Source organism: Elaeis guineensis, chromosome 1 (assembly GCF_000442705.2).
Source record: "Elaeis guineensis isolate ETL-2024a chromosome 1, EG11, whole genome shotgun sequence".
In the NCBI taxonomy this organism is placed as follows: Eukaryota; Viridiplantae; Streptophyta; class Magnoliopsida; order Arecales; family Arecaceae; genus Elaeis; species Elaeis guineensis.
The window spans coordinates 170,596,693-170,668,781 of NC_025993.2; the positions used below are offsets into that span (position 1 = coordinate 170,596,693).

General features: G+C 39.3%; 1 protein-coding gene and 2 pseudogenes across 1 annotated transcript; 2 read left to right on the forward strand and 1 right to left on the reverse strand.

Annotated features, from left to right (window-relative positions):
- Positions 1-12,550: 12,550 nt before the first annotated feature.
- On the reverse strand, positions 12,551-20,903 carry LOC105032325 (serine carboxypeptidase II-2). The gene is made up of 10 exons (XM_010906741.3): positions 20,573-20,903; positions 20,125-20,232; positions 19,595-19,690; positions 19,397-19,489; positions 19,215-19,300; positions 18,872-19,138; positions 18,600-18,733; positions 17,815-17,910; positions 17,248-17,353; positions 12,551-12,972 (listed from the first exon to the last, which is right to left on the reverse strand). The coding sequence occupies exons 1-10, from the start codon at positions 20,838-20,840 to the stop codon at positions 12,811-12,813; spliced, it is 1,416 nt and encodes a 471-aa protein (XP_010905043.1). The 5' UTR covers positions 20,841-20,903; the 3' UTR covers positions 12,551-12,810.
- A 3,045-nt stretch (positions 20,904-23,948) lies between these two features.
- On the forward strand, positions 23,949-28,104 carry LOC105032326 (uncharacterized; annotated as a pseudogene).
- Positions 28,105-28,516: 412 nt separating this feature from the next.
- On the forward strand, positions 28,517-29,737 carry LOC140857180 (uncharacterized; annotated as a pseudogene).
- Positions 29,738-72,089: the final 42,352 nt, after the last annotated feature.

Genomic DNA, 72,089 nt, shown 5'->3' on the forward strand with positions numbered 1-72,089 from the left:
ATGCACCGAAGGATCCCCTGTCGATCGACAAGTTGGATCAACGAGAAGAAGAGGAACGGGGTGAACCGGCCGAACAGCTGGTTTCCATCCCAATGGTGGAGAATCTCGAACAGGTGGTCTGGTCGGGTCGCAATTATCCGACCCGGAGCGACAGCGGCTGATAGAGCTGTTGAAGGCCAATGCCGACGTATTCGCTTGGTCGGCAGCAGATATATCCGGCATCCCTCCGGAAATGATGACTCACCGACTCAATATCGACCCTAGCATGAGGCCGGTGAGGCAGAAGAAGCGGTCTTTTGCTCCCGAAAGACAGAAGACCATCGACGAAGAAGTGGATAAGCTACTCGAGGCGGGCTTTATCAGAGAAACCACGTATCCCAACTAGCTCGCCAATGTTATCACGGTGAAAAAAGCCAACGAAAAGTGGAGGATCTGCATCGACTATACCGACCTGAATCGAGCCTGCCCGAAGGATAGCTTTCCACTTCCAAAAATTGACCAACTAGTGGATGCGACGTCCGACCGTCGACTGCTCAGCTTCATGGATGCCTTCGTCGGGTATAACCAGATCCGAATGGCACTCGACGATGAGGAGCATACAGCCTTCGTGACTGTCAAGGGCCTTTACTGCTATAGAGTAATGCCCTTCGGTCTGAAGAATGCCGGAGCCACCTACCAACGACTCGTCAATAAGGTCTTTAAAGATCAAATCGGGTGCAACATGGAGGTGTACGTCGACGACATGCTGGTAAAGAGCGCGCAGACTTCAGATCATGTCCGAGATCTTGAAAAACTTTTTGCACTCTTCGACGACATTGGATGAAGCTGAATCCGACTAAATGTGCCTTCAGGGTGACTTCCGAGAAATTTCTCGGGTTCCTCATTTCTCGATGCAGAATTGAGGCCAACCCCAAGAAGATAAAGGCGATCATCGACATGCGGCATCCGAACACTAAAAAGGAGGCACAGCAGCTCAACGGAAGGATCATCGCACTCAGCCGATTCATTTCTCGGTCGGCTGAGAGATGCCTCCCGTTCTTCAAAACCCTGAGGCGGGCAGAGGACTTTTCTTGGCCGGATGAGTGCCGGCAGGCCTTCGAGGATCTAAAGAAATATTTGACTTCTCCACCTCTGCTTGTAAAATCGGAGGTCGGAGAAATGTTGTACCTCTACTTGGCTACCTCCCCTGAGGCGGTTAGCTCGGTGCTCGTCCGGGAGAATGAGAGCCGAATTCACCAGTCCATATACTACACCAGTAAAGTGCTCCACGAAGCTGAAACTCGGTACTCGAAGGCAAAGAAAATGATATTCGCCTTGGTCATATCAGCACAGCGACTCCGTCCGTATTTCCAAGCACACACCATCGTGATCCTCACCGATCAGCCCCTGAGAGTGATCCTGTACCGCCCTGATACATCAGGACGACTGGCGAAATGGATGGTGAGACTGAGCGAGTTCGACATTCAGCACCGACCGCGATCTGCTTTGAAAGCTCAGGTTTTAGCCGACTTTATTACGGAATGCCTGACAACCGACCAAGTGTCGGAAGATGGGAGCTCCAAAGAGGCTGTGAACCCTGAATATAACCCTGGATCAACCTGGGTATTGCATATCGACGGAGCTTCCAATGCCCGAGGAAGCGGGGCCGGGTTCCTGCTCACCAACTCGGAAGGAGTGGTTACCGAGCACGCCCTCCGATTCGACTTCAAGGCCTTCAATAACCAAGCCGAATATGAGGTGCTCCTCGCTGGCTTGAGACTGGTAAAGGAGCTCGGGATCGATAGCCTCAGAGTCTTCTCCGACTCCCAGCTGATTGTAGGGCAGGTCAAAGGCGAATTCGAAGCGCGGGATCCGACCATGGCAAAATATCTCCGAAAAGTGAGAGATCTCGTAGCACATCTTAAGTACTTCAAGATCTCCCACATTCTCAGGATGGAGAATGCTCGGGCTGACGCACTCTCCAGGCTTGCGACATCCGACTACGGCATCTTGGGTCGGACACTCGTAGAGAGTCTCGAGCAATCGAGCATCGACAAGACTGAGGAGGTACTACAACTGGCGATGGAGCCAAGCTGGATGGATCCGATCGTTCAGTATCTGACCGATGGAACCAGCCCTGGAGACCCCGTGGAAGCCAAATGATTTCGGTGGACGGCCTCCCAATATGTAATGATGGACAGGCGACTCTACAAAAGGTCGTTCTCCCTTCCCTTGCTGAGGTGCCTGAGACCGACTGACGCAGACTACGCACTCAGAGAGGTGCATGAAGGGATCTACGAAAATTACTTGGGGGGCAAATCCTTGGCCTACAAGGTCCTACGGTAGGGTTACTACTGGCCCACCATAAAAAAGGATGCGGCTGAGTTGGTTCAGAGGTGTGAACCGTGTCAAAAATATGCCAACATACAATACCGACCCGCCAATCAGATGACTCCCATTGTTGCCCAGTGGCCCTTTGCCCAGTAGAGAATCGACATACTCGATCCTTTCCCTCCGACGTCTGGCCAAAGGAAGTTCATAGTCGTCGCAATCGACTACTTCACTAAGTGGATGGAAGCCGAACCTCTGGCGCAAATCACCGAGCGAAAGATGGAAGACTTCGTCCAGAAGTCCATCATCTTCAGGTTCGGACTACCACACACTATTATCACCAACAATGGACGACAATTCAACAACCAGGACTTCCTGGAGTTTTGCGCAAGATTTCATATCGCGCACAGGCTGACCTCGGTCTGGCATCCACAGTCCAACGACAAGGTCGAAGTAACCAACCGAACTATTCTGCATGGACTGAAGACTCGATTGAATGAAGCCAAAGGCCTCTGGGTTGAGGAATTGCATTCCGTCCTGTGGGCATACCGAACAATGCCCCGTGTCCCGATCGGGGAATCTCCTTTCAGCTTGGCTTATGGGACGGAGGCGATGATCCCACTCGAGTCGGGTTACCATCGACTAGAGTTGAGCAGTACTGTGAGCCAGGCAACTCCGAGTGTCAGAGAGCCGACTTGGACCTCCTACCCGAACTCCGACACGAGGCTCAACTCCGCATGGCTTCTTACCGACAAAGAGTGGCCCGATACTACAATGCTAAGGTTAAGCCGAAGTTTTTTAGACCCGGAGACCTGGTCTTAAGGAAGGTGGAAGTCTCGAAGCCTCTGGACCAAGAAAAATTATCCCCGAACTGGGAAGGATCCTACAAGATAGTGGACACCTACAGGCTGGGAGCCTACCGACTGGAGACTCTAGAAGGAATAGCTATTCTCCAGACTTGGAATGCCGACAACCTGAGATTATACTACCAGTGAACTCTGTATGCCCTTGTTCGGAATACAAACTCAGTTTCGAAACTCCGAAGTCTAGAATTTTGACTCTCTAATGTGGTTTGGCGCTCGCCAGTAGTACGAGCCCTGACCCCCTGACTGGGGCCCCAACATTTCATTGAGAATCTATGGCCCGATTGCCGACGACGCATCGGACTCTTACGAGAACCGATATATCTACGTTGGTGGGAGCCACGCTCCTTCCACAGTCAACTCTCGAGCAAGATGACTGGCTAACTTATCGACTCAGCTCCGACCAAGAAAGGCAAAATGCCAATGCAACGCGACGCGACATACCGACCAGATCACGACCAGTTGAAGGATATTCGGCTTACCACCGTTTATCACACGTCACGACGTATACGCCTGACCAACAATCGGGCAATGGATGACCGACTTGTCATCGTTATCCTAACTGAATACGTCGGACGCTATTCGGCTATCAGACTCTATGGGATGATCGGGTCAACGAGCTATGTCCGAAGGTCGGTCGACACCCGACTCGACAAACATGCCCGACTCAGGTCTGGGCAACGGACACTCGACTTAGACCCTCGACTATCAGATCGTACGACCGTCAAGATGCCGATCTATAATCGAAGCTCTCTCTGCCTTTATCGAGGTGCGCGCTACGACTATCTCGGCTAACTATCCGGGATCTTACCAAACGTCCTAACAAGGTACGACGGGCCTACGAGTTATACGCTCGGGGGCATTTCGGTGAAACATACATTCCAAGATACATTTCAGGATACATAAAGAAGAAAGTTAAAAAGTTCTCGATTTCATTCAAGTATAAACTGAATTTATAAAATTAGGCTGAAGCCCGATTACAAGTATTTAGATAAGGGCAAAAATAACAAAGCTCCGACTACTCGTCGGAGTCAACCTCTTGGATCGGGAGAAGCTCGGGGGTGATCGACGTGTACGCTCGGGTCGGCATGGGATCGGATGTCGGGGCCGCCTCACCTTCGGTGACTTGCTCCGGGATGGCTTCCTCCACGACAGTGTGGTCTCCCGATATTGGGTCGGCCACCTCTTTTGTGACTTGGCCCTTCGACCCTGGGGGAACGACGCTGCTGAGATCAAGCTCCGGATACAGAACCTGGACTGCATCCCGGGCGTCTTCGTACCCCACTCGGTATGAGGTGAAGCCACTTTCCAGGAGCTCCTCTCGGTACTCATCGAAGCCGCGGAAGTCCTCCACTGCCCGACCTAGCGCCTCCTTCGCCGACTCTGCCTCCACCTTCGCTATGTCTGCGTCGGCTTGGGCGGTGGACAAGTTCTCCTCGGCCTTGGCGAGATTCTCCAGGCTAACCCGAAGTTGGTCACGCTCGGCCTCGAGCTCGCCGACGACACCATCCCGCTCGTGCCGCAGTCGGTGAGCGGTATGGCCCTTGCGCTTGGCTTCCTCGTGGGCCGACTTAAGTTCGGCCTCCGAGGCAGCCAGGGCGTCGGTAAGGCGGGAGATCTCCTCCTCGAGCCTCGCCTCCCGATCGATCGACAGCTTCAGCTGCTCGATCAATACCGCCTTCTCAGTCTCGACGGTCTCTACCTTGTCCTTTCAGGCCACCCGGACGTCCCCGAACCTCCGGTATCCGGCCTCCAATTCGGATATGCTATAGATCAGCTGCAAACAAAAAGTCGACTGTCAGAAAGATGAAATAGTAAGAACAACGACGAAGAAGGAAGATGAAGCGGAACTTACCCCGATCATAGTTGGGTAGAAAGAAGACAACATTTCGATCACCGACCGAGTCCTCAGAACCTCCCGATCGGTCGGGAGGAGGGTCGCCTGACACATTCTCCTGGCCAAGTCGTGGTTGGCCAAGGCTGACGCTCCCTCGGGGACCCGGGCGTCGGACGATGCGGTGCGGTCTCCCGACCTCGTGTCGTCCGCTGGTGCCATCGGGGCCTTCCCCCGACCAGCCGCCTAGGCCCGAAGGTCGGGGAAGGAGGGGAAGCTCGAATTCGATTGAGCTCCCCCCGAGGCCACGACGTGAGCCGCCGAAGGTCGTTCGGGCCCCTGAGCCTCAGCCCGAACCTCCTCCACCGGCGAAGCTGCCGACGCTCCCTCCGTCGTCCTCTCCTCGGGCTGCACCTCGGGTGGCACCTCCGGCACCGACAGTGCAATGACTGGCTCCGACTGCTCGGCCACCGATGCAGCGACAGCTGGGGGTAACGTCTGGGGCCTTTTGGGCGGTCGTGAAGGTCCGGCCCCAGACGCTGGCCTCTTCCTTGCCGCATGTTATCTGATTTCGACGTCCGTCAGTCTCATTCTCGGTGGTGTACCTGTAATTTCAACAGAAGAATTAGTACAAGTTTGGAGACAAATGAAAAGCTAAAGGACAACCGACGGGTCGGACCGTACCTAAGCGGGGGACCAGGCTTAAGCCGGCATCATAGAGAGCTTGCTCGATGACAAGCTCTCTCTGCTTCGGTACCGACATGTCTTTGAGTCGGTAGAAGTTCTCCCAATCGTCTGCCTCCACTCAGCTATTCTCGTTCGGCCAAGTCAGAGGGTCGCCCCAGCGGGAAGGGAACCCCCAAGGTGATGAAGAGGAAACAAAGAAAAACTGATTCTTCCACCCATGAATGGACGATGGAAGACCAGTGATGAAGGAGAGACCCTTCCGAGGATTGAAAAACCACCATCTTCGGACTTTAGGATGGGGTCGGAGGACGAACAATGCCCGAAAGAGGGAAATTCGAGGATTGGTCGGCAAAAGCCGACACAACAGGGCAAAACTGACTATCAGTCGGACTGAGTTCGGCGCCAGTTGTGCCGGACAAAGTCCGTAATAGTCCAAAATGTTCCGGACAAACTTCGAAACCGGAAGACGAAGACCGGCCCGGAGGTCCTTGACATAAAAGACCACCTGACCCGGAGGTGGGTTGTTAACCCGACCCTCGGCCCCAAGGGCGAACAGCCAAAATTGCTCCGGGATACTGTACTGTTTCCTGAGCCGATCGACATTCGGTCCTGAAAGTGAAGAAACCTCCACCTCTGGGGTCGATCGAGAATCATCAGTCGGGTTCCCCGACTGATTTCCTCGAGGAGAGGTTCTGGCCATGATGCTAGAACCAAGTAAAGAGGATGAAGAAGAAAAAGGAAGAAGAAAAAGGAAGAAGAAAATCGAAGGGAAGCGAAGGAAGCAAAAGGAAAATGCAAGGAGACAGAAGTCTCGAAGAAAACTTTTCGAGAGAAGCAGGGACAACTACCTGGGACAAGAGGGACCACTCGACCAGGGTCTCTGCAGCAGAACTGTAAAAGTGAGGTTTTGGATACAAGTGACCCTATATATATAGTGTCCCTCGACGGTCGGGATGAGAGTATGCCCAACGAGGATCTCCCAGATGTTGACACGTGGCAGCATCTGGGCCTTCCCTCAGTCCGACGATTCGATGCACCTGCCCCAGATCGAGCCACGTCACCCCCATCTGCGCGAACGGCCTTGGCCCAATGACCTCCCGACACGTGGCAGAAGAACCGCGTCTCAGGATTAATTAGCTGATGGCGGTTCGCGTTCCCGATGGGACGCTTGTCGGCGGTCTGCGTTCCCAAGGAAATGCCTGGCGGCGGTTTGCGTTCCCCAGGAGATGCCTGACACCGGATCGTCCGCTGGTGAGGTCGGCGGGATCGGGGCGTGATGCGATGAAGATCCACTCCTTTCGTCCGACGCCCTCGCCCACATGAAAATGTGAGCTGACATGACATCAGACTCAGGAGTGGAGGGGGCAACTGTTGGGATATACCGACCGACCCCGATGCCGACTCATCCTCAAGGTGGTCCGACCAATGACCGACTCTGCCCATCCCACGACGGACGACTCCGACGATGACTACCGACGATATCCGACCTGGAGTTTGCCGGCCGAACAGGCTAACGCTGCCTCCGGCCATCCTATCACCAATTCCCTGTCGGGTGGGGCAACCGACGTCCGACTTCTACAAGCCCTTCCAAACGCCGACTGTGCTCCCGAGTCACCACCCGACAGTCAAATCCCGACGTATAGTCGGCCAGTCCTTCCAAACACCGAATGACCGGCATGGGCTGCAGTCCTGCCAAGGACATGCTGTACGACCGCCAGGGGGCGTTGTCCTGCCAAGGACCCGGGGCGCTGTCCTGCCAAAGACATGGATTAATTTCAATGACCTGTCAGCCCATCAACGACTTGACAGCCCCCGACGACTTGACAACTCCCCAATTGTCTACATCATCGATGGCAGGACCATACCGCCTTCTATTATAAAACGGGATAAGGCAACAGCTTAAGGTAAGGCTCGAGAAATCGAGGAAGGCGCTCTAATTCTCTGAAGCCCTCTCGAGCTCTCCCTCTCTCCGTTGCTGAGTTCTCTGATTCTCTTCTACTGTTGCCTAGTCTCCTCTCTGACTTGACCGTCGGAGGGTCTCCGTCGGAGGCATCTCCGGTCAGTGTGGATTTTCTTTGTAGGTGCTCGTTTCCAACGATCAGGCAATAAGGAGATTGGCCGCAACAGGAGGAAAGGAGCTAATTTGATCTTGGGTTTAGGGTGGCGTTCACTGATGCGAAAAATGGTCGGAATTCGGTTCAGGCAAGCACGATCACTCACTACAAGATAGCAAATGCGATCAAGAAACTTGCATCAAGAAAGAAGATATATATAGACACGGAGTGATACTACAAAGGGATGAGACGAGTTACAGCTTACTATAATCTTCTCCAACTCTTCTTGGGCAGCAACTTTACGGGATTGGGCTTCTCTCGCCTTTAGGTTAATTTGAGGAGAAAAGAGGAGGGATCGGTCTTTTTGTCGGAAAATCCGATCAATTATCTGCCCGTCAAGACTCATGTTTTTTTAACTGACGAATACTTTTTGGGCCTTGAAACCATCAGACGTAGACGCGTGTGCATGAAAAACCAATCGTAAAGCTTCTGCATCGTAACTACACCATATCTACGTGAAAGTAGGCTCTTAATTATCCTATCAATAATTTTCCATACTCAAAAGTTTAGATAGTCTGGAAAATTATGATTATTGGTTCACGTTCAAGAATTCATTCAAATTATTAGAATTCTGGAGAGCCAAAGGAGAGACATAATGATGCATGTAAGTATTGCCTTTGCCGAAGATGAATTTAGGGTCCATGAACTTCAAAATTAGGGATGGCAAAGAGAGATCATGAGAACGATTGTGAAATTAAGGAGGAAGCATGAGAAGAAAGGGGACAGTGAGTGGGATGACCATGACAAAGACAGGAGCAAGGATACAGTAATAGTAGAAAGCAAAAATGAGCAACTGACGTCAAGTATAGTGTGGAGAATTTCTTTTTTCTTTTCTGGGTAGAATGGAGAATATATTTCATATCCCAGATTACAGCTGTGCTCTCCATGTAATTTTTGCCGAGGTAATCTTAACATGATCAAGTTTGAATCACTATCCAAACCCTTGAAGTGACAGGAGCCTCATGTACCGAGCTACATCATTATATATATATATATATATATATATATATATATATATATATATATATATATATATATATATATATATATATATATATATAAAATAAAAATTCTTGATAGGAATGATAAAATATGATCCGATCCGTTAATCCAATCCGCATTTGACTCACCATATATAGATTTTATTTTGAATTAAATAGATTCAGATCATAAACGGATCGATCTGTTTAACCCATTTATTAAATGAGTCGGATTTGAATTTAAATTTTTCAATCTACCCAATCTGTTTAATCTGTTTATAATTTTTATTTAAAATATTTGAGATATGGATCTGTGATAAAATTTATACCATCCATTTGAATTCAGATCCGCGGTGCTCTACAAATTTTAGATGCGAACACCGAGAGTCCCAAAAGCTACCTCCCATCCCTCCCTGTGCTCCTCCTTTCCAAAATCCCTCCCATAACGCATCTCTGTCTCCTCCAACGGCCCACCGCACTATCCAACACGCCATAGTAGGGTGTGGCTTCGCCATCCGATCTCCCCTATCTGTGCCTCCTCCTCCGGCTACCTCTTGTATCTCACCAATACCTTAGGTCTTGTGGCTAGGATTTTCTGCGTTCTTCTCCTCCCTTTCTTTCTTCCCTGCCGCCGCTGTTCCAAAGATTGCCGAGGTCGAGTTCGACACTTCGATCGAACTTACCGCTTGCCAGAGGCGAAGGAGGCGGTAGGGCGTTGATCAGAGGTGCTCTCCAATGCCACCACCTACGCCGCCATCAAATTGCTCTTCAGGTTCGCTCTCTCCTCTCCCTTCTCGGTGACAACGGCCTTCTCTCCACCCACTCCACCATCGTGCACGCCGTCCACTTCCCCTACTCCTGCTCCAACGGCCAGCGCCCAGTGGACGGCGCCGCCATAGTCCACTACACCCATGTGGTTGCGGTCGGGAGCTTGGTGAAGGGGATCATGGTGGGGTTTGGAACAAAACGCTAGAGTCGAAGGCGGCCAAGAGAGCTCCGATTGGGCGGAGCCAGAGGCGATGAGAGTGCAGTCGGAGAAGATGCGGCGAGGGCGGTCGGACGAAGATGCGGCAAAGGTGGTTAGGTGAAGGCTAGTAAGTTTTTATTTTTTTATTTTTTTAAATAGGTTGTAAACGGTTTAGATTTTATTATTTTTTTTATTGGGTTATAATCAGATTGTAAATAGGTTGGGTGAGGTAACCCATTTATTAAATAGGTCGGATTCGGATTTTAAAATCTGATTTGTTTATTTAAACAGGTCGGATCTGGATTTAAAATTTTTTGACTTGACCCGTATCTGACTTATCAGTTTATATCCGATCCGATCTGATTGCCACCTCTAGCTCTTGATCAAATTGCTCTTTGAAAATTTATTGATCGTTCCCTAATTGAATAATAAAAGAAGCAAGTAGTAGACTATAGGGACATTTGGTATAATGTGATCCATTCAGGATCAAAGATGATGTAGGTAGAGATGATGAGATTACTGTGTTTAGTTGCACCATGGTAATCCTATATGGTGGTGATTTCAAATTGCCCCCACTCTTCAAATCACCGTCCAATGCAGTGATAGAAATTTCGCTTTTGAAGATGAATATTCAATATTACTTCATCATGATGATTTTATATTAAAATATGTTAACCAAAATATCCTCATGATCGAGAAGTTTTCGAAAAAAAAACTATTTTTTTTGCCATGATATTTTTTTCGCGCATATGGGATGGATAATTGAGGCGTCTTCTCTACGGAAAAGAAGGAACACATGCGACTACTTGGGTGTCATCTCCATAGAAGAGAAGAAAATCCTTCCTTTTCTCACCGTGCTGATTAGAAGAAAAAAGAAAAAATCTATTAAATTTTGTTCCAAAATTTCTTCTTTCATCTTGTTCCATCTCTCCTTATCATTTTTTTCATTTCGATTCTTATATTATCTCTTTCTTCTACGAAATATTAAAATATAAGATGTTATTTAGGAAGAATAAATAACAGTACAAGTATAATATAGTCAAAGATATTTTTGGTATTATATTGTCGGTGATCTTAGATTTCCGTAGCATACCAAATAAGTTACTTATATAAATCTAGGAATCTTAAATCACTGGATTATGATAATCCAAATATAATGATCTTAAATCATTAGGGATTAGATCACTTTAGAATTTGAATCATCAATGATCTTAGATCATCGTGGTGACATCGGTTCTTAGATCATCGTGGTGACATCGGTTTGGAACCCCCCCCCCCAAGTTTACAGTTCAGCTGATCAACCAGCCCACTGCAGCTTAGAGAAACTGAGAGGTATCACCTAAACCACGTTCAGCACTTGTTTAATCGTACATCTAGAAGCAAGCTTGGACTACAAACTGGCACACTAGTGAGATGCTGCAACTGGGTTGTACTTGGCTTTTGTAGCCTAGCGTCCAAGAGAGTATTGCATCTACTAGAAGTTCGTGATTTTGTTATCACATAATTGGTATGCCCCTGGACACATACGCCCAAGATCACAAACGCACGAGCCTCAGGTCCCATTTCCCCAATGTTAATTAAATATATATGGGAGGAAAAAAAAAATGCTCGTAAGAAAATAACGGCCGTATTGCTCAACGTCCGTCTTTAGCTAGAGATTGTAACTAGAGATTGTAAAGGAATTACGTGTCAGACTCCTTAGAGATGGAGCATCCTTCGGAAGTATGAGTTTGTGATGAGACTCCCTGATCACTGTTTTCCCTAAGTCGGTTTGTGTGCCTTAAACACATTTTTAGAAATCCCCGTACTAGTGCTGAAGGTCATATGTCCCAGAGGGGCTCCCTTGGCATTTCAGTTGACCGTTAAACAAAAGCTAATGATATTTTCCTTTATGATGGTTTTGTGTTGGAAATTAAGGGAGAAGCAAATGAACACAATAAAAGATAAGTTTGGTTCTGTTTGTTTTTCACGTTCTTACTGCAACCTTTTTGCTGTGGTGGGTTAATTGTGAGAGCTAAACTAGCTGCTTCATAACATAGGTTGGAGCTATAAAAGTACTTATACCAGGTAATATGACATAGGTACTCGTGAGAAGCTCTGAAGCTAAGGAAGAGACAGTAACAACATAGATTTGACGAATGCATAACAAATAGTTGACATTAGGCCAGCCTACTCTAAATATCAAACGGTAGCAACTTTCAAATTGGTAATTGTCGCCAGCTAGGCCATCAGTGACAAGGAGCAGGTTGCTTATTCTGGTAGTGCCTCTCAAAAAGTTGGTCAATAGGAAGGCTACCGCTTGTCTTAGATGTTACAAAAGCTGCCAAGGAAGATGTAACCTTTCCGCTTAGTTTATGTTTCATAACAGAATATATGCAATGTTTAAAACCATGGTTCTCATATCACAAAAGGACTAACATAATCCTTTCAACCTTGCAAAGCAATACATAACAGTTGGCCCCTCAAAAGCATTCATTTCCAACAAGACAGAAAAAGGAGCTGTAGATCCTCAAGAATTGCCTAGGACATTTTTTGCTATTTCATGCATGTAAAATTTTCCATCCATAACATGGCTGTTTAGTTCTTTTTAGGGGCAAGAAATATGTCTGCATTGGCAAATTAACTTGTGCAATGTTCTTCGCCCACTCCATTCACATTCCTTTTTTACTCGTTTGAGGTTAAATAACACTTGGTTAGTTTCACATCTTTTAAGGGGGCAGCAAAAATACATTAAGCAGGAGAATGAGTTTATTTATCTTCTCATGTGCATTGCATGTGTTTAACACTCGTAATCATTTATGAGCAAATCGGTATACTCTTACATTATCAGTAACCTTGTTTTGGATTAGAAATGAAATATTGTGCTTGTGGACAACTAGCAAGCAACACACGAAAGCAACATAGAACCTGTAACTTCGTGTAATATATAGATAATTAAAAATCAATAGCTATGCTAAATTGAATGGCAATATACCCATGGTTCTGTTGCTTTCGTTGAACTGGATATGTAGGTCCAAACATCTCTCTCCATGAGCAACCAAGCAATGAAATGATTTTAAGAGTCAACAAACTCAGATAATGTAGGCATTGGGCTTCCTGACAAGAATGACTTGAAAAGAACAAGAGCTTGTTTAGGACGATGCAAGGGAACCTCATGACCAGCTCCCCTCACAGTCACAAATGTAAGCCCTTTATACACTTGGGTCCATCCACCAACCTGTTTCAAAATAATACATTTTTCATCTTGGGTCAGATATACATATAATGATGCAGACTAATACGGATAGAAAAGGACAACTTGATGGAAATAATGCTGGCAGCATATGAAACATTAAGCAGACTGAAGCCTTTTTCTCTTAAAAAAGAATAGGAACTTCTTGTTTGAAAATAAGCATAAGAAGCACCATTAGATCCACCAAATCATGTTTTCCAGAAAGCCCTTTTGTATATTTCAATATAAGAAACAACGTGCATTTTGGTTTCTATAACATGTATGAATTTATGTATGTATGGATATATATAGAGAGAGATATATGTATGTAGATAGATAGATATAGAATGAGAGAGAGAGAAGAGAGAAAAATTTTCTGTCTACACAAGCATGTAAAATAAAATAACAATAAAAAAAGCATATTGGCAAGAAATACGAATCTAAAAATGCATGATTGTACTAGCAAGTGTTTGCATGGTTGATGTGGAGGCATGTGTATGGCATCTGCGATGTGGGTACAGTTGTTGGCAAGAGAGCAACTGAAGGGGATTTGTAAATGGAGCAATGCAAGCTGGAACACAAATGATGCAGCGTACAAGACACCTCTCTTGAAATCAAAATGATGTTGCAGGATGAAGAGGCACTCCAGCAATATTACATTCAATACATGAAAGACGATTGTGGCCACAAAAAATTTTATTCATGTCCAGCTTCAAGAATTCATATTGAACATACTGAAGGATTTGTTATGCATCAGACACTTATCAAGTTCTTTAATTGCAGATTTTAGGGACCGAAAATAGTTGTAATTTTCCAACAAAGAGCTAGGCCCACCATTATGATGTTAGAAGTGATCTTTCATTGTTTCCGAAAATTAGTTAGCATTGCAAGCAAAGATTCTGCAAACTGTAATGCATTTTGTGCCCTAGGGCTAAGTTTGGAGTTTGTGAGGCACATGCACTTCGATGACAATACTTTCAGTAACACATGATGTGGAACCATTAGTTTTTTAAGCATTTAGAAGATATCATGCTACAACCTTACTGGTGTCCTTCCCCTATTCTGGATGCCTATATCCTTTATCGCAAGTTGCAAACGAATGAGCATATACATATACCTATGTTAAGATTTAAAGGCATGCAGGAGCCACATTAGATGATTGGATATTGGAGGTACAATGGCAATGTGACAGTTTTGCCCATAATTTTGTCTTCATGGGAAGTTTCTTACTCAATATTAATGGGGCATCAATATGTTGTAGCTCCTACTAAGATAAATGACAGATCAGTCTGATAAGGCTCAATTGTACCAGATATCAAGCTATATTAATAAACTTTGAGATTGTTAGTTAACAATTTTTTTATTCACTGGTGTCAGCTGCCAGAGGCTTGTTATCCAGGTCTCCTTTTTCTGTAAGCAAACTTGAATTATATAATGCTAAATATGTAGCACCACATTCCAAAACTTTTTGGTGGCTTCAATAGACACTCAAAGAATGTTAATGTATCCAACTACTATTATGATTAAATACTTGATATCTTAAAACACTGTAACTTATACGAATATTTGAAGAAAAAAAATACTCATCAAAGTCTAGGAAGCAATTGCATAGTGCTGCCTTATTTCTCTCTTTTTTTTTTTTTTAACAACCAAAGTAGCCAACCTGATTTGTAAGTTGTGAACTTCAGTGATAGGTAAAGCAACCAAAAGCAGCTTAAATAATAGCCAGCTTCATTAGCATAAAATGTTAGAGCTCTCATATTGTAATGAAATCTTGCTGTCCTTTCAATTATGACAGCTTTTCTTTTTCAAAAAAAGGTCAAAAGCTTGAGGTTTACACATTTTATTCTAACAGTTTCACAGAGACTTGATTATTTTTCCCTGAAACAGAATGAAATTAGTTGGCTATTGTTCAATGCCTCTTTTAATCACCAATGTCTAAGTTTGCTAGGCATAAAACTGAAAAAGGTTGAAATTTCCTGTCCCAAGCAAAATCTCAAACCAATGGAGGAAAAATCAGATACATGAGGCAAGGAATGAACAACAAGACATCAGGGATAAGTCTCAAGGTTCCTTTGTATGTTGAGAGGGGAAAAAATCATGATAAATGCCAGGTTATGAGCATTTTGTGAGAAACTGATATTGCATGCTCGAAGTAAGTGAAAAACTTGAGGCAAATAGATCATAAATTGGTCCATAATTCTCCAAAATCATCGTAATTGAATGTCTATTTATAACTAAAATAGTGTGGTCATAAATTCCATAACATCTAACCACAACTGAATCCACACAAAACATTAAACAAGAATTCACAAAAGAGCCAAATTTTCTAACTTTGTTAGCGCAAAAAAATAAAAATAATATGTATAATTCTCGCTAAAGTCATAAGTAAGGTACAAGTCAAGTGCTTCACCATCATCACATGAACCTCTTATTTCTTTACATATATGCCTCAGTTCATCTCCCATAAGAACCATGGTATTCTCAAAGAACATGGTTTTAACGTGTGAAGCAAGAAGAGCCTAAGATAAATGTTTGACAATATATCAAACAAAATTCATCCAAACATGATGATTTTTAACAAGAATATCTAGTATTACCATGTGATCCCATTGCCTTACATCATTTTTTTATAGCTTTTAGGCTATTGTTGTTAAAAGGTTGTGGGAAATGCTAGTTAACTATGAAGCATGGACATGGATACAATAAAATACGGATACACCAATACGACAAACCTTGAAAAAGTAGGATGAGATACAGCTAGGATGCATTGATAAATATTATATCTATAGATAGATAGATATACACACTACAAAATTAACAATTCATCATTAAAAGGTTAATATGAAAAAAGAAAGCAAACACCCATGAAGTATCCAGAATATATTTTTAATTTTGAAAAAAATAGGATACCTTACAGAAGTATCAAACTTGTAACTGCTAAGTATTCGACAAGTGTTGGAATCCATGACATGCGATTCGAAGTATTAGTTCTTTCTAGCTGGCCAACATTCCCTAGCACCAAGTTCAATAGGATCTTTTGCTGGTATTCAACTTCACAGCAACCTTTGATTCAAGATGGACTCAAAATATAGACCTATGACTTGTGATTCAAGCCTATTTTTGAACTTCTAATCAAGTAATGATTGGACTTAGTGCTATGAGACTTGAGTTGACCATTTTAAATGTCTGTATACTACCACACATGCAACCACATATGCATATACGATCCCTTAACTGCGCCGCATTACCTATATGCAGTCATAATGCATATGGACCAAAAAGGCAGTCACTTAGCATTAAATTGTTGCATACCTAGCCTACTTAGTATTGTATGGCTGCATAAGTGAGCCCACTTAGCATTCTACAGCCATATACACAACCCACTCTTGTATGGTCTCATGTAGGTGAGGTGGGTTCAAGCTGACAGTTAGATTTGATTTTGATTTCAAATGGGCTTAAAATGGATACTAATAGTACTAAAGGATTGATGATGTTGTAGTTATTGCTATTGTTATTAACATTACTATTATCCATCCATAAAAAATTACTTTCATTACTGTTGTATTGTACTTGATATATTATTTACTTTACCTACAAAAGTAACTACATGTGCACCTGCATGTGAGGCTCGCATACTGCATACGCACTATGCGGTCCCTTGATTGCCAGCATACTGCAGCTGCTTTTGAAAAACTGGGTAGACCCCACCAAAGCAGTTCATGATGTTTGATCTGGTAGATAAAATCTAAATTCCACCCAGAACTGCCTCGAGCTTGAGGGGAGGGAATAGAGGATAGAGAAAGAGAAAGGAGGTGGGCAGAGAACCAACCCGTTGATTATATGATCGTGCCTAGGTCCAAATTCTTTATCACATAATAGATTTTCCTACGTCATATAGGATAACAAGACTAAAGCTTCCAACACCACTCGTGTTTCCTTAAAGTTACCATGACCTTTTGGTATCTTTAGTGTGATTGTACCCAAATGATCTAAGAGGCATAACATTTATATGTATGTCCATCTTTGTTAAACAGATTATCCTACGACATGTAGAATAGCAAGACCAGGCTTCTAGCACCATTTGTGCATCCTTAGAGTCACCATGACCTTTTGGTATCTTTAATGTGATGACAACTAAATGAAACAAACGGCATAACACTTACATAATCTTGGATATATGCCTGTGCATAAAAGTCAATTCAAAGGTAAAATCTATCAGAAAAAAAAAAACGCCACTAATTTGAGACATAACACCCAGTGTTTTCAGTAATGATTTACCTGGCCATCATCATACCAAGCATGCCATGGAGTTACAGTAGGAAGCTTGAGAGAATCAACATTATAACGTGTGGATGTGACTGGAATCACAGCATCCGTGTCTCCACTAGACAAATCAAAGGAGCAATTTCAGTAATTAGCACATAAGTTAAAAATTGCTCAAAAGGAGTGTATCACTAAGTACTTTGGTTGGTTTTGCAATCAACAGGCTCGATTTGAATATTTATGAAAAATGAAGCAACCAACTATGAAGGTCCTAGATAATCCACTTAAGAAACAAACTGCATAGCTCCATCCATGAATTTGTGATACATAAGAATGAAATATCACTAGATATAATATAAATATTAAAAATAACAAATATTTAGTAGACTCTAACCATGGTATTAATATGCTACCAAAACTTAGGAATGAAAAGAATTACAAATCTTGGCTACATGAAACTATGAATAAGAATGTCCTTGAGTATGAAGTTCAATACATGTTTGATCACCTAAAACCTAGCTGTAGTTAGTAAGAACATGCCCATTGTGATCTTCTCAACAAAGATCTCAAGCTAAAAATCACCTGAACATCCAAATGCGGAGCCCATAGTGGATAAGCTCATGGTAGATGTGTAGAACGGACCTTGGGGAGTCTTTCCAATTTTCATTGACAACGTCACTGCAAAAGAGAGATGGAAGCTACCAAAGTTAAAAAAGATATACCTCTGCAAAGTGAAAAATGTGTGTAGATGAAAATCTGGAATGAAAAATACCCGTATACAAAAAAAAAACTCTCATTTTTTTTATCACCACCGTTCCACAAAATCTAATGAAAAGACATTGTGCTTAAGCCACACCTAGAACTCCTGCTACTACTGTCCCTGTAAATTTTGTTTCATGTGCACACATATTGCTCATAATGTATCACCTTAGATTGGTGATATCAGATAACCAAGTACAAGAGTTGAAGTTTGTGTCTCTGCAAGAATAACTGGCATGAACAGTCAATAAGTGAGATGAAAATGACAGACGTGCTAGAAGCTTTGCACTTCACTATTTCCTTTTGTGACAGAAAATATGGCCATATGGTCAAGCAACAAAAATGTATTGGTTGTATTTAACTCTAGATGCAGGACAAACAAAGGCCTGCTGTTGCATATTAAATTGCAAAAGCAGATGCAGTCCAGAAGATTGAAATAAAATGCTTAAAAGCTCGTCATTAGTTGAAAAGATCATCAAAAGGAAAAGTATGACACTGATTAATTTTCACCATTGAATCAATTCAACTAGCAAAAGTGGTATACAATTAACCTTTAATAGACCATAAGATGGAATATGAAATTTAAACAAGCCTGCATGAATGTTTACCTGCAGGTTTCCCACTCAGATGGTGCTACCACTGGATTAACATGAAGTGCCTTCTGAACCTCAGGCAAGTTAAAATAAATGGTAGAGTGCTTCTCAGTGCAGGGGTCATACTTTTCTCCCACTCGGCCAAATGACTGTCCATATAAAGTGTGTACTGTTAATAATCTCATCAAACTAATCCATGTAAAGCTATAACCAGAAAATGGAGAAATAAGATGAAATCATCTTGTCTAAAATCCATGGCTTGTGGCTTGAAGAATTCACATACTTACATGCAATCTTTTTAGTAATTTATTCTTTGAGAAAGTGACAGTTCCTGGGCAGGAAGGAGTCAAGATGCTATATGGATCAATGGTTCCCAGTTCATTGGAAGCTACATCAAGAATCTTTTCACATTCAGATGACACATGCACAAAGGATTGGAAGTCACAGAAAAAATTCAGCAGCTTGTATGTCTGATCGGAGATCAGACCACCAGACCACATGAATTGAAAAACTCCATAATGATCATGGAAATCATCAGTCAAGGCATTTCCCACCTGCCATTGATCTCATAATTTAGTGCCATCTTTTCATAGAAAAACACAGAATAGAATATCCACTTTCAACTCATACCATGTATCCCTTAAGATTAATTGATGTTTCCCCTGTCAACTTTTGAGACCTTATAATTGCTTGAGCCAGCTGTGGAACATAATGTCCTAGAACAAGAATCAGAGGTCGCTATAACTTTGGTAAACAAAGGATTTATCATTGATGAGAAATATAGATGAAGGAGCTTATGTAATTTGTCCAACCTGCATAGCTCTCTCCAGTTAGATAAAAATCTTGTCCCTTATATTGGGGAAATCGCTCGAACCACTTCTTTAAAAATATTAAGGAATCCTTTGCTGCAAAAGATAAAATCAATTGAAGTGATGACATAAGATCTCAAACAGAAACCAGATAAACTGGATAAATATGCGTGGAAAGGATAGAAGAAAGCATTAGCATACCAGTCCTTTCATCCCCATTGCTCAACACATCTTGGGAATTGTTTGAGTAGGAAAAACCGACACCCACAGGGGAATCAAGAAACAGGATATTTGCCACTGCAAGGCATTTAGTGATTGTAAACATCATATACTATCTTCTCACTCTCAAGTTTCCAGGGAGTATTCATCCCCAGAGCGTGAGAGAATAAGTGAATCCTCTAAGGTAGAGTAAGTGCAGTTCTAGCTGGGCAAGTGAATTCTTACTTCACAGTCTAAGACATTAAAGCGATGGAGTCAAAAGATTAATTACTTTATATGATTCATTAAAAAAAGAAAAGGAAACAAACTTCTCATCACTGAACTGGTGAATCGTTATCAAATAAACAACTTTAGAGAAAGTAGCCGAAATCATATCATCCTTGAATGTGTAATGCAATAAAATGAGTGAATAGTGAAACAAAACCTTATCCCCCTAACGATGATCATAATCCCTCCACAACATGCCCAAACAAGAACTACATGAGGATGAATATTAGACCCATTTTCCTTACCTTGATTCCAAGAATAAGGATTCAGATAAAGGCTCTGGCCATCTGCATTGACATGAAAAGGTCCCACCTCCTCAGCCAGTCCATAAGCAATGGAAGAACACCCAGGCCCTACAGATCAGCTTCTTTAATCAAGAACACAATCACAACCCAAAAAGGAGTAAAACAAAGTTACGATCAGCATCACTTAGCAAACTTAGCTGGCCCGACTACAATTATTACATTGAAATTTTTCTCTGATCCTAAAAGTCCAATCTTTCAATACTTTCAAGAAAGCAATAAAACCATGATGAAAATCCAGTCTTTCCTCAACAACATCACAAGTAAAAATTTATCCGATTTGAAAGATCTGATCTTTAATAAAATTTAAGATTTAAGGACCCTGAAACACGATTTCTATACAAAATCCACCAAACAAGAGGACAGACAAGGGGGAAAGAAACGTTCAGACCTCCATTGAGCCAAAGAACAAGTGGCTTGGATACAGGGTCCTCGACGGCCTCGAAGAACCAATAGAAGAGAGCCCTCCCAGAGTCCTCGTTGACGGTCACATAGCCGGCGTAGTGAGCGAAGCTCACGTTAAAGGACTGCCCCGGTAAACGTTGCACTCTGTCCCCCTCTTGGCGCACGAATGGGGAGCCACCGTTGACCTCCGCCGAGGAGACGAAGAATAGAAGGGCCAAAAAAGGAGCAAGAAGCTTCTTGCCCCTCTTCCCCATCCTCTCCAATGTCCTCGGAGCCGGAGAATGATAACAATGGAGTAGGGTTGTGGACTTTGCGTTTTTTTTTTTTTGTGGGTTGGGGGGGGGGGGGGGTGCAGTCTACATCATATGTGTGATGCCTCATGGGCTTAGCCCGTTGCGTTTGTTGATTTGTCTTTACACAATATAGCGGGGGAATATTCGAACAGGGGAAAGAGAGAGGGATTTTGACATGCCAATAATCGTTTTTTTTTTTTTTTTGGTACAGAATAATCGCTGTTTCGCTTTCCAGTCTTCCAGTTTGTTTAGTGGACCGTGTCTTTTTGTGCCTAGAATCAGCAAGGTCTTTATGATATAGATCACGTTTCTTATACGGTTTAAAATAATAAATAATTAAAATAACGTAGACCTCCTTACTTGCTCCCTGCTCAACTCCGCAAGATAACGTGGCGCTGGCTGAATGGCTGAATCCTTAACCGCAACGTGAATGATGAAGCAGCAAACATACCATGAAACCTCTTATGCAGGATACGAGGACTTTTGATATATACAAACAATTTGCTATTGAATTTTTTTATTTATTATATTCTATATTATATTTTAAAAATAATTTAAAAAAATTAAAAATAAATCATATCTTATGCATCTATTTTGTTATTATATATATATATATATATATATATACACACACACACTGGCACTCACGTGCACATGCTAAAATAGAGATTTTTCTTTGACGATCATATTAATTACATTATTAATAGTTTTTTATTTAATAAGACTCTTATTTAATATCTTAATGAGTTTTTTATTAGTTTAATGGGTTTTTTATCTAATTTCATTAACAGAAGCTTAATAGGCTATAAATTATATTAAATAAAAATTTTCTTTAATAATAACATTATTGATGAAAAAAATTATTAATACTGTATCCTATTCAAAATCTACCCAAATCATTAGATTATATTGATATTTTGTTAATTTTTAATGTAATTTATAATCATAATCTTACTTAAGAGTGAAAATACAACCCCTAATGTCCTTGCTTTATTATATTTAAATATCTTCTAAATGCATCCAGAGGCAATCAATGAGAGATGATTATGATAAAATTTATAAGTCATTTTCAAATGAGATGTAGGTGAGGGAATAAGAAGTTATTTCTCATTCCATCGTATTCTTAAGTAAGAATCATCTGTAAAAAAGAATCATCCTTCTGAAATAATAGGACAATATCTAGAGAAAGCCTATTCGCTAGATGGAGCAACTTTATAGATTTCTCATGTGGTCTGGAATATTCATGTTTGTTGAATATTTTTTTTTTATCATACATAAGTTGGATTTTGATCTTATTATTTACAATAATATATTATTTTAATTTATTGATGGGTATATATTTAATTTTTAAAAATTTATATAATGATAATATATTATAATATTTATATCAAAAATATTTAAAAAATAATTGTACTTTTATATCTATTATATTCTATTATGTACATTCTATATTGTGATTGAAGAATAGCTGGGAAAAGAAAAAAGTTGCATCCCACGCATCGTGAGAGTCATATGCTAGTATATATCCAAATAGAAGCTCAACGCAAAGGGCTCAGCCATTAAAATTTATTGTTTAATATATAATAAATATTAATGATACTAGTATTAATATGTAATACTATTGTTAAAGTTAATTATTTTATATGCAAAGAAAAAAAGAAAAAAAAAAGAATAATGAAGAGCATTGTGAATCAGGCAGCAAAATCTCTTAACGTGGCAGCACGAGCACTTTTTCAATCGGGAGAGGATCCTCTGTGGTGTGCCAAAAAAAAAAAAGCACCGAGGGGACGATGCATCCGCCGATGACTGCCGCCTCATCTATTTCGGATCCAACGGTTCATCCTTTTGTAGTACATGACATGCACGTGATCTGGAAGGAATGAGTCGAATCGTAATGCGCACGTGATGGGTTTCTAAAACAATTTGGAAAGAGATAAAATTAGTCATGGAAAGATATCGATAGGTCGGGCATAATGTCTTCGTCAATATTTTCTTGATTGAGAAAACTATCCATATCGAAATTTACTTGTAGATTTAGGAAAATACTTTATGAGTTGTAAATTTAGGAAAATATTTTACGAGTTGAATCACAAACTGAACAGGAGGCCACATTAGCGGCGAATGATTGCGATGAATGGCTCTATCTTGCAGAAAATATTACAAGTGAAAGTTTAATCTCATACCCACCAAAAAGGCTTATTTCATGAATGATTTCATCAACCATTGATTCCTTTTGACTTTTCTCAAAAAAAGATTGATTTATTTTGCAGACGGAGTTTAACCTAGCTGGACGGTATAGTAGATTCATGAATCATGATCTTGATAACATAAGAAAAAGGATGATGGCAGTTTAGAATGAAGAGGAATTGAAGGGCATATATATATATAGAATAGATTGACTTTGAGGTTTTTTTTTTTTTCTTTTTTTTTTTGATGTAACAAAAGCTGCTTGGTAAACTTAATTTCTTTATTTTTTATTTGATTAGACAATTGATAAATTTTGAAAGAGTATAATTAGTTTTTTGAAAAACTTTTTCATTAAGTTTTTAGTTTTTCTTTTCCTTTTTCATGAATTTCCAGGAACATAAACTAACTTAATCTAATTTCGAATAAGTTTGTTTTGTCATAAGAGGGCATCTACTACTTGAGATCTATTATTTCATCTAGTTGCTGCCACTTAATTTGCTCAAAAAGCTAGTCCAACCTTTGATGACCTTGTTGTTCAGGCAGCTCCAGTTGGTGTATCAAGTATCCTGTTCATGTGCAACTTCTAATTATGAGTGTCACAAACCTGGATTATGCTTTTCTTTTTTTCAAGACAAACGAATTGAAGTGAGCATGAAATGGATTATTGAATCTACTAAGGACCATGATAACAAGTTAACATCATTGTCCTCATAGCAGCTGCTGCCTTGGATAACAGATGACATAAATGTTACGAGTTTGTCTAGATATTCCCCTCAAGTTATGTTGCTGTCTGTCTAGCTTCATTAATGAAGCTTCAAGAGAACTTGAGAGGCTGTAGGTCTTTATCAACTTCAGTGGCTCCTCTTATCTTGAGAATTCTTGATGGCAACTTCTAGTTATGAGAGTAACAATCTGTGCGAGCTGTTTGCAGGTAAGAGAAGTTCGGTGAGCACCAATCAGTTGCTAAATCTACTACTGAGCTCCATGAGTCAATATCCAAGAAAAGCTAGTCTGGACATCGCAAAAATTTATGCAGTGGTACAAAATTAAATGCTTCAACTGTTACATCTGCTAAGCACCACGATAACAAATCCATGCCATCATCCTCAGAGCAGCAGTATAAGCAACCTTCTGTAACAGATCACATCAACGGTTCAGGTATGTCTAAATCCTCTAGTCATCATGTAATCTGTTTCCCTTCATGGAAGCTTCAGGAAGCCTACTAAGAGTGGTGCTACAAATTAAGTTGCAGTATTACATACATTCCTTCATTACAGCCATTAAAAACATAAGAACCTATATATTTCTAAGTTTTGAGATATTTGATACATATTTTGGAGTGGTAGCTAGATGTCAGTGAGATGAAAGGATGTTACAAGCTTTTTTTCTGTTCTTTTGAAAAGCTAAATAATGCATGTGGTATTCATGTATATCAAGTAGTAAAACATCTTCCATGACCCCCCTCCCTTGAGCTTCTTGGAGAGAGGTGCCACCTGTGCATGATCGAACTAGGATTCAGACCAGAAGTAAAGTTCGCTGCATCCCATTCCAATGCCCCTCTTATTCATGTAGTTTTGGCATGCACTTACACTTTTCATGGCGGCTGTCTGGAAGATATTTTTGGTCCTAAGAAGCCATCTCAGACTCCCCCCTGCTTTCTTTGTTCGAATTCTGAGGCCCAGAGTCAGTAGTTGAACCTTGTTCTTTTTGGATACTATATCCAATTTTTTTAATTTTTGTAACCTTTTATTTTTTGGATAAGGAGAGGGCCCAAAGGCAATATACTTAATATCAAAATTTTACAATACATAAGTTCCAACTGTTGCTGCTAGATAACAGGACAAGCAGCCTACTCCCGAAAAACCAAAAACAAGGATCTCAAGAGATACATCCTGGATTAAGGTTTGTACAGGCATAATCCCTTCCCGACGAAGAGTAATACAAAGACATAATCTAGTGATCAGTGTTCTGGGTGGATATGATCTTAAGACAATAAGCATTGCAGCTTGAGGAGACGCATATGACTTTCTGAGCGGGTCTGACCAGCTCCCAAAGGACCATATTAATCTGCAGCAATTTATCTGGCAAGTAGAGATTATGTAGAGTATACATGATTTATAAAGAAAACCATTAAACAGTAGCTTAGACATCAGATTAACACCATAAAGCATCCAAATTTGTGGGAAGTTGCACAGAGCATATGGCATAACATGCAGGGTCAAAAGGAAACTAGTAGTTGGGAATATCAGCTGAATTATGAGTGTCCCAAATCCGTAATATGCCTTTTTTTTGGGCAAACATATTGCAATGAGCATGAAATGGTTTAGTGAATCTGCTAAGGATCATGATAACAAATTAACACCATTGTCCTCAAAGCAGCTACTTCCTTGGATAACAAATAGCATAAATATTACAGGTTTGTCTGGATTTGCCCCTCAAGTTATGTTGCTGTCTGCCTAGCTTCATTAATGAAGCTTCAAGAGAACTTGAGTGGTTGTAGGTCTTCATCAACTTCAGTGGCTCCTAGTGTCTTGAGGATTCTCAGTTACGACTTCTAGTTATGAGAGTAACAATCTGCTGCTAGCTGTTTGGAGGTAAGAGAAGTTCAGCGAGCACCAAATGGCTGCTAAATCTACCACCGGGCTCCATGAGTCAACAACTAAGAAAAGCAAGTCTGGACGTCACAAAAATTTGTGCAGTGTTCTAAAATTAAATGCTTCAACTGTTACATCTGCTAACCACCATGATAACAAATCCATGCCATCATCCCGAAGGTAGTAGTTTCAGCAACCTTTTATAACAGATCACATCAAAAGTTCAGGTATGTCGAAATCCTCTAGTCATCATGTAACCTGTTTCCCTTCATGGAAGCTTTAGGAAACCTAGTAAGAGTGGTGTTGCAAACATAGTTGCAGTATCACATATATTCCATCATTACAACCGTTAAAAACATGAGAAAATATATATTTATAAGATTTGGAATATTTGATATATATTTAGGAGTGTTAGTTAGATGTTAGTGAGATGAACAGATGTTATAAGCTTTTTTTCTGTTCTTTTGAAAAACTAAAAAATGCATGTGGTATTTATGTATATCTAGTTCTAAAACATCTTCAATGGCGGCTGCACGCCGCCTCCCCCCCCCCCTCCTCCTCTTCTTGAGCTTCTTGGAGAGAGGTGCCACCTGTGCAGGATCAAACTAGGATTCAGGCCGGCAGCAGGGTCCACTGCATCCTATTCCGATGACCCTCTTGTTCATGTGGATTTGGCATGCATTCACGCTTTCATGGCAGCTGCCTCGAGGATATTTATAGTCCCATGAAACCATCTCAGACTCCCCCATGCTTTCTTTGATCAAATCCTGAGGCACAGAGTCAGTAGTTGAACCTTGTTCTTTTTGGATACTGTATCCAATTCTTTAATTTTTGTAGCCTGTTTTTTTTTTTTTTGATAAGGAGAGGGCCCGAAGGCAATATATATACTTATATCAAAGTTTTACAATATATAAGTTGCACCTGTTGATGCTAGGTAACAGGACTAGCAGCTTACTTCCAAAAAATCAAAAACAAGGATCTAAAGAGATACATCCTGGATTAAGGTTTGTACAGGCATAATCCCTTCCCGATGAAGAGTAATACAAAGACAATCTTGTGATAAGTGTTCTGGGTGGATATGATCTTGAGACAATAAGCATTGCAACTTGAGGAGACGCATATGACTTTCTGAGCTGATCTGACCAGCTCCCAAGGAACCATATTAATCTGCAGTAATTTATCTAGCAAGTAGAGATTATGTAGATTATAGATGATTTATAAAGAGACCCATTAAAGAGTAGCTTAGACATCATATTAACACCCAAAAGCATCCAGATTGTAGCCTTTTGTCTTTGGGAAGTTGCACAGAGCATACGGAGACTGGTATAACCTGCATGGTCAAAAGGAAACTCGTAGTTGAGAATATCAGCTGAATTATGAGCATCACAAACCCGCAATATACCATTTTTTTTCAGGCAAACGAATTGCAATGAGCATGTTGAATCTGCTAAGGACCATGATAGCAAATTAACATCATTGTCCTTAAAGCAACTACTGCCTTGGATAACAGATAACATAATTTATACAGGTTTGTCTAGATATTCCAGTTATGTTGTTGTCTGTCTAGCCTCCTTAGGCTTCCAGAGAACTTGAGTGGCCGTAGGTCCTTATCAACTTCAGTGGCTCCTGCTGCATGTCTTAAGGATTCTCGGTTGCAACTTCTAGCTATGAGAGTAACAATCTGCTGCTAGCTGTTTGTAGGTAAGAGAAGTTCAGTGAGCACCAAACGTTGCTAAATCTACAACTGAGCTCCATGAGTCAACATCCAAGAAAAGCCAGTCTGGATGTCACAAAAATTTGTGCAATGTTCGAAAATTCAATGCTTTAACTGTTACATCTGCTAAGCACCACGATATCAAATCCATGCCATCATCCTTAGAGCAGTAGTGTCAGCAATTATAAATGATGACATCAGAAGTTCAGGTATATCTAAATCCTCTAGCCAACCGTTTCTCTTCATGGAAGCTTTAGGAAGCCTGATAAGAGTGGTGCTTTAAACGGAGTTATAGTATCACATACATTCCATCATCACAACCATTAAAAACATGAGAAAGTATATATTGATAAGATTTGGAATATTTGATACATATTTAGGAGTGGTAGTTAGATGTCAATGCGATGAATAGATGTTATAAGCTTTTTTCTATTCTTTTGAAAAACTAAATAATGCATTCGGTATTTATGTATATCTAGTTCTAGAGCATCTTAAATGACCCCCCTCCTGAGCTTCTTGAAGAGAGGTGCCACCTGTGCCAGATTGAACTAGGATTCAGGCCGGTAGCAGGGTCTGCTGCATCCCATTTCAATTACCCTCTTGTTCATGTGGTTTTGGCATGCCCTCACACTTTTCATGGAAGCTGTCTAGAAGATATTTTTGGTCCCATGAAGCCATCTCAGACTCCCCCATGTTTCTTTGTTCGAATTCTGAGGCACAGAGTCAGTAGTTGAACCTTTTTCTTTTTGGATACTGTATCCAATTCTTTAATTTTTAGAGCCTTTTTTTTGATAAGAAAAGGGCCCGAAGGCAATATACTTATATCAAAGTTTTATAATACATAAGTTGCACCTGTTGCTGCTAGGTAACAGGACCAACAGCCTACTCCCAAAAGCCAAAAATTAGGATATCAAGCGATACATCCTGGATTAAGATTTGTACAGACAAAATCCCTTCTCGATGAAGAGTAATACAAAGACATAATCTTGTGATACGTGTTCCGAGTAGATAAGATCTTGAGACAATAAGCATTGCAACTTAAGAAGAAGCATATGACTTTTTGAACGGATCTGATCAAATCTCCAGGAACCACATTAATCTGCAGCAATTTATCCGGCAAGTAGAGATTATGTAGAGTATAGATGATTTGCAAAAGAGACCCATTAAATAGTAGCTTAGACATCAGATTAACATCACAAAGCATCCAGATTTGTAGCCTTTTGGCTTTGGAAAGTTGCGCAAAGCATACGGAGAGTAGCATAACATGCAAGGTTTAAAGGAAACTAGTAGTTGGGAATATCAGCTGACTTATGAACGTCACAAACCCATAATATACTTTTTCTTCAAGCAAACAAATTGCAATGAGCATGAAATGGATTATAGAATCTGCTAAGGACCATGATAACAAATTAACACCATTGTCCTCAAAGCAACTGCTACCTTGGATAACAGATAACATAAATGTTACGGGTTCGTCTAGATATTCCCCTCAAGTTATGTTGCTGTCTGTCTAGCTTCATTAGCTTCAAGAGAACTTGAGTGGCTGTAGGTCTCTATCAACTTTTGTGGCCCCTGCTGTCTTGAGGATTCTTGATTGCAACTTTTAGTTATGAGAGTAACAATCTGCTGCTAGCTGTTTGCAGGTAAGGGAAGTTCAGTGAGAACCAAACGGCTGCTAAATCTACTACCGAGCTCCATGAGTCAACATCCAAGAAAAGCCAGTCTGGATGTCACAAAAATTTATGCAGTGTTCCAAAATTAAATGCTTCAATTGTTACATCTACTAAGCACCACGATAACCAATCCATGCCATCATCCTCAGAGCAGCGGTGTCAGCAACCTTTTATAACAGATCACATGAAAAGTTCAGGTATGACCAAATCCTCTAGTCATCATATAAACTGTTTCCCTTCATGGAGGCTTCAGGAAGCCTAGTAAGAGTGGTGCTGCAAACTGAGTTGCAGTATCAATATTTCTAAGATTTGGAATATTTGATACGTATTTAGGAGTGGTAGTTAGATGTCAGTGAGATCAACAGATGTTATAAGCTTTTCTTTTATTCCTCTAAAAAACTAAATAATGCACGTGGTATTTGTGTATATCTAGTTCTAGAACATCTTCAATAAACCCGCTGTTGAGCTTCTTGGATAGTATCAACTGTGCGGGATCGAACTAGGATTCAGGTCAGCAATAGGGTCCGCTGCATCCCATTCCAATGACCCTCTTGTTCATGCAGTTTTGGCAATTGGCATGCATTCACACTTTTCATAGCAGCTGTCCGGAAGATATTTTTGGTCCCATGAAGCAATCTCAGACCCCCATACTTTCTTTGTTCGAATTCTGAGGCACAGATCAGTAGTTGAACCTTGTTTTTATGGGTACTGTGTCAAATTCTTTAATTTTTGTATCCTTTTTTTTTTATGAGGAGAAGGCCCAGAGGCAATATACTTATATCAAAGTTTTACAATACATTTTTTTATAAGGAGAAGGCCCGGAGGCAATATACCTATATCAAAGTTTTACAATACATAAAATGCACCTGTTGCTACGAGGTAATAGGAGCCTACTCAGAAAAAAACCAAAAACAAGGATCTCAAGAGATACATCCCGGTTTAAGGTTTGTACAGACAGTCCCTTCCGATGAAGAGTAATACCAAGACATAATCTTGTGATAAGTGTTCTGAATAGATAATCTTGAGACAATAAGCATTACAACTTGAAAAGAAGCATATGACTTCCTGAGCAGATCTGACCAGCTCCCTGGGAACCATATTAATCTGCAGCAATTTATCCAGCAAGTAGAGATTATGTAGAGTATAGATAATTTATAAGGAGATTCATTAAACAATAGCTTAGACATCAAATTAACACCACAAAGCATCTAAATTTGTAGCCTTTTGGCTTTAGGAAGTTGCACCGGAGCATATGGAGACTGGCATAACATGCAGGGTCGAAAGGAAACTACTAGTTGGGAATATCAGCTGAATTATTGCACATACATGCTGTTGGGATAAACCGACTGGCTTCTGTCCACCGACCAATCTTCGACGCAGTCCGATCAACATCCGACTCTGGCCCACCGAACAAACAGACGATCCTGAAAGTGATTACCGATCGAATATCGATTAAGCAGGCTGACATTACTCTCAACCGACCAACCGAACACCCCTCACCGACTGAACGTCGGTAAGCGACCGATGTTCGGATTCTACAGACAATGGACTACTTCGACTGTCAGTATTTTAGAGTTGCTAACCAACGGTCGACCCCCGACGCATAGTCGGCCAGCTTATTCAAATATATCAGGATGGTTATCCCACAAATATCACGACGTAATCCTTAGAAATTAATAATTCACTACGAGATTAGCGCTCAATGATTCTACAATATCAAATGTGGGACCATATCCAACGGTTACAACCATCTACTCTATAAATAGGGGGTAAGGCAACAATTTCGGTAAGCCACTTCTAGGCTGAGCTCTGCAACCTTTCTCATTCAAACTACTATTGCCCAGTCTCCCTCTCTGACTTAAGCATCGGAGGGTTTCCACCGAAGATAACTCCGGTCAGTGTGGACTTCATTTTACAGATGCTCGTTCCCGACGACAGACGACGAGGGAGTTGGCCGCAACAGATTGGCACGTCAGGTAGAGGAGAAAACAACTTGCAATGACGAAAATCAAAGCTCAACGATCAACAGCAACCAGATCGGCTAGACACTCTTCTTGCCGGAAAGAGGCTCCTCCTTTCCCTCCAATAGCAGGGCCCAGTTCTCCGCGACCCATGATCACCACGAACATCCAGATTGCTGCGATTGTGCCGCAAATGAACATCTTTATAGAGACGATCGAAGCCTCCAGTAGCAGTAGACCTAGCCACCATAGCCGCCGGCAAAGCAACTGGTGGCACATTCAGTGCCATCCAGGCACAGCCACTGTCATCCACGGCGATCTCTGTCTCCTTCACCAGAGCGGTCATCTCGGCTCTCTCAGCGGGACGAGCAGCGGTATTCGTGGTGCTCTCGACGCACCACCCAACACTATCTGCCTCTCACTCTAATTCGTCGAGAGGATCAACCTTTGGAGTCTCCCACCACCGGTGGCTCGACGATTACAAGCGTAAGATCGAAAAAATCGACCGCTGACTCGCCCAGCTCCAGATGGACGATCAGAAGTCTTCGAATGATTTTGATTTTCGTACCATCCAACCTCTCTCCCGACTCATCTTGGATGAATCGATCCCAACTCGGTTCAAGATGCCGCACGTGGAACCCTACGATGGTTCCACCAACCCAATTGACCATCTTGAGAGCTACAAAGCTCTCATGATGATTCAAGGGGCAACCGATGCTTTCCTATGCATTGGCTTTCCGGCCATATTTTGGAAAGTTGCTCGGGCCTGGTACTCCGAGCTTCGATTGGGAAGCATCAACTCCTTCGGACAGCTAAGACATTCCTTCGTGGCCCACTTCAGCACCAATCGGAGGCCGCCATGAACCTCGGATAGTCTCTTCTCGATCAAGCAAGGGGAGATCGAAATACTTCGAGACTTCGTGGCCTGATTCAACGCGGTCACACTTGAGGTCAGGGACCTTAACGAAGACATGGTCATATCGACCATGAAAAGAGGTCTGAGAGGTCTTGATTCACATATTCACTGGATAAGACCCTTCTTCGGATGTATGTTGAACTCTTGGAGCATGAGTACAAATACATGCACACGGACGAAGGAGTTTTTGACCGACGCCAGACGAAAAGCAAATGTTAGAAGACAAAGCAGAAGAAGAGTGGGGCTCCGATCGAATCAAGTAGACCTTCATCCAATAAGTGAGCCTCACCCCGACAACGGAGTCCGAAGCCGACGTATAATGGGTATAACTCCTATACCCTTTTTTCTGCTCTTTGTGCACGATTCTCATGGAGATCAAAGGAGCGAAATATCTACGGCACCCTCCATCGATGAAAATGAGGAACCACGATCGAAGGAAGTATTGTCGGTTTCACCATGACTATGGCCATGACACTGAACAATGCATTCAGCTTAGGGATGAAATAGAAGCCCTGATACGATGAGGCTACCTCAAAAAATATCGGAGGGATCTGTCGGCTCAATCTCCTCCTGATCGATGACCCCAACCAACTGAGAAAGCTATGAATAACCAGCCAACTGCGGGAGTCATCAACATAGTCTCCGGACGACTGGACCAGAGGGCAACTTTCGATGAGGAGTCGATGAAGCAACTACGGCTCCATGATGTAATAACCTTCTCGAAGAAAGATGCTCGGGGAATCCAAACTTCTCATGATGACGCTGTTGTTGTTTTGACAACAATAGCGAATTATGATGTAAAAAAAAAATATTTGTTGATAATGGAAGCTCAGTCGATGTTCTATTTTACTCGATCTTCTTCCAATGTGATTGCTAACTGACTGACTCAGGAGAGTCTCGACGCCATTAGTTAGATTTACCAGAGATGCGATCACAGTGGAAGGAGAAATCACTCTCTCCTTAACCGCAGGGATCGAACCATAGCAAAGCACCATCTTCATGACCTTCATGGTCGTTCGAGTACCCTCGGCCTACAACGCCATACTCGGAAGACTCAGACTAAATACTCTAAGAGCGATAGTCTTGATATACCATTTATTGGTCCGATTTTTGATTAAGAATGAGGTCGGAGAAATGTGCGGAGATCAATAACTTGTCCGACGCTGCTTCCTAATCTCTGCTCAAAATAATAAATCTGAGGACTCCCTGTCGATCGATAAATTAGACCAAAGAGAGAATCAGGAAAGTGGTGAACCAGCAGAATAGCTAATTTTCATCCCAATAACAAAAAACTCCGAGCAGACGGTCTGAATCGGGTCACAACTATCCGACTCGGAATGTCAATAACTAATCAAACTGCTCAGAGCCAATGCCGACGTATTTGCTTGGTCGGCCATAGATATGCCCGACATTCCCTCAAAAATAATAACTTACTGACTCAACATCAACCCGAATGCTAGGTCGGTGAGACAGAAAAAATGATCCTTTGCTCTAGAGAGACAAAAAGCCATCGATGAGGAAGTCGACAAGCTACTTGCGGCAGGCTTCATCAGAGAGGCCACATATCCCGACTGGCTCGCCAATGTGATAATGGTGAAAAAGGCTAATAAAAAATGAAGGATTTACATCGACTACATCGACCTGCATCAAGCTTGTCTGAAAGACAGCTTTTCGCTGTCGAAGATCGACCAGCTGGTAGATGCAACATCGGATCATCGACTTTTGAGCTTCATGGATGCCTTTGTTGGATATAACCAATCCGCATGGTGTCAGAGGATGAAGAGCACATGGCTTTCATGACTGACAAAGGCTTGTACTGCTACAAGGTAATGCCTTTCAGTCTAAAAAATATCGAAGCTACCTATCAGCGGCTTATTAACAAAATCTTCAAGGCGTAGATCGGGCGAAACATGAAAGTATACGTGGATGACATGCTGGTGAAGAGCACTCAGATATCAGATTATGTTCAGGACTTGGAAGAAGCCTGTGACACACTCCGATAATACCAGATGAGACTAAATCTGACAAAATATGCCTTCATGGGGACCTCAGGGAAATTTCTTGGATTCTTTGTTACGCAATGGGGAATCGAAGCCAATCTTGAAAAAATAAAAGCTATCATCGATATGAAGCATCCGAGCACGAAGAATGAGGTACAATAATTGAATAAAAAAATCACCGCACTCAGCCGATTTATCTCTAGATCGGCTGAGAGGTGTCTACCATTCTTCAAGACTTTGAGGTAAGCGAAGGACTTCTTTTGGTCAGATGAATGCTGACAAGCCTTTGAGGATCTGAAGAAGTACTTGGCTTCTCCACCTTTGCTCACAAAGCCAGAGGTCAGAGAAATACTATATCTCTACTTGGCGACTTCGACAGAGATGGTTAGTTCGGTACTCGTTCAAGAAGACGAAAATCAAATTCATCGATCTATCTACTACACCAGTAAAGTACTCCATAATATCGAAATTCAGTACTCAAGAATGAAGAAAATGATCTACGCTCTGATCATATCGGCACAACGGCTTCGCCCGTATTTTCAGATGCATACTATTGTGGTCCTCATCGATTAGTCGTTGAAGGTGATCCTGCACCGTCCTGATAGATCAGGACGAATGACGAAGTAGGCAGTGAAGCTAGATGAGTTCGACGTACAATACCGACCATGACCGTCTATAAAGGTGCAAGTCCTAGCCGACTTCATCGCAGAATGCACAATAGCTGACGACAAGTCAGAAGATGTGGATATGAAGGAGGCTACGACTCCTGAGCCCGACTCTAAGTCGACTTGGGTGCTGCACATCGACGGGGCATCAAACGCTCAACACAGTGGAGCTGGCCTCATACTCACCAACTAAGAAGGGGTAGTCACTAAGTACGCTCTCCGATTCAACTTCAAAGCTTTCAATAATCAAACTGAGTACGAAGCTCTTCTAGTCAGCTTGAACATAGTCAAAGAGCTCGAGATCAATAGTCTGAAGGTCTTCACTAACTCTCAACTGATTGTGGGATAAGTCAAAGGTGAATTTGAAGCTCGGGATCCAGCCATGGTGAAATACCTTCAGAAGGTGAGAAATCTCATGATGAATTTAAGATACTTTGAGATCTTCCACATATCCAGGACTGAGAATGCTCGAGCCGATGCACTTTTTTGACCGACAATGACTGCTTATAGTTCACTGGGCCGAATATTCGTGGAGTGTCTTGAACAGCCCAGCATCGATAAAGTCGAGAAAGTGTTGCAGCTGACAGTCGAGCCAAGCTGGATGGACCCGATCATCTGGTATTTATCCGATAGGGTCCTCCCCGAGGATCCTGTGAAAGCAAAATGGTTCTGATGGACAGCTTTTCAGTATGTGATGATGAATAGTCATCTCTATAAGAGATCATTCTCCCTTTCCTTGCTGAAGTGCCTGAGACCATCGGATGCCGACTATGCACTCAGAAAACTACATGAAGGAATTTGTGGAAACCACTTGAGGGCAAGTCCTTAGCCTATAAGGTCTTGCGACAAGGTTACTACTGGCCCACCATGAAAAAGGATGTGGTTGAGTTGGTTTGGAGATGCAAATCATGCTAGAAGTATGCCAACATACAGCATCAACCTGCCAGCCAGCTGACATTAATTATTGCACCCTGGTCTTTTGCTCAATGGAGAATCGATATACTTGGTCTTTTTTCTCCGGCATCCAGTCAGAGAAAGTTCATAGTGGTCGCAATCGACTATTTCACTAAGTGGGTGGAGATCGAACCTCTGACCCAAATCATTGAGTGCAAAATGGAGGACTTCATCCAGAAATCCATCATCTACAGATTCAAGTTGCCGCACACCATCATCACCGACAATGGATGATAATTCGACAATCAGGACTTCAGAGAATTCTGTGTGAAGTTTCACATTACACATAAGCTTACGTCAGTCGGACATTCAAGTCGAACAGAGAGGTTGAGGTAACCAACCGAACAATCCTGCATGGGTTGAAGATCCGATTGAATGAAGCTAAGGGCTTTTAGGTCAAAAAATTGTATCCAGTCCTATGGGCGTATCGGACGACTCTCCGTATACCAACTGGAGAGCCTCCCTTCAACTTAGCTTATTAGATAGAAGCAATGATCCCACTTGAGATCGGGCTACCATCGATAAGAGTTGAGCAATACAATGAACTGAACAACTCCGAGTGTTGGAGAGCCGACCTAGATCTCCTATCAGAACTCCAACACGAAGCTCAACTTCGCATGGCCACATACCGACAGAGGATAGCTCGGTACTACAACACCAAAATCAAATTGAAAGTTTTCCGACCAGGAGACTTAGTTATGAGAAAAGCAGAAATCTCAAAACTCCTAGATCAAAGAAAGCTATCTCCGAATTGGGAAGGACCCTACAAGATATCGGAGACACTCAAATTGGGTGCTTATTTGCTCGAAACTTTGGAAGGGTTGGCTATTCTCCGAACTTGGAATACCGATAATCTGAAACTGTACTATCATTAATCCTTGTACACACTTGGAAATATAATTTGGCTTCAAAATCGTAAACCAATCTTCCAATGAAATGTCGGTCCTCATTGAGGAGGCCAGAGCACCGATGTTGCAACTTGGAATCTGACTTTCCAAAGAAATCAGAGACCAATGGCCTAACGACTGACTATATTTTGATTCCTCTGTAGAACCGAACTATCTACTTCAAAGGGAGGCCAGCGCCGACGATGCAGATCTTCTCCACAAAAGTTATGCTGCCCTCATAGTCAGCTCTTCATTAAAGCAGCTGGCTAATTTGCCGACTTAGTATCAACTAAGAAAGGCAAAATATCAAGACGGTCAAGGTCAGATTGAAATTATACTGACATAGTCAGGTCAGTCGAAGGATATTTCATTTACCACCGTTTATCAGACAATGCGACGTATAAATTCGATCAAACTTCGGATGATGGATATGCGACTTACCATCATTATCCTTACTAAATACATCAAAAACTACATGACTAGCAGATTCTATAAAGTCTGTGAAATAGTCAGATCTACGATCTATATTCAGAGATTGTTCTATAAGCAGAAACTACAAATTCGATGACACAGAGGCATTTCAAAAAAGAAGTACTTTTATTATAAAAAAGAAAGATTACAAAATTGGACCGAAGTCTGATTACACATCTTTCTTTACAAAAAAAAAATCAAAAGCACCGACTAATCTTCATCGCCGTTCTTTGTTCCATTGAAGAATTGGTAGGCCTACCTTGGATCGGCTTCTCCGATGAACTCCACCTTCTAGCTCAGGGATGAGCTGTGAATATGATTGACCAATCACATTGCTCGAACAATCATATCAACAGCCTGACCTACTCGTATGGGTACCAAGAGGGTCTCACTCGATCGACGATCGCACCCTCCTGGTAGAAGCCCGGTCGACGACCGCACCCTCATTGGAGCCAATCGACGATCGTACCCTCCTCATTGGAGCCCAATCGACAACCATACCCTCCTCATCGAAGCTCGGGCGACGACTGCACACTCATCGTAGAGGAGCTAGAGATGGGCTTCAGATTTTCGTCCATCGACGAGGATGACCTTGATCGTGCAGCTGAGACGGGGATGCGGGATATACGGTAATGGATGGTTGACCCCACCATTGGCACCAGGAGTAAAAAGTTGACATTGGCCCAAAGCACGATGCTGCTTTCGAAATCGACCAACAGTCGGATTCGATAATGAGAGAACTTTCGAGCTCGATAGGAAGTCATTGGCCGGAATCTCTGACCAACCATCCCCTACAGGAATCTCGCCCATCGGGAAACCATCAAAGATTCAAGAGGACTAAGAAGAAAATGACAAGGGATGTTTTTGCACGAGAGAAGCTCTCTAATAGAGTCCTCCCATCAGAAAAAATAAAATGAGGAATGGATACCTGGCTGACAACGGCCCCTTTATATAGAGGAGTGTCCGATGGCTCGGATGAAAGTGGTCAAATCGAGACCACATCGGATGATGACACGTGGTAGCATCTGGACCCATCATCGACTCGATGGTTCGATGTACCTGCACCAAATTGAACCACGTTACCTCCATCCACGCAAACAGCTTCGACCCAATGATGCCCTGACACGTGGTGGAAATCTACAAGTCAGAATGAAATCATATGACGTCGGTTCGCCTTCCCAATATAATACCTGATGCCGGCTCACCTTTCGCAAATAATGCCTGACACCAGATCTTCCTGCTGATACGACAGCTCAAAGATGACAAAATGATTGATCGGTCATGCTCCAGAGAATGTGGTGATAGAGTCAGAATTTGATGTGACAGATAACAACGACTTTCATCAAAAGCAATGGACCACATGGCTACGCATGCAGTAACTCACCATTGGACTCAGGAGTGGGGGGGCAACTATTGGGATAAACTGACTGACCTTCGTCTACCGACCAATCTCTGACGCAGTCTGATCAACACCCGACTCTAGCCCATCAAACGGATAGACGATCCTGAAAGCGACTACTGACCAAATATCGACTAAGCAGGCTGACACTACTCTCAACCAACCAATCGAACACCCATCACCGACTGAACATCGATAAACGGCCAATGTTCAGACTCTTCAGATAATGGACTGCTTCGACCGTCGGTATTTCAGAGTTACTAATCGACGGTCGATCTCCGACTCATAATCGATCGGCTTATTCAAATATATCATAACCATCCTGGATGGTTATCCCATAAATATCATGGCATAATCCTCGAGGATTAATAACCCACTACGAGATTACCGTCCAATGATTCTATGCCATTAAATGCGAGACCATATCCGACGGTTACAACTATCTACTATATAAAAAGGGGGTAAGGCAACAGCTTCGGTAAGCTACTTCTAGGCTGAGCTCTGCCACCTTTCTCATTCAAACTACTGTTGCCTAATCTTCCTCTCTGACTTAAGCATCGGAGGGTATCGTCGGAGATAACTCCGATCAGTGTGGACTTTATTTTGCAGATGCTCGTTCCCGACAACAGGTGATGAAGGAGTTGACTGCAACACATGCGAATAGGTCCTTTTTTCTCTTCTTTGATTTTTTTTTCTTCTCTGCCAGAAATATGAGTCAATAATTGAACCATTTTGAAATCAATGCTTTATTCATATGTTAGCAATATACCTGTAGTTAAGTAGCTGTAAATGATGATAACATTAGTGTTGTTTATGAATTGATATTAATATCTTTGAGCTTTTGATAGTCTACGACGGTAGGGGTGAGGCCTGTTGCCCAGCTATGCAACCCAAGAGGGGGGGGTGAATTGGGTTTCTAACAATTTTAGACTTAATTAATTACTTATGATGAATGAGAACAAAGACTTTAAATCAATATTAATTTTCTAAAGCAAGAATGCAAGGATATAATAAAGAAATAAAGAGAAACAATAAAGCACACCACAAACACAAGGATTTATAGTGGTTCGGTGCCAATCTTGCACCTACATCCACTCCCCAAGCTCCTACTTGGGAATTCTAATCCAGTATACTTGTATTCAACCTGAATACAAACCGTCGAAAACTCCGACACTAGCTATCCCAAGCTAGTCTACTTGTTTCCCGGGTACAAGCTAACCCAAAACACTCCGATTTCAGGTTCGGATCAACCTTCTCTTGTTTTGAAAACCCTCCAAAAATAAGAACAATTACTCACAAATATTAAGATAGTTTAGAGCACAAATTAATACAATAACAGCTCCTTAAATGAGCGAATATAACAATAAAAATACTTTACTCAAATGAAGAAACCCTTTTTGAATTTTCTCAAGGTGGATAAACTCTTGAATGAATGCTTGAGAAGAGGATGATCGTTGATTGAAGATCTCTTGAAGGCTTTGAACGATCTCTAGATCAAGGTTGAAACAATAGGCGTGACAAATCCTCTCTTTGAATGCTCTTGAATCTCTTTCACAATCTCTCGTGTGGATTTTGGATCCTCTTTTCTTTTTCTCTCAAATATCTCTTTGATCACTTCGTATATATTTTGGATCCTTTCAATGAATTTGATCTCTCGTTTGATCTGCCGATTGATCTGCTTTGATCTTTTTCCAATCTGCAATTTCTTTCACCATTTGAAATATTTTATAGCATTAGAAGCAAGAGAAAATAATTTAGGCAGATAAAGAGCCGTTAGAGCATTTTTAGGAAGCATAAAAGGAAATTAAAATGGGCAAAAAAATAGTCGTTGCTGACATTTTCCGTCGCAGGGGTCGACTCATGAGTCGACTCATGCTTCAGGGGTCGACTCATGAGTCGACCTCTGTTGCAAAAATCAGAGAATGATTTTCTGGAAATTCTTGGCTCAAATCAGCAGGGGTCGACTCATGAGTCGACTCATGCCTTGTGGGTCGACTCATGAGTCGACTCACAGGTCGTGCCAAGCCAGAAAACTAGCGTGCCATGGGTAATTTTTACGTGCCAATCAGCTCATAGTGTGATGAGTTGACTCATGAGTCGACTCATGCACTTCAAACCTTCATAACTTCAAAAATATAAGTCCAAAAATAATAAAATTTTTATCAATAGATTTCAAATCATTTGTTCTACCAAATGGTACTATCAAATCAGGATTTTAGTGAAATTACAATTTTGCCCTTGAAGAGCATAAGGACTTTTTCAATTTTAAAAATATTTGTATCCCTTCAATCTGCTTTGTAATCATCAAAATCAATCTAGGAGCAACAATCTCTCCCTTTTTGATGATGATAAAATATTTGAACAAAAGCATTTATGTGAAACACTAATTTCAAAAGAATGCATTATAGGTGTATATGCTTGAAAAGAGTATGATTCTTTTGGCATGTATTATAAATGATCATATACAAAAATAGTTTGTCCATTTACTTAAAGATTTGAAGATATGCTCATTGGATTATGTGATTTTGGTGTTAGAGTGGAAAACTTATTTTTGTTATCAGATTAAGCTGTATTTTGAAAATTTCATTCTCATTTGATTTTAGTTTTAGCATCAGAGCAAAAAAAATACTTATGTGCTTTAATTGCTTTTTGATACAAAAAATAATTATGTGTGCCAAAGTATGTTTAAGAGTTGATTTTGAAAGTGTATTAGCTCATTTTGAGTTTAAGATATATCAGAGCAAGAGAAAAATAAATTTTGCAATGTATCGGAGCAAGAAAAATAATTTTACAATGTATCAGAGAAAATTTTATAATGTTTCAGAGAAAATTTTACAATGTATCAGAGCAAATTTTATAATGTATCAGAGCAAAATTTTATCAGAGCAAGTTTTATCAGAGTAAGTTTTATAATGTATCAGAGCAAGTTAAAAAAATTTTAAGATGTATCAGGGTAAGATAAATTTCTTAAGATGTATCAAGGTAAATAAAATTTTAAAAGACATATCAGAACAAGTTGTAATTTTGAAGTATATCAGAGCATATTTAAATTTTTAATGCAAATCAGAGAATATGTAAAGAAGTAATTTAAAAGTTACTTATTTGCATTGTACTTAGCATTGTATTTTTGATATTGTTCTTTAAATTTTCAATTCATTCATTAATTAAATTTTCAATTCATTCATTAATTTCTCATAATTTGTGGTTTTGATTGCTTTTTCTTTAATTTCAGTCTAATACCAAATTTCTTTTTAATTTTTGTTTAATAATTTTGTTTAATAATTTCTCCCCCTTTTTGACATCATCAAACATGGTTAACTTCTCCTTTTTTTAAAAACATTCTTTAACTTCTCCTCCTTTAGAGTTAATCACAGATGTTTGCTCCCCCTTAATACAGCAATTATTAACAGCAAACAACAACAAAGAGAAGACAATATTTCAATAAGGAGAATATATATAACCAAAATATGATCAACATCATTACAAAAGGTAGAAATATAAGTAAAAGATGATTCCATTAAAATCATAATTGTTTCAATACATAGTTCATATTATAAAAATCAACCAGCTAATTGTCAATACATGGCCCCCAGATACAGATCCTAGAACAAGACACTAACTCCTAGGACATAGTAATGATCAAGACAAGTCAAGGATCGGAGTCATCAGATATGGTATGAGAAGCTGATGGATCAGAAGTGCGTCCTCTACCCCGTCTGCCTCTGGCACGAGCAGGAGAGCGAGATGAACTGGGTGGCTGAGTACGCTGAGATGCTAAGGACTGAACAGAAAGGGTGAGCCGGATGGAATCAAGTACATTCAATGCTCTGGAAACAGATTGAAGTAGAGCAGTGAACTGAGTGGTAGCATGCTCACTCGATCCTCGGATCTCTTTCCTCAGTAACTCATATCCTCCCTCTAGTGCTCCTCTGAGCCTTCCAGCCTCTGCAGTGAGATCTGTGACCTCAATTGTAGACTCCTGTGGCTTGGGATGGGCCAAAGCAAGGACTTGCCCCTGCAAGTCAAGAACTCTGCCAGTCAATCTCCAAACTGTGTCCTCAAGCTGCTGGATCCGGATGGACTGATCTGATATCATCTGAAACACAGTGGATATGTGGGGAGTAATGGTCTGATCAGAAGAAGTGGCTCCCGGTGCAAAAGTAGTACTACTCCACTGGCTAGATAGCAAGGCAGCCACACGCTGTGATATATGCTCTATCTGATCGTCAGCCAGTCTGAACTCTGATGGATGTGCTTTGGTCTCTGGCTGATACACTGGTGTGGACATCCTAGTAAACTCTGAAGGGCCAGCCTCTGTATCAGGAATGAACTGGGTATCTGGTGATACTGTCCTGAAGTCATGTACAGGAGAAGATGGACCTTCTTCTTCTACTCTGCCTTCAGTTCTGTCTTCAGCTCTTGTTTCAGCTCTATCCTCAGTTCTTTCTTCAGAGCCCTTAATCCAACCATCATCAGTCTTTGTAATTTCCATTCTGTGCAAGCTGTGTTGGTTGAAAGTGTCCACATGAGATAGCTTGGTAGGTGCCTCCCCCTCACAGCTAACTCCAAACCTCCTAAATACTCTAGTAAGGGCCATACCATAAGGCAAGTGTGCCTTGGATCTGTTCAAAGTTTCTCTCATGGCCTCTATCATAAGTGCAGGGAGGTTTAGGGGGGTCTGAGTGATGACATGAAACATGATACAGATATCTCTACCAGACAGTAGATCATGCCTACCACTCCTAGGAAAGAAGAGCTTCGTTACCATCTGATGTAGGATCCTCATCTCAATGGACAAAATCTTTGCTTCCAATTTGTTTAAACTTCCTGAATAAGTATCTCCTAAAATAATTCTGATCCCCTCTTCTTTTACTGGGAGTTCCATATAAGAATAACCTTCACTAGGCAAATGTAATATTTCTCCCAATATTCTAGAATCCAAGCAGATATCAATTCCCTTGACTGTTGAAGTCACTGACCCATTTCCATAATGTAGGTTCTGATAGAATTCTCTAACTAGGTCAACATAGGTGACTTTCTTAAGGGAGCAATAGAAATCTCATCCTTGGTTTTTGATCTTACTTGCAAAAGTAAAGCCTTCTTTCTCAAAGAACCGAAAATCTATATTCTTCCCGGTTTCTACTTTTCTATCAGAAAGAGGGTTCTTACTGGGGCTTATGGAGGATTGAGGGGGACCTGAAGCTGGAGTGGGAGTACTGGAAGTCTGACCAGCTTGCCTTTTCTTTCGGACAATTTTTTCAGGCTCACGGATTGACTTTCTTCTTTGGGGAAGCTTCATCTTTGGAGCCATATTCAAAATAGTAGCAGGCAAGGAGACTTGAATTGAGTGGAGGGATCACAAGAGAGTAAAGAGGATTTTGGTGGAGAAAAGAAGTTGATTTGGGAAGATCGGTGGAGTGCTAGGGCACGTTCCAACCGCACCAAACAATGCGAGAAAGCACAAAAAATCTTTTCTAAGTTAGCGATTTTTGGTGGAGAGGAGGGAGAAGTTCCTCGAAATTAATCCTTGGATTTGGAGTAAAAGGAAGTGGAGAGGATGGCTTTTGGAGGGAAGAAGATGACCGGATGGGTCGTCTCATGAACAGGGTCCCTTATAAAAACAATGAACCCGTTGGAAGTTGGTGGGATTTACAAGTTTGCCATTGAGTCGACTCATGGGGGTCGACTCATGAAGTTCAGAAAATCAGAAAAAATATGAATAAATTCCAGAAAAATTTGAAATTTTGGGAGAAGGAGTTTTACTCAAAGATAAGTTTTTAGAATGATAAACTTGAGCTTTTTGGGACCAGGGTAGATGTTGGAAATTGAGCTCTAAGAATATTTGACATCAATTCTTGAGAATTGAGAAATTTTAGGCATATGGATCTAGAATTCCTAGATTTCTCCTAATTTCACAGAATCTATCCTCACTAAGGGCCTTTGTAAAAATATCAGCTAATTGACTTTCAGTGCAAACATATTCAAGAATAATATTTTTGTTTTGAACATGTTCTCTTATAAAATGATGTCTTATTTCAATATGTTTGGATCTTGAGTGTTGAATTAAATTTTTAGATAGATTTATGGCACTTGTGTTGTCACATCTTATTGGTATTTCATTAAGTTTTATTTCAAAGTCTTCGAGTTGTTGCTTAATCCACAAGATTTGAGCACAACAACTTTCGGCTGCAATGTATTCGACCTCAGCCGTAGACAGTGCCATCGAATTTTGTTTCTTGCTAAACCATGAGATTAGGTTAACTCCAAGAAATTGGCAAGTTCCACTTGTGCTTTTTCTATCTAATTTACATCCAGCAAAATCAGCATCTGAATATCCTAATAATTCAATTTGTGAGTCCTTAGAGTACCATAACCCTAGAGTTTGAGTACCATTTAAGTATCTAAGGATTCTTTTAACAGCATTCAAATGAGATTCTTTAGGATTAGATTGATATCTAGCACATAAACAAACACTAAACATGATATCAGGCCTACTTGCAGTTAAATATAATAATGAGCCAATCATACCTCTATAGTATTTTAAGTCTATACTTTTACCTTCATCATCCTTGTCAAGCTTACTTGAGGGACTCATTGGTGTGCCAATTGGTTTGCAGTTCTCCATTCCAAATCTTTTGAGTAGTTCCTTGGTATACTTGCTTTGGGTGATGGAGATTCCCTCTTTTGATTGTTTGATTTGGAGTCCGAGGAAGAAGGTGAGTTCTCCTATCATGCTCATCTCGAACTCCCCCTGCATAAGCTTAGCAAAGTCTTGACAAAGGGATTCATTAGTAGACCCAAAAATTATGTCATCAACATAAATTTGTATAACTAGCATATCATTTTGATTTCTTTTAATAAATAAGGTTGTATCTACATTACCTCTTGAAAAACCATTATTTAGTAGAAATTTGCTTAGCCTATCATACCATGCTCTAGGTGTTTGTTTTAATCCATATAAAGCTTTATTTAATCTAAAGACATGATTAGGAAAAGCATGATTTTCAAATCCAGGAGGTTGTTCTACATATACTTCTTCAGCAATATATCTATTTAAAAATACACTTTTAACATCCATTTGAAATAACTTGAATTTCATAAAGCAAGCATATGCAAGTAGAAGTCTAATAGCTTCTAATCTAGCAACAGGTGCAAAGGTTTCATCAAAATCAATTCCTTCTTCTTGATTATATCTCTTAGCAACCAGTCTTGCTTTATTTCTAATTACATTTCCATGCTCATCTAATTTGTTTCTAAAGACCCATTTTGTGCCAATTATTGAATAATTTTTAGGTCTTGATACTAAGGTCCAAACATTATTTCTTTCAAATTGATTAAGTTCCTCTTGCATTGCATTTATCCAATTATGATCATTTTCTGCTTCTTCAAAAGTTTTAGGTTCAAGATGAGATACAAAAGCACAATGATTAACTACATCTCTAAGTGAAGAACGTGTTTTTACCCCATGCATAGGATTATCAATAATTAACTCCTTAGGGTGGTTGTGAACATACCTCCATTCCTTGGGTAGGTCATTTGTACCTTGAGGTTGTTCTTGAATTTCTTCACCTCTCTCATCTTGTTTGTCTTCTTGATCCTTGTCTTCTGGAGTTGCTGAATCTTTCAGAGTGATCTCCTTCAAACCTTCTATTAGTGGATCTGCATCATCAACACCCTCATTCTTTCTTGAAGGAAGATCGTTAGATTCATCAAAGACAACATGTATAGATTCCTCAACTACTAAAGTTCTCTTGTTGAAAACTCTAAATGTTTTACTAGTGGAGGAGTAACCTAGAAAAATTGCTTCATCTGATTTCGCATCAAATTTACTAAGTTTTTCTTTGCCATTATTTAATACAAAATATCGGCAACCAAAGACATGAAAATATGCAATATTTGGTTTTCTTCCTTTCCAAAGTTCATAGGGGGTTTTCTTTAAAAATTATCTAATCAATGCACGATTTAAAATATAACATGCTGTGTTAATTGCTTCCGCCCAAAAATATCTTGGAAGGTTACTTTCACAAAGCATGGTACGGGCCATTTCTTCTAAGGTTCTATTTTTCCTTTCAACTACCCCATTTTGTTGGGGTGTCCTAGGAGCAGAGAAGTTATGGCCAATTCCATTTTCATCACAAAAATTTTCAAAATCTTGATTTTCAAATTCAGTTCCATGGTCACTTCTAATATTTTGAATTGAAAATCCTTTTTCATTAGTGACTTTTCGATAAAATTTAGTAAAAATATGAAAGGTTTCATTTTTGTGTGCCAAAAAGAAAACCCAAGTAAAACGAGAGTAATCATCTATAATTACAAAGCCATATCATTTTCCTCCTAGACTAGTGGTTCTAGTTGGTCCAAATAGATCCATATGTAAAAGCTCTAAAGGTCTAGAAGTTGAAACAGTATTTTTGGATTTAAATGAAACTCTAGTTTGTTTTCCTAATTGGCATGCATCACAAATTCTATCCTTTTCAAAATTCAGTTTTGGCAAACCAAGAACTAGTTCTTTCTTAATTAGTTTTGAAAGAGAATGCATGCTAATATGTGCAAGTCTACGATGCCACAGCCAACTAGTCTCATTAACTTTAGCATTTAAGGAAACTAGGCATTGCATGTCTAATTTAGCTAAATCATTCAAATCTACCATATAAACATTGCCATGCCTATGTCCTATAAATTTAATACCATCGTTAATAGGACTAGTCACAATGCAAACAGATGATTCAAAAACAACTTTATACCCTTTGTCACAGAATTGACTAATGCTAAGTAAGTTATGCTTTAAACCTTTAACTAATAAAACATTCTCAATGTATTTGGAGGGAGTGATACCAATGTTACCTATCCCGATGATCTTTCCTTTGCTATTATCTCCAAAGGTGACCATCCCTCCATCCTTAGCATCAAGCATGATGAATTGTGATTCATCACCAGTCATGTGTCTCGAGCATCCACTGTCAAGATACCATTTTCTGTTTCCTTCTTGGGATGCTAGACACACCTGCAAGCAAAGGTCAAGTTTCTGTCTTAGGTACCCAAGCTTTCTTGGGTCCTTTTAGGTTAGTCAAAATGGTTCTTTTTGGAACCCATATTTTCTTTGTGTTTGCATATTTGTTAATAAGACATGTGTATGATTTATGTTCTATTCTTCCACATTTGAAACAAGTAATACTTGTAGACTTGTTATTTGAATAATTTACATAAATATCCTTCAGAAATTTTTGTTTCTTCAGAGGTTTATAGCCAAGTCCAGCCTTATCATATATAGCTTTCTGATTATCAATGATCATATTTAGTTTGTTTGAACTTAAGGTGAACTTATCTACTATAGGTTTTAGCTTGTTAATTTCATTCTTTAAGTTTTTATTTTCTTGAATCAAGGTGAATTTTTCAATTGAAAGGTTTTCAGCATGTTTTACTAAGGACTGATTTTCTAATTTCAGTTCTTTGTTTTTCTTTCCTAGTTTCTTTAATTCATCAATTGAATCATAGAAAGCTTCATGCAATTCTTCAAAAGTAAAATCACTAGTTGGATTCAGAAGTTACCTCATTTTCGTGTGCCATAAGGCACAGATTGGCTTGTTCTGTTGAGGTCTCCTCGTCGGAGCTTGAGTCATCACTCGCACTCCAAGTCGCCATCATTGCTTTCTTTTTGAACTTTTTGAGACCTTTCTTCAGTTGCGGACATTCGGATCTGAAATATCCCGGCTTCTTGCACTCGTAGCATATGAGGGGTTGATCTTTCTCTTTCTCTTTGCTTTGTTTTTCTTTAGTGAATGACTTCTTTCTCATCCCCTGTTTCTTTTTTCTTAGAAACTTTTTAATTTTTTGGATGATGAGTGCCATCTCTTCATCCTGTTCTTCATCTTCAGAGTCATCCGTTTCATAATCAGGCGAAGCTGTGGATTTGAGGGCAATGGTTCTTTTCTTTTTGACTTCATCCTCTTGATGTTGCTTCATGCTAAGTTCATGAGTCATCAAGGATCCAAGAAGCTCTTCTAGAGGTAGAATGTTCAAGTCCTTTGCTTCTTGGATGGCAGTCACCTTTGCTTCCCAAGTTCTAGGCAATGACCTGAGAATCTTCCTTACAAGCTCACTGTTAGTATAAGATTTGCCAAGACTTTTCAAATCATTAATTATATCAGTAAAATGAGTAAACATAGCAGTTATAGACTCATCATGCTCTATTTTAAATAATTCATATTTATGTACAAGCATATTTATTTTAGACTCTTTTACTTGACTTGTTCCCTCATGGGTTACTTCTAACCTATCCCATATTTCTTTAGCAGATGCACAAGTAGAAATGCGATTAAATTCATTTGCATCTAGTGCACAGTAAAGAACATTCATAGATTTGGTATTTAATTGTGCCAATTTCTTATCAACCTCATCCCATTCTTTCTCGGGTTTGATTGACTCCTCACCATTTATAATCTTGGTGGGTGTGTGAGGACCGTTCACTATGATACTTCACATATCATAGTCGAGTGTTTGTATGAATATCTTCATCCGAGATTTCCAATAGGTGTAATTAGACCCATTGAAAAGTGGAGGTCGGTTTGTAGATTGCCCCTCGGCTAGAGAAGTACCGACATGGGTTGCCATAGATCTTTGACTCTTTGATTGTTAGATCAAAGAAGGGCTAGAGCACCGGGCTCTGATACCACTTGTTGTCCAGCTATGCAACCCAAGAGGGGGGGGTGAATTGGGTTTCTAACAATTTTAGACTTAATTAATTACTTATGATGAATGAGAACAAAGACTTTAAATCAATATTAATTTCCTAAAGCAAGAATGCAAGGATATAATAAAGAAATAAAGAGAAACAATAAAGCACACCACAAACACAAAGATTTATAGTGGTTCGGTGCCAACCTTGCACCTACATCCACTCCCCAAGCTCTTACTTGGGAATTCTAATCCAGTATACTTGTATTCAACCTGAATACAAACCGTCGAAAACTCCGACACTAGCTATCTCAAGCTAGTCTACTTATTTCTCGGGTACAAGCTAATCCAAAATACTCCGATTTCAGGTTCGGATCAACCTTCTCTTGTTTTGGAAATCCTCCAAAAATAAGAACAATTACTCACAAATATTAAGATAGTTTAGAGCACAAATTAATACAATAACAGCTCCTTAAATGAGCGAATATAACAATAAAAATACTTTACTCAAATGAAGAAATCCTTTTTGAATTTTCTCAAGGTGGATGAACGCTTGAATGAATGCTTGAGAAGAGGATGATCGTTGATTGAAGATCTCTTGAAGGCTTTGAACGATCTCTAGATCAAGGTTGAAACAATAGGCATGACAAATCCTCTCTTTGAATGCTCTTGAATCTCTTTCACAATCTCTCGTGTGGATTTTGGATCCTCTTTCCTTTTTCTCTCAAATATCTCTTTGATCACTTCGTGTATATTTTGGATCCTCTCAATGAATTTGATCTCTCGTTTGATCTGCCGATTGATCTGCTTTGATCTTTTTCCAATCTGCAATTTCTTTCATCATTTGAAACATTTTATAGCATTAGAAGCAAGAGAAAACAATTTAGGCAGATAAAGAGCCGTTAGAGCATTTTTAGGAAGCATAAAAGGCAATTAAAATGGGCAAAAAAATAGCCGTTGCTGACATTTTCCATCGCAGGGGTCGACTCATGAGTCGACTCATGCTTCAGGGGTCGACTCATGAGTCGACCTCTGTTGCAAAAACCAGAGAATGATTTTCTAGAAATTCTTGGCTCAAATCAACAGGGGTCGACTCATGAGTCGACTCATGCCTTGTGGGTCGACTCATGAGTCGACTCACAGGTCGTGCCAAGCCAGAAAACTAGCGTGCCATGGGTAATTTTTGCGTGCCAATCAGCTCATAGTGTCATGAGTTGACTCATGAGTCGACTCATGCACTTCAAACCTTCATAACTTCAAAAATATAAATCCAAAAATAATGAAATTTTCACCAATAGATTTCAAATCATTTGTTCTACCAAATGGTACTATCAAATCAGGATTTTAGTAAAATTATGATTTTGCCCTTGAAGAGCATAAGGACTTTTTCAATTTTAAAAATATTTGTATCCCTTCAATCTGCTTTGTAATCATCAAAATCAATCTAGGAGCAACAAGGCCTTTTTTGGTAAGCTAATTATGCCAATTTGTAAGTAAATTAATTCTAAATCATGGATTGGATTGATGGTTGTTGCTGCAAGGCTCCAGAAATAAAGTTGATAAAGAACTGAGCTGGAAAGCTGGGAGTTGGACCAATGTGAACCGTGGGCAAAATCTACAAAAGAAGTTCCAAAATCATAAGGTGCCCTCCAGTTTAGGATCCTTCGATGCTTAAGTCAGCTAGAGCCTTGAGAACAGATAGTGAAAATAGAGAAATAGAAAGGAAGAACTGAGAATTTGTGAGTGGAGATAAGTAAAATGAACTTTAAATGGAGAGAGCGATCTTGTTTCTTAGTAAAAATTTTAGTAGAATTTCATCTCTATGAGTTTAAATTTGTTTTGACTTAATTTTCGAAGAGTACCTTGTCTCTCTTTTATAGAAAGAGCTTGCTTAAGTTTTAAAAAAAGTTTGTTAAACCACTAGAGATCTGTTAGGCTATTAGAGATCTATTAGGCTGTTAGAGAACTGTTAGGCTATTAGATCTATTAAGCCGTTAGATTGTTGTAACAAAATGGTTAGTTGTACAGATATCATGGGATAGCTGTCCATATGACAAATGAACTGGAGTATAATTGAAAGATAGTTACAGTTGAGTTGGATGACAGCTGTCAGATAACCATCTATACCTTTGAAAGTACATTGGTAAGAGATTGATGTGGAATAAATGATATCGATAAACATCTGAACTGGATACCATATCTTGAGTAATCAAGTCAGCCAGAAACCGACATACAGTGATGGAGATCAGAATCAGACTAAGGTAAGTGTCCCATTCATTAGCAATTCTGGATTAAGCCGATGTAACAGATAACACTGAAGAGGCGAATTGTTTGTGGGCCGATATGACATGAGAGAATATTTACCTCAAATAATAATATATTACCATGTGTTTAGATGATGATGAGGTCGGATAATATGCACCGACATATACCCTCCACTTTTCAAACCGAAGTGAGATGACTCACTTCGATGTGGAAAGTATTTCAAAGATTTTATCTAACTTGTATTATCATAATAAATGCTTTGTCCTGCCGGCAGCTAAAAATATTAATTTTTAATTATTCAAAGTGATGCTTCATTCTTTGAAAAATCATTCCACCATATGGAGTAATGATAAGTTTCTGAAAAATCAAAATTCCATAAGTGTCAAAGTGGCTAACCATGGGACGTGTGTGCTAAGTGTTGGGATGCCATTGGGGAGATTGGCCTTCATGTGGATCCCGCTTACGTGGTGGCATCAGGGAGAGATGCACTAAAATATCACTCTACAAACTCATTGGATGGCTGACAAATGGCACTAATCTGATGGTACATCAGGTTAATTTGGACTATTGAACACCTTTATAAATAGGCCTACCTTGTGGATGAAAATCACTATTGCTATTTTCCCTTGCCGAAACCTATGGATTTTTCCTTGAGCCCTTGCACCACTAGTGACAAAAAAGAAGGTCCTTTATAATCTCCAGAGTCAAAGAAGAAAGAGAAGAAGAAGCCCTTCAAAAGCTTCCTCAAATCCCCTCTTTTTCGTAAAGTTTCTATTTTCGTTCCCATCTCATGGAACCCAAGTTTTAGGGTTTTTGGGGTCTCCTATTTCCTCTTTTGGATAGTTTTTCTTTTTTGTTCCTGTTTCCTTCAAATCCTTTCCATCTCTATCTATTTTTGTACTTTTTTCTTTTGTCAGAATGTCTTTTAGTATTGTGTCGTATCAGAGTAGTTGGGTATCTCGATCAATCCAATCGATGCTCGATTTTAAGGTGAAAAGTCCACTTTGGATAGAGGTCGAGGTTAGTACCTTTGGTCAAGATAATCTCGAGTCTCCTATAAGGGGACTCATGGATCATCTCGGACCAACTACTGAGCAATCTACTTTGACTGACATCAATCTTTAGGAACTTAAGGAGAAATGCTCCATTCTTGAGGAGTTTCAATTAACAGAACTAGGTCGGGATGGTAGGTAACTGAACCTCTGGATAGCTATATTGCATTTTACGATGAGGCACTTTAGTCTAATCTATAATTTTTTATATCTTTTTTCAGTAATATTTTGATTTCTATAGAATTCATTCAATTCAAGTTACTCCCAAAACCATCTGGGCCATCATAGTTTTTATTATCTACTGCAAATTTTTTGCTATAGAACTTTTGATTTCTCTCTTTAGGGCGCACTCTTTATCCGCAAGAAACACCTATATGAGAAAGACTGGTTGTATTTTTCACCTCGATCAAAGTGTAAATTTGGTCTTACCATTCTTTTTTCCATTCACAATTAGAAGAATCATTGCTTCTTCATTTCTTCCGATGTTCTATGGGATTTCGACTGCAAATGGCGCACCCCTAAAACAAACAAAACTCATATAATGAGGTACATCCTAGGGATAAGGACATTTTTGCAGGGCTTTTGGGTATGAAAGTATCCAAGATAAGTTTATTGGTGACGGAGCAATCTTTGCTTGAAGCCAGCGTAAGTCAGGTCTCTTCTCAGGATAAATGTGATGTCAATTTCATTGCTTTAGTACTTTTCATCAATACCTTCAGTTATTGACTCCTGCTTTCATGTGATAGAGACAATGAAGTTCAACATGTAAAGATTGGCGGAGGCCAAGAAAAGAATAACTCAAGCCGATTAGTTTGCTGCTGCCCCTACATCCAAGAAGGCCAAGGAGGCTACTCCGCTAATGTCAACTGCTCCTTGATCATCATTCGAGGCCATTGTTATTGACAGTGACACCATTGCAATCTCCATTGTCCTGTCAAAGCTAGCTCATCTGACTACTAAGGCGGCTTGACCACCACCCTCCAAAGGATCACAATCAAAGGGGTTTTCTCTAGCACCTCCTCAGTCATCGGACAAGGTGCCTTGGCCAATCAATCATCGTCTGACGCCATCAGACAATCCACCATCCACCTCGATGGAAGCTATTGACTTTGGTGAAGGTATCATTGATGGAGATGTCAAGGCTTGCTCAAGACCTCTTCGACAGAATGATGCCTCAAAGAGATCTCGACACTCAAAGGAGGGACCTCTCTATAGATGAGTTGGCGAACTATGATTACACCAGCATTATGGATGTAAGTCTTTAATTCTCTCTTTTCTTCATTTTTTTACATCGGTTGTTGCGATCTAACCATACTTTTCTTTCTTGCTTTTTTCCTTTTTATATGTGGCTCTTGACGGATCTAATCATTTCTTTTCTCTACCTTTTTTTGTAGTTCATCATGTACTAGGCTGATGCATAAGCACATGGGGTGGTTTTACGAAAATAAAAAGATCATGGAGGAAGGTCTGAAGGTTAGGAAAAAGGCCAAAAAGACGGTCGAGGAGGCTAAGAAGGTAGTAGAAAAAAAGGCTGCCAAAGAGAAAGAGGCAGCAGAGGGGTTGAAGAAGCAGCTTCAAGAAAAATAAGATTTCATAAAGGATAAGAATAAAAAATGTTAGATGTGTGCCCTAGATGCCAGATCGGCTAACACATTTCTATACAAATCTAAGGGCAAAATTATAATTTTGACTATAAATAAATAAAAAGATTATTCTTTTATTACATAATGTACATTGTGTCTGTGATACATTCTTTGAGTTAGTAAGAATGTTAATTCATATTTTTAAGAGTTAAAAATTTAAGGCATGAATTTACATAACTAACTCATAAACTGCTCCTGACCATAGGATCATCACAAAGATGGTGATCGATCCGGAAGGTTGGTGTATGATCGCTTCCTTAGGGTAGATGAGTCTTGAGTCTACGGTGTGGATGTTGAGAATAGTATCCCAAAGCCAATCGTCAGTCTGTTGATGGTTGTGCTCTTTTTGTATTAGTACATGAATTATAAATAAATAAAAATTATTTTGATATTTTTTCATCACAAATATTTTATCTTCTAATGAACTCCTGGGTTGTGGTGAAGTCCTTAGGACTATTTAAACTCGACAAAGGAGAATTTGTCGCTTAGTCCTTAAACCTGTTCGCGACCAAATGATACATTGTTACCAAAGACGACAATGTTTATCAAGCATAGGTCATTGTGTGCCATATGGGTTGGTTGTCTTCATAACCAAGGAGTGTGGGATACTGGTATGGCATACAGGTGAGATATAATGGTACATCTGCACTGAACGTGACCGACTCTGGAGCTATTTCTGCTGTCAAAATTTGCTCCGATGGGATATGGGTATAAATGTCCCTCCGATCTGAGACCGCCACGGTGACTTGCAAGCAACTCACTGCACTTAGGCACTGAACTACCTGAATTTCTAATTCAGTGACGGAAGGCTGCTGGGTGTAGTCAAGTCTTGACTTATCGGTGCGTGTGTCAAGATGGGATTGACCACTCCAGTTTAGGAGCTGTGTATAATTATATTTCAATTTAGCAAAACTTTGGCCAGGGTAGTCCTAGTGAGGAGTCACAGGACTAATTGAGTTGAGCACGATTCGGATGATCTCATCAGGGTTGACAGTTTAACCATGAGTCGTCCTAAATACAGGGGTCAAAAGGGATGAATTATACGGTAACCATATTCACGTAGGTTCTGAATATTACGATTGCGACTATTCGACCTATCCGATCGTTGGGTACCATTGCTAGATGGTCACTTCGATTAGTACAGGAATTGGTTCCTGTGCTATCGGCTTAGGTTCGAACCTGCGGGGTCAGACACATTAGAGGTTCCTTTCTGATCTGATGGCTGATTATGAGTCTTATATATCTGGGACTCTATGATTGAGAATTAGAATTCTCTGATCATGAGTTTCACACATTTTGGATATCGGGGTCAAAATTTTGAATTTCAAATTTTGAATTTGAAATTTGAACTCTTTGATCAGGATTTCTTATCGATGGTCTCTGATGCCTAATTGCCCATCAGATTTGGACTCAATATTTATGAGAGGTTTAATTAGTGATTTGATCACTAATTAACTCAATTTGATTGAGTAATTATTTTTAGATCAAGTCCAATTGAATTGGATTCAGTTTGGATTGACCCGATTAGGTTAAGTGTTGATCTAATCGCTAAGGTGGTTTAGTCCCTGATTTGATCAGGGGTTAGACTTAGTTAATTCCTGATTTGATTAGAATTTTATTGAGCCTAATTAAGCCTAATTGTGTTGGGTTTAATCTGGTCTAATTGTGCTTAACCTATTTTAATTAGGTTGGCTTAATTTGAATCAAACCACCTTGTTTTAAATTCCCTGCGCCACCCAACTTCCTTGCATCCATTTGAATTCACGAGAAGAAATTTTCTCATAAATTTTCTCCTACGCAAAGCTCTCTCACACCCATGTTTTTATGCGCCAATTATTTGGATTAACTTGGTTTGTTACCCATCCAAATTCAAAGGGATTTTGAATTTGAATGGATAACCAAATAACCATGCGCCAGCTTATCCTCTTTTGTGCTCCCCATATTTCACACGAGAAATGGTTTCTCGTGAAAGTCTCCATGCACAAAAAAAGGGCCATGCCATCTCTTCTTTCTTGCACAAATGGATGAGGATAAGATTGGTTGACACTTGAATTCAAATTTGATTTGAATTTAAGTGAGCAACCACCTCTTCTTATCCACTAACACGCTTTCAACATCTCTTGCGATGTTTTATAAAATGAGAAAAGGAGGGGGTGTGGGCAAAAAAAAAGAAAGAAGAGATAAAGGGTGTGGGGAGGTTTTGGAAAAATTTTGAAGTATTCAAAATTTATCGAGAGGAGAGAAAAAAGAGAGAGAAGTGGGCGCAGGATTTTTGGTGTATACCCTAAGGTTTCTACCTAGGGTTCGAGAAGTGAGATTGGTGTGCCACGAGTATCGTGAGTCCATCAAATTTCAGGAAGAGATCCATCAGCCTCTCAACCAATCATGCAGACGATCTAGAGCATCCGAGGAGTCGGCACACATCGATCGAAGGAGTTCGATCAACATCAGCCATCAAAAGGGTGAAATCACGAACTAGCATTCGTGATGAGCCGATCAGACGAGAGCTTCGTGTGGATGATCCACAGAGGTCAGACACTAGTGTGGCTATGATGTGATGATCAGAGCCCTCCGACGGTGATCAGATTACAGTGATCGACTATCCACAAAAGATGATGTATTCTGAACACAGTACAGTAAAAAGTTTACTATTTCAAATTTGAATTTCAAATTTAAATGCATGCTTTTGTATCATATTTAGATCCTAGTGTATGGTTAATTAGTATTAATTAATAAGATTAATTAATAATTCTACTGTAACATAATAATTTTGAAAAAGTTTTAAAATTATCATTTTGCCCCTGCACTGAATTTTCGCTTCAAATGGTATCAGAGCATGGTTCTAGAATATGATATACATATGTATTCGTAGATTAAAGTGTAATCTATAAGTTTAAATTTGAAATTCAAAATTTAAAATTTAAAATTTAAAATTTGTTAGAAGTTTCAAATTTGAAATTCAAAATTTAAAATTTGTTTGAAATTTTAAATTTGAAATTTGAAATTTGAAATTTGAAATTTAAAATTTGAAATTTAAAATTTAAAATTTAAAATTTAAAATTTAAAATTCAAAGATTAAAAATTTAAAATTTAAAATTTGGTTGAAATCTCAAATTTGAAATTTGAAATTTGAAATTTGAACTTTGAACTTTGAAATTTGAAATTTGAAATTCAAAATTTAAAATTTGAAATTAGTATATTTAGATATACTTGATCCAAGTAGCAAGTAATCTAATTGGGTTGGTTGCCATGGCCGTCTGGTCATAGGAGAAAAGTAGGATTTAAAGGCCCTCTCTTCCCATTCGATGGGGTCTCCTATGGCGGTAGGGGTGCCGATGCAATTATATCCCATACCGATGAAGCAGTGAAAGGACTTAATTATAAAATTTATCATGAATATGTTAGATTAGATCTAAAAAAAAATTCATAATTTATTTTGAGTTATTTTCTGTTATGAAATGAGCAATATGATTGCTGTTTATGAAATGTACTGACCCGTTCGTGAAATGAGTCAACACATTTGGTGAACAAAAAATAAAATAAAATCTTTTAAAATTTAAAAATTATTTTCGAAATGCCAAACCCTGACCCATCAGCCCAAGTACTTAATTAAAAGAATTAAGTGTTGTCTAGTAGGTCTAGAATTGTGAATTAAGACCTAAGACAATTGCATAAACTTGTGGGTCAATGGGTTAGATGAATTAGGTCCATAATTGGATTAGACCTAAGGTTAGCTTAAAAAATGGACTAAATGGAGTAATTGGTCAAATCTAATCAAAAGTTGAATTAGATTAGGTCAAGGATACTCTAGACTCAACTTCAATAGTTGTAGTTGAATGGGTCCATATCTTTAACTAGACCAAGATGGACTTAATTCATGGCTACACAGTGGAGCCCTATTTACTAAGTTGATCAAAATTAAAACTAATGAATCGGTTGGTGTCTAAGGTAAGTTCGGCAGTTTTGACCAGTGGTTCTTAAGTGGGAGCTACTCGCATTGATTCGATCATTGACGAGTTAATGGCAAATCCCCACCACTGATATCACTTACCTGGCCAATCTGGTAAGTTAGATTTTGATTAGATCACTTGGTGATTAGAGCTCACCAATGTCATTAGGTAAATCAGTGTGACTGATTTAGGTGCTCCTAATGCCAGCTTTAATTAAATCCTTTTTTAATCTGACTTGGTGAAGTCAGTGGGAGGATTGAAATTGGCTGGATGATTTCTTCTCTACTATCCTTTAATAAAATCCTCAAAAATTATTAGGTCCCTAAAATGATTAAGTTATAATGATAACTAAGTCAATGCCTCCCATTAAGTGAGTGATAATTAGTCCATTAGTTCAATGATCATTGGAGGCCCAAAGGCCTGGTGCTTATTGGCTAATGGAATTATCATTCATAATATGATAATTTGGTTGAGTCTTTCTGATGGTGGTTAGGTTGGCTGGCCAAAGTCGGGCCTGATCATTTATTGGTCTGATTCACCAAATTAAGTCATGTTAATGGTTGGACCTAACCAGATCTTTTCAGTGGAGGCCAAAGCCTACTGATTAGGTTCTGGGGCAAAATCAATTACTAGAAGTTGTTTAGAGAAACAACTGGTTAAGAACCTACCCATAGATGCACATGGGTTGACCAACCAAAGTTGGGCTCGTGTGTAGTCTGTGTGGATTCTAGTACCCATTAAGGAATTAAAGTAATTCCTCGAATTGGAAGTTGAGGCTACCAGTTCGTAAAAATATTGGAAAAAATTTTAGACTAAAGTCCAAGTCTTTAGTATTAATTTATGTACTAATAGAGGTCTAGTTTTTCTTTATACAGCTATGGCCACTACCCTGTCGCTCCGGTCATTATTAGATAATGACAAGCTCATGGGACCTAATTTCGATAGCTGGTATCGAAAATTGAAAATCATCCTTGAGTATGAGCGGATCCTTTATGTAGTAACGGATCCAGCACCTGAGGAGCCAGCTCCGAACGCTAGTAAGACGATCCGAGACACTTACCAGAAGTGGCTCAATGACCGCACCACCATCCGATGTATTATGCTAGCTGTTGCCCAGCTATGCAACCCAAGAGGGGGGGGGGGTGAATTGGGTTTCTAAAAATTTTAGGCTTAATTAGTTACTTATGATGAATGAGAACAAAGACTTTAAATCAATATTAATTTCCTAAAGCAAGAATGCAAGGATATAATAAAGAAATAAAGAGAAACAATAAAGCACACCACAAACACAAGGATTTATAGTGGTTCGGTGCCAATCTTGCACCTACATCCACTCCCCAAGCTCCTACTTGGGAATTCTAATCCACTATACTTGTATTCAATCTGAATACAAACCGTCGGAAACTCCGACACTAGCTATCCCAAGCTAGTCTACTTGTTTCCCGGGTACAAGCTAACCCAAAATACTCCGATTTCAGGTTCGGATCAACCTTCTCTTGTTTTGGAAATCCTCCAAAAACAAGAACAATTACTCACAAATATTAAGATAGTTTAGAGCACAAATTTATACAATAATAGCTCCTTAAATGTGCGAATATAACAATAAAAATACTTTACTCAAATGAAGAAACCCTTTTTGGATTTTCTCAAGGTGGATGAACGCTTGAATGAATGTTTGAGAAGAGGATGATCTTTGATTGAAGACTTCTTGAAGGCTTTGAAAGATCTCTTGATCAAGGTTGAACAATATGCTTGAAAGATCCTCTCTTTGAATGCTCTTGCTTTTCTCTTTCACAATCTCTCTTGTATGTTGTGGATCCTCTCTCTTTTTCTTTTGGGTATTTCGTTGATCTCAAGCTTTTTCGTGTAGATTTTGGATCCTCTCGCATATAGGTTTGATCTCTCCTTTTTGATCTTTCGATTTGATCTTCTCTTTTGATCTTGATCCTCTTGTTTTCTTTCACCTTTAGAAACCTTTTTATAGCATTAGAAACAAGAGAAAACAATTTAGGCAGATAAAGAGCCGTTAGAGCATTTTTAGGAAGCATAAAAGGCAATTAAAATGGGAAAAAAAATAGCCGTTGCTGACATTTTCCGTCGCAGGGGTCGACTCATGAGTCGACCTCTGTTGCAAAGACCAGAGAATGATTTTCTGAAAATTCTTGGCTCAAATCAGCAGGGGTCGACTCATGAGTCGACTCATGCCTTGTGGGTCGACTCATGAGTCGACTCACAGGTCGTGCCAAGCCAGAAAACTAGCGTGCCATGGGTAATTTTTGCGTGCCAATCAGCTCATAGTGTCATGAGTTGACTCATGAGTCGACTCATGCACTTCAAACCTTCATAACTTTAAAAATATAAGTCCAAACACAATGAAATTTTCATCAATAGATTTCAAATCATTTGTTCTACCAAATGGTACTATCAAATCAGGATTTTAGTAAAATTATGATTTTGCCCTTGAAGAGCATAAGGACTTTTTCAATTTAAAATTATTTGTATCCCTTCAATCTGCTTTGTAATCATCAAAATCAATCTAGGAGTAACAATCTCCCCCTTTTTGATGATGACAAAATATTTGAACAAAAGCATTTATGTGAATCAATAATTTCAAAAGAATGCATTATACATTTATATGCTTGAAAAGAGTAAGATTCTTTTGGCATGTAATATAAAAAATAGTTTGTCCATTTGCTTAAAGATTTGAAGATATGCTCATTGGATTATGTGATTTTTGGTGTTAGAGCGAAAAACTTGTTTTTGTTATCAGATTAAGCTGTATTTTGAAAATTTCATTCTCATTTGATTTTAGTTTTAGCATCAGAGCAAAAAAATACTTATGTGCTTTAATTGCTTTTTGATAAAAAAAATTATGTGTGCCAAAGCATGTTTAAGAGTTGATTTGAAAACTGTATTAGATCATTTTGAGTTTAAGATATATCAGAGCAAGAGAAAAATAAATTTTGCAATGTATCAGAGCAAGAAAAACAATTTTACAAAGTTATCAGAAAAATTTTACAATGTATCAGAGAAAATTTTATAATGTATTAGAGCAAGATTTTATAATGTATTAGAGCAAGTTTTATAATGTATCAGAGCAAGTTAAAAAATTTTAAGATGTATCAGAATAAGATAAATTTCTTAAGATGTATCAAGATAAATAAAATTTCAAAAGATGTATCAGAGCAAGTTGTAATTTTGAAGTATATCAGAGCATATTTAAATTTATAATGCAAATCAGAGCATATGTAAAGAAGTAATTTAAAAGTTACTTATTTGCATTGTACTTAGCATTGTATTTTTGATATTGTTCTTTAAATTTTCAATTCATTCATTAATTAAATTTTCAATTCATTCATTAATTTCTCATAATTTATGGTTTTGATTGCTTTTTCTTTAATTTCAGTTTGATACCAAATTTCTCTTTAATTTTTGTTTAATAATTTTGTTTAATAATTTCTCCCCCTTTTTGACATCATCAAACATGGTTAACTTCTCCTTTTTCTAAAAATATTCTTTAACTTCTTCCCCTTTAGAGTTAATCACAAATGTTTGCTCCCCCTTAATACAGCAATTATTAACAGCAAACAACAACAAAGTGAAGACAATATTTCAACAAGGAGAATATATATAACCAAAATATGATCAACATCATTACAAAAGGTAGAAATATAAGTAAAAGATGATTCCATTAAAATCATAATTGTTTCAATACATAGTTCATATTATAATAATCAACCAGCTAATTGTCAATACATGGCCCCAAAATACAGATCCTAGAACAATACACTAACTTCTAGGGTCTAGTAATGATCAAGACAAGTCAAGGATCAGAGTCATCAGATATGGTATGAGAAGCTGATGGATCAGAAATGCGTCCTCTACCCCTTCTGCCTCTGGCACGAGCAGGAGAGCGAGATGAACTGGGTGGCTGAGTACGCTGAGATGCTAAGGACTGAACAGAAAGGATGAGTCTGATGGAATCAAGTACGTTCAATGCTCTAGAAACAGATTGAAGTAGAGCAGTGAACTGAGTGGGAGCATGCTCACTCGATCCTCGGATCTCTTTCCTCAGTAACTCATATCCTCCCTCTAGTGCTCCTCTGAGCCTTTCAGCCTCTGCAGTGAGGTCTGTGACTCAATAGTAGACTCCTGTGGCTTGGGATGGGCCAAAGCAAGGACTTGCCCCTGCAAGTCAAGAACTCTGCCAGTCAATCTCCAGACTGTGTCCTCAAGCTGCTGGATCCGGATGGACTGATCTGACATCATCCGAATCACAGTGGAGATGTGGGGAGTAATGGTCTGATCAGAAGAAGTGGCTCCCGGTGCAAAAGTAGTACTACTCCACTGACTAGATAATAAAGAGGCCACACGCTGCGATATATGCTCGATCTGATCGTCAGCCAGTTTGAACTCTGATGGATGTGCTCTGGTCTCTGGCTGATACACTGGTGTGGGCATCCTAGTAAACTCAGAAGGGCCAGCCTCTGTATCAGGAATGAATTGGGTATCTGGTGATACTGCCCTGAAGTCATGTACAGGAGAAGATGGACCTTCTTCTTCTACTCTGCCTTCAGTTCTGTCTTTAGCTCTTGTTTCAGCTCTATCCTCAGTTCTTTCTTCAGAGCCCTTAATCCAACCACCATCAGTCTTTGTAATTCCCATTCTGTGCAGGCTGTGTTGGTTGAAAGTGTCCACATGAGATAGCTTGGTAGGTGCCTCCCCCTCACAGCTAACTCCAAACCTCCTAAATACTCTAGTAAGAGCCATACCATAAGGCAAGTGTGCCTTGGATCTGTTCAAAGTTTCTCTCATGGCCTCTATCATAAGTGCAGGGAGGTTCAGGGGGATTTGAGTGATGACATGAAACATGATACATACATCTCTGCCAGACAGTAGATCATGCCTACCACTCCTAGGAAAGAAGAGCTTTGTTACCATCTGATGCAGGATCCTCATCTCAATGGACAAAATCTTTGCTTACAATTTGTTTAAACTTCCTGAATAAGTATCTCCTAAAATAATTCTGATCCCCTCTTCTTTTACTGGGAGTTCCATATAAGAATAACCTTCACTAGGCAAATGTAATATTTCTCCCAATATTCTAGAATCCAAGCAGATATCAATTCCCTTGACTGTTGAAGTCACTGACCCATTTTCATAATGTAGGTTCTGGTAGAATTCTCTAACTAGGTCAACATAGGTGACTTCCTTAAGGGAGCAATAGAAATCCCATCCTTGGTTTTGATCTTACTTGCAAAAGTAAAACCTTCTTTCTCAAAGAACCGAAAATCTATATTCTTTCCGGTTTCTACTTTTCTATCAGAAAGAGGATTCACACTGGGGCTTATGGAGGATTGAGAGGGACCTTGAGCAGATACTGAAGTGGGAGCAGTGGAAGTCTGAGCATGCCTTTTCTTTCGGACAATTTCTTCAGGCTCACGGATTGACTTTCTTCTTTGGGGAAGTTTCATCTTCGGAGCCATATTCACTATAGTAGCAGGCAAGGAGACTTGAATTGAGTGGAGGAGGGATCACAAGAGAGTGAAGAAGGATTTTGGTGGAGAAAAGAAGTGAATTTGGGAAGAACGGTGAAGTGCTAGGGCACGTTCCAACCGCGCCAAATAATGCGAGAAAGCACAAAAAATCTTTTCTAAGTTAGCGATTTTTGGTGGAGAGGAGGAGGGGGAAGTTCCTCGAAATTAATCCTTGGATTTGGAGTAAAAGGAAGTGGAGAGGATGGCTTTTGGAGGGAAGAAGATGACCGGATGGGTCATCTCACGAACAGGGTCCCTTATAAAAACAATGAACCCGTTGGAAGTTGGAGGGATTTACAAGTTTGCCATTGAGTCGACTCATGGGGGTCGACTCATGAAGTTCAGAAAATCAGGAAAAATGTGAATAAATTCCAAAAAAATTTGAAATTTTGGGAGAAGGAGTTTTGCTCAATGATAAGTTTTTAGAATGATAAATTTGAGCTTTTGGGATCAGGATAGATGTTGGAAATTGAGCTCTAAGAGTTTTTTGACATCAATTCTTTGAAATTGAGAGAAAATTTAGACACATGGATCTAGAATTCCTAGATTTCTCCTAATTTCACAGAACCTATCCTCACTAAGGGCCTTTGTAAAGATATCAGCTAATTGACTTTCAGTGCAAACATATTCAAGAATAATATTTTTATTTTGAACATGTTCTCTAATAAAATGATGTCTTATTTCAATATGTTTGGATCTTGAGTGTTGAATTGAATTTTTAGATAGATTTATGGCACTTGTGTTATCACATCTTATTGGTGTTTCATTAAGTTTGATTCCAAAGTCTTCGAGTTGTTGCTTAATCCACAAGATTTGAGCACAACAACTTCCGGCTGCAATGTATTCGGCCTCAGCCGTAGACAGTGCCACCGAATTTTGTTTCTTGCTAAACCATGAGATTAGGTTAACTCCAAGAAATTGGCATGTTCCACTTGTGCTTTTTCTATCTAATTTACATCCAGCAAAATCAGCATCTGAATATCCTAATAAATCAATTTGTGAGTCCTTAGAGTACCATAACCCTAGAGTTTGAGTACCATTTAAGTATCTAAGGATTCTTTTAACAGCATTCAAATGAGATTCTTTAGGATTAGATTGATATCTAGCACATAAACAAACACTAAACATGATATCATGCCTACTTGCAGTTAAATATAATAATGAGCCAATCATACCTCTATAGTATTTTAAGTCTACAATTTTACCTTCATCATCCTTGTCAAGCTTACTTGAGGGACTCATTGGTGTGCCAATTGGTTTGCAGTTCTCCATTCCAAATCTTTTGAGTAGTTCCTTGGTGTACTTGCTTTGGGTGATGGAGATTCCCTCTTTTGATTGTTTGATTTGGAGTCCGAGGAAAAAGGTGAGTTCTCCCATCATGCTCATCTCGAACTCCCCCTGCATAAGCTTAGCAAAGTCTTGACAAAGGGATTCATTAGTAGACCCAAAAATTATGTCATCAACATAAATTTGTATAACTAGCATATCATTTTGATTTCTTTTAATAAATAGGGTTGTATCTACATTACCTCTTGTAAAACCATTATTTAGTAGAAATCTGCTTAGCCTTTCATACCATGCTCTAGGTGCTTGTTTTAATCCATATAAAGCTTTATTTAATCTAAAGACATGATTAGGAAAAGCATGATTTTCAAATCCAGGGGGTTGTTCTACATATACTTCTTCAGCAATATATCCATTTAAAAATATACTTTTAACATCCATTTGAAATAACTTGAATTTCATAAAGCAAGCATATGCAAGTAGAAGTCTAATAGCTTCTAATCTAGCAACAGGTGCAAAAGTTTCATCAAAATCAATTTCTTCTTCTTGATTATATCCCTTAGCAACCAGTCTTGCTTTATTTCTAATTACATTTCCATGCTCATCTAATTTATTTCTAAAGACCCATTTTGTTCCAATTATTGAATAATTTTTAGGCCTTGATACTAAGGTCCAAACATTATTTCTTTCAAATTGATTAAGTTCCTCTTGCATTGCATTAATCCAATTATGATCATTTTCAGCTTCTTCAAAAGTTTTAGGTTCAAGATGAGATACAAAAGCATAATGATTAACTACATCGCTAAGTGAAGAACGGGTTTTTACCCCTTGCATAGGATCACCAATTATTAACTCTTTAGGGTGGTTGTGAACATACCTCCATTCCTTGGGTAGGTCATTTGTACCTTGAGGTTGTTCTTGAATTTCTTCACCTCTCTCATCTTGTTTGTCTTCTTGATCTTTGTCTTCTGGAGTTGCTGAATCTTTCAGAGTGATCTCCTTCAAACCTTCTATTAGTGGATCTGTATCATCAACACCCTCATTCTTCCTTGAAGGAAGATCGTTAGATTCATCAAAGACAACATGTATGGACTCCTCAACTATTAAAGTTCTTTTGTTGAAAACTCTAAATGTTTTACTAGTGGAGGAGTAATCTAGAAAAATTGCTTCATCTGATTTTGCATCAAATTTATCAAGTTTTTCTTTGCCATTATTTAATACAAAATATTGACAACCAAAGACATGAAAATATGCAATATATGATTTTCTTCCTTTCCAAAGTTCATAGGGGGTTTTCTTTAAAAATTGTCTAATCAAAGCACGATTTAAAATGTAACATGCTGTGTTAATTGCTTCCGCCCAAAAATATCTTGGAAGGTTGCTTTCACAAAGCATGGTACGGGCCATTTCTTCTAAAGTTCTATTTTTCCTTTCAACTACCCCATTCTGTTGGGGTGTCCTAGGAGCAGAGAAGTTATGGCCAATTTCATTTTCATCACAAAAATTTTCAAAATTTTGATTTTCAAATTCAGTTCCATGGTCACTTCTAATATTTTGAATTGAAAATTCTTTTTCATTAGTGACTTTTCGATGAAATTTAGTGAAAATATGAAAAGTTTCATTTTTGTGTGCCAAAAAGAAAACCCAAGTAAAACGAGAGTAATCATCTATAATTACAAAGCCATATCATTTTTCTCCTAGACTAGTGGTTCTAGTTAGTCCAAATAAGTCCATATGTAAGAGCTCTAAAGGTCTAGAAGTTGAAACAGTATTTTTGGATTTAAATGAAACTCTAGTTTGTTTTCCTAATTGGCATGCATCACAAATTCTATCATTTTCAAAGTTCAGTTTTGGCAAACCAAGAACTAATTCTTTCTTAATTAATTTTGAAAGAGAATGCATGCTAATATGTGCAAGTCTACGATGCCACAGCCAACTAGTCTCATTAATTTTAGCATTCAAGGATACTAGGCATTGCATGTCTAATTTGGCTAAGTCATTCAAATCTACCATATAAACATTGCCATGCCTATGTCCTATAAATTTAATACCATCGATAACAGGACTAGTCACAATGCAAACAGATGATTCAAAAACTACTTTATATCCTTTATCACAGAATTGACTAATGCTAAGTAAGTTATGCTTTAAACCTTTAACTAATAAAACATTCTCAATGTATTTGGAGGGAGTGATACCAATGTTACCTATCCCGATGATCTTTCCTTTGCCATTATCTCCAAAGGTGACCATCCCTCCATCCTTAGCATCAAGCGTGATGAATTGTGATTCATCACCAGTCATGTGTCTCGAGCATCCACTGTCAAGATACCATTTTCTGTTTCCTTCTTGGGATGCTAGACACACCTGCAAGCAAAGGTCAAGTTTCTGTCTTAGGTTCCCAAGCTTTCTTGGGTCCTTTTAGGTTAGTCAAAATGGTTCCTTTTGGAACCCATATTTTCTTTGTGTTTGCATATTTGTTAATAAGACATGTGTATGATTTATGTCCTATTCTTCCACATTTGAAACAAGTAATACTTGTAAACTTGTTATTTGAATAATTTACATAAATATCCTTCAGAAATTTTTGTTTCTTCAGAGGTTTATAGCCAAGTCCAGCCTTATCATATATAGCTTTCTGATTATCAAGGATCATATTTAGTTTGTTTGAACTTAAGGTGAACTTATCTACTATAGGTTTCAGCTTGTTAATTTCATTCTTTAAGTTTTGATTTTCTTGAATCAAGGTGGATTTTTCAATTGAAAGGTTTTCAGCATGTTTTACTAAGGACTGATTTTCCAATTTCAGTTCTTTGTTTTTCTTCCCTAGTTTTTTTAATTCATCAATTGAATCATAGAAAGCTTCATGCAATTCTTCAAAAGTAAAATCACTAGTGGATTCAGAAGTTACCTCATTTTCGTGTGCCATAAGGCACAGGTTGGCTTGTTCTGTTGAGGTCTCCTCGTCGGAGCTTGAGTCATCACTCGCACTCCAAGTCGCCATCATTGCTTTCTTTTTGAACTTTTTGGGACCTTTCTTCAGTTGCGGACATTCGGATCTGAAATGTCCCGGCTTCTTGCACTCGTAGCATATGAGGGGTTGATCTTTCTCTTTCTCTTTGCTTTGTTTCTCTTTAGTGAATGACTTCTTTCTCATCCCCTGTTTCTTTTTCTTAAAACTTTTTAAATTTTCGGGTGATGAGTGCCATCTCTTCATCCTGTTCTTCATCTTCAGAGTCATCCGTTTCATAATCAGACGAAGCTGTGGATTTGAGGGCAATGGTTCTTTTCTTTTTGACTTCATCCTCTTGATGTTGCTTCATGCTAAGTTCATGAGTCATCAAGGATCCAAGAAGCTCTTCTAGAGGTAGAGTGTTCAAGTCCTTTGCTTCTTGGATGGCAGTCACCTTGGCTTCCCAAGTTCTAGGCAATGACCTGAGAATCTTCCTTACAAGCTCACTGTTAGTATAAGATTTGCCAAGACTCTTCAAACCATTAATTATATCAGTAAAACGAGTAAACATAGCAGTTATAGACTCATCATGCTCTATTTTAAATAATTCATATTTATGTACAAGCATGTTTATTTTAGACTCTTTTACTTGACTAGTTCCCTCATGGGTTACTTCTAACCTATCCCATATTTCTTTAGCAGATGCACAAGTAGAAATGCGATTAAATTCATTTGCATCTAGTGCACAGTAAAGAACATTCATAGATTTGGCATTTAATTGTGCCAATTTCTTATCAACCTCATCCCATTCTTTCTCGGGTTTGGTTGACTCCTCACCATCTATAATCTTGGTGGGTGTGTGAGGACCGTTCACTATGATACTCCACATATCATAGTCGAGTGCTTGTATGAATATCTTCATCCAAGCTTTCCAATAGGTGTAATTAGACCCATTGAAAAGTGGAGGTCGGTTTGTAGATTGCCCCTCGGCTAGAGAAGTACCGACATGGGTTGCCATAGATCTTTGGCTCTTTGATTGTTAGATCAAAGAAGGGCTAGAGCACCGGGCTCTGATACCACTTATTGCCCAGCTATGCAACCCAAGAGGGGGGGTGAATTGGGTTTCTAAAAATTTTAGGCTTAATTAGTTACTTGTGATGAATGAGAACAAAGACTTTAAATCAATATTAATTTCCTAAAGCAAGAATGCAAGGATATAATAAAGAAATAAAGAGAAACAATAAAGCACACCACAAACACAAGGATTTATAGTGGTTCGATGCCAACCTTGCACCTACATCCACTCCCCAAGCTCCTACTTGAGAATTCTAATCCACTATACTTGTATTCAACCTGAATACAAACCGTCGGAAACTCCGACACTAGCTATCCCAAGCTAGTCTACTTGTTTTCTGGGTACAAGCTAACCCAAAATACTCCGATTTCAGGTTCGGATCAACCTTCTCTTATTTTGAAAACCCTTCAAAAATAAGAACAATTACTCACAAATATTAAGATAGTTTAGAGCACAAATTTATACAATAACAGCTCCTTAAATGAGCGAATATAACAATAAAAACACTTTACTCAAATGAAGAAACCCTTTTTGGATTTTCTCAAGGTGGATGAACGCTTGAATGAATGTTTGAGAAGAGGATGATCTTTGATTGAAGGCTTCTTGAAGGCTTTGAAAGATCTCTTGATCAAGGTTGAACAATATGCTTGAAAGATCCTCTCTTTGAATGCTCTTGCTTTTCTCTTTCACAATCTCTCTTGTATGTTGTGGATCCTCTCTCTTTTTCTTTTGGGTATTTCGTTGATCTCAAGCTTTTTCATGTAGATTTTGGATCCTCTCGTATATAGGTTTGATCTCTCCTTTTTGATCTTTCGATTTGATCTTCTCTTTGATCTCGATCCTCTTATTTTCTTTACCTTTAGAAACCTTTTATAGCATTAAAAATAAGAGAAAATAATTTAGGCAGATAAAGAGCCGTTAAAGCAATTTTAGGAAGCATAAAAGGCAATTAAAATGGGCAAAAAAATAGTCGTTGCTGACATTTTCCGTCGCAGGGGTCGACTCATGAGTCGACTCATGCTTCAGGGGTCGACTCATGAGTCGACCTCTGTTGCAAAGACCAGAGAACGATTTTCTGGAAATTCTTGGCTCAAATCAGCAGGGGTCGACTCATGAGTCGACTCATGCCTTGTGGGTCAACTCATGAGTCGACTCACAGGTCGTGCCAAGCCAGAAAACTAGCGTGCCATGGGTAATTTTTGCGTGCCAATCAGCTCATAGTGTCATGAGTTGACTCATGAGTCGACTCATGCACTTCAAACCTTCATAACTTTAAAAATATAAGTCCAAACACAATGAAATTTTTATCAATAGATTTCAAATCATTTGTTCTACCAAATGGTACTATCAAATCAGGATTTTAGAAAAATTACGATTTTACCCTTGAAGAGCATAAGGACTTTTTCAATTTAAAATTATTTGTATCCCTTCAATCTGCTTTGTAATCATCAAAATCATTCTAGGAGTAACAATCTTCCCCTTTTTGATGATGACAAAATATTTGAACAAAAGCATTTATGTGAATCAATAATTTCAAAAGAATGCATTATACATTTATATGCTTGAAAAGAGTAAGATTCTTTTGGCATGTAATATAAAAAATAGTTTGTCCATTTGCTTAAAGATTTGAAGATATGCTCATTGGATTATGTGATTTTTGGTGTTAGAGCAGAAAACTTATTTTTGTTATCAGATTAAGCTGTATTTTAAAAATTTCATTCTCATTTGATTTTAGTTTTAGCATCAGAGCAAAAAAATACTTATGTGCTTTAATTGCTTTTTGATAAAAAAAATTATGTGTGCCAAAGCATGTTTAAGAGTTGATTTGAAAACTGTATTAGATCATTTTGAGTTTAAGATATATCAGAGCAAGAGAAAAATAAATTTTGCAATGTATCAGAGTAAGAAAAATAATTTTACAAAGTTATCAGAAAAATTTTACAATGTATCAGAGAAAATTTTATAATGTATTAGAGCAAGATTTTATAATGTATTAGAGCAAGTTTTATAATGTATCAGAGCAAGTTAAAAAATTTTAAGATGTATCAGAATAAGATAAATTTCTTAAGATGTATCAAGATAAATAAAATTTCAAAAGAAGTATCAGAGCAAGTTGTAATTTTGAAGTATATCAGAGCATATTTAAATTTATAATGCAAATCAGAGCATATGTAAAGAAGTAATTTAAAAGTTACTTATTTGCATTGTACTTAGCATTGTATTTTTGATATTGTTCTTTAAATTTTCAATTCATTCATTAATTAAATTTTCAATTCATTCATTAATTTCTCATAATTTATGGTTTTGATTGCTTTTTCTTTAATTTCAGTTTGATACCAAATTTCTCTTTAATTTTTGTTTAATAATTTTGTTTAATAATTTCTCTCCTTTTTTGACATCATCAAACATGGTTAACTTCTCTTTTTTCTAAAAATATTCTTTAACTTCTTTCCCTTTAGAGTTAATCACAAATGTTTGCTCCCCCTTAATACAGCAATTATTAACAGCAAACAACAATAAAGTGAAGACAATATTTCAATAAGGAGAATATATATAACCAAAATATGATCAACATCATTACAAAAGATAGAAATATAAGTAAAAGATGATTCCATTAAAATCATAATTGTTTCAATACATAGTTCATATTATAATAATCAACCAGCTAATTGTCAATACATGGCCCCAAAATACAGATCCTAGAACAATACACTAACTCCTAGGGTCTAGTAATGATCAAGACAAGTCAAGGATCGGAGTCATCAGATATGGTATGAGAAGCTGATGGATCAGAAATGCATCCTCTACCCCTTCTGCCTCTGGCATGAGCAGGAGAGCGAGATGAACTGGGTGGCTGAGTACGCTGAGATGCTAAGGACTGAACAGAAAGGGTGAGTCTGATGGAATCAAGTACGTTCAATGCTCTGAAAACAGATTGAAGTAGAGCAATGAACTGAGTGGTAGCATGCTCACTCGATCCTCGGATCTCTTTCCTCAGTAACTCATATCCTCCCTCTAGTGCTCCTCTGAGCCTTCCAGCCTCTGCAGTGAGGTCTGTGACCTCAATAGTAGACTCCTGTGGCTTGGGATGGGCCAAAGCAAGGACTTGCCCCTGCAAGTCAAGAACTCTGCCAGTCAATCTCCAGACTGTGTCCTCAAGCTGCTGGATCCGGATGGACTGATCTGACATCATCCGAATCACAGTGGAGATGTGGGGAGTAATGGTCTGATCAGAAGAAGTGGCTCCCGGTGCAAAAGTAGTACTACTCCACTGACTAGATAATAAAGAGGCCACACGCTGCGATATATGCTCGATCTGATCGTCAGCCAGTCTGAACTCTGATGGATGTGCTCTG

Coding starts and splice junctions, on each gene's coding strand:
- LOC105032325 (XM_010906741.3), bottom strand. CDS start 20,840: ATGGGGAAGAGGGGCAAGAAGCTTCTTGCTCCTTTTTTGGCCCTTCTA. Junction 19,691..20,124: donor TCCTTATTCTTGGAATCAAG/GTAAGGAAAATG, acceptor AATGCCTTGCAG/TGGCAAATATCCTGTTTCTT. Junction 19,301..19,396: donor AACTGGAGAGAGCTATGCAG/GTTGGACAAATT, acceptor TTCTTGTTCTAG/GACATTATGTTCCACAGCTG.